This window comes from Nicotiana tomentosiformis, chromosome 4, assembly GCF_000390325.3.
Source record: "Nicotiana tomentosiformis chromosome 4, ASM39032v3, whole genome shotgun sequence".
Classification (NCBI taxonomy): Eukaryota; Viridiplantae; Streptophyta; class Magnoliopsida; order Solanales; family Solanaceae; genus Nicotiana; species Nicotiana tomentosiformis.
The window spans coordinates 3,652,828-3,713,775 of record NC_090815.1 but is presented as its reverse complement, the minus strand read 5'-3'; the positions used below and the strand labels follow the sequence as shown (position 1 = coordinate 3,713,775).

The 60,948-nt window shown below is 36.1% G+C and overlaps 3 protein-coding genes across 5 annotated transcripts; 2 read left to right on the top strand and 1 right to left on the bottom strand.

Annotated features, from left to right (window-relative positions):
* Positions 1-5,250: 5,250 nt before the first annotated feature.
* On the top strand, positions 5,251-13,247 carry LOC104109426 (pentatricopeptide repeat-containing protein At2g41720). Of its 2 annotated transcripts, none has more exons than XM_009618729.4 (10): positions 5,251-5,687; positions 6,912-7,084; positions 7,840-7,945; positions 8,537-9,646; positions 9,720-9,825; positions 9,912-10,116; positions 10,561-10,693; positions 10,834-10,938; positions 11,925-12,045; positions 12,124-13,247. In XM_009618729.4, exons 1-10 carry the CDS (start codon positions 5,310-5,312, stop codon positions 12,177-12,179), a joined length of 2,493 nt encoding a protein of 830 aa, XP_009617024.2. In that variant the 5' UTR covers positions 5,251-5,309; the 3' UTR covers positions 12,180-13,247. The 2 variants fall into 2 exon arrangements, with proteins under 2 accessions (XP_009617024.2, XP_033515385.1); XM_033659494.2 differs by having other exon boundaries at positions 5,464-5,628.
* Positions 13,248-20,879: 7,632 nt separating this feature from the next.
* LOC104109427 (ABC transporter A family member 1) lies at positions 20,880-48,701 on the top strand. Of its 2 annotated transcripts, XM_009618731.4 has the most exons (40): positions 20,891-21,138; positions 22,712-22,791; positions 23,237-23,414; positions 24,019-24,101; positions 24,698-24,914; positions 26,491-26,705; positions 27,042-27,102; positions 27,209-27,295; positions 27,779-28,011; positions 28,091-28,205; positions 28,285-28,374; positions 28,498-28,718; positions 28,812-28,924; positions 29,226-29,332; positions 29,594-29,656; positions 31,611-31,697; positions 32,320-32,418; positions 32,500-32,684; positions 32,935-32,989; positions 33,091-33,162; positions 33,386-34,093; positions 34,177-34,355; positions 35,728-35,938; positions 36,667-36,750; positions 37,132-37,173; positions 37,258-37,354; positions 38,606-38,733; positions 38,810-38,914; positions 39,623-39,769; positions 40,818-41,081; positions 41,158-41,293; positions 41,701-41,780; positions 41,870-41,977; positions 43,672-43,822; positions 44,496-44,632; positions 44,731-44,805; positions 44,884-45,187; positions 46,185-46,318; positions 48,222-48,280; positions 48,369-48,701. In XM_009618731.4, the coding sequence occupies exons 1-40, from the start codon at positions 21,025-21,027 to the stop codon at positions 48,448-48,450; spliced, it is 5,706 nt and encodes a 1,901-aa protein (XP_009617026.1). In that variant the 5' UTR covers positions 20,891-21,024; the 3' UTR covers positions 48,451-48,701. The 2 variants fall into 2 exon arrangements, 1 of the variants encoding a protein (XP_009617026.1); XR_689227.4 differs by lacking the exons at positions 43,672-43,822; positions 44,884-45,187; positions 46,185-46,318; positions 48,222-48,280; positions 48,369-48,701 and having other exon boundaries at positions 20,880-21,138; positions 44,731-44,808.
* A 2,407-nt stretch (positions 48,702-51,108) lies between these two features.
* LOC104109428 (heat stress transcription factor B-3) lies at positions 51,109-53,948 on the bottom strand. Its single transcript, XM_009618733.4, has 2 exons — positions 53,355-53,948; positions 51,109-51,841 (listed from the first exon to the last, which is right to left on the bottom strand). Exons 1-2 carry the CDS (start codon positions 53,613-53,615, stop codon positions 51,341-51,343), a joined length of 762 nt encoding a protein of 253 aa, XP_009617028.1. The 5' UTR covers positions 53,616-53,948; the 3' UTR covers positions 51,109-51,340.
* Between the last annotated feature and the right edge of the window lie 7,000 nt (positions 53,949-60,948).

The window sequence follows — 60,948 nt, the reverse complement described above, 5'->3', positions numbered from 1 at the left end:
TAAAATTGTATGTACCTTAAAAACTATGTCAAGAATTTTAACTTTTTCTGCCTTCTGAACCTTACTTTTTTTTTTTGGTTTGACACCCAAATTCACTTCGTCCTCCACGACACGTTTTCTCTTACCTTCAACATCATCCACTCTAACCCTTTTGCTATTCTTTTTCTCAGATTGTCCAACAACATCCTTTCGAGATTCTAATACTTTAATACTGTCAGAACAATTTTGTCTTCCCATATTTCATTCATCAATCGATTTCTCAAATAAAATCGGGGTTGAATGAGGATATAAACTCATCGGCCTAGTTTCTCTTCTTATGTTGCTCGATTTCTCAATTGAAACCGACTTTGAATAAGGTGATGAACTCATCGAACGAGTTTGTCTTGTCATATTGCTCTGTTTCAGAATTGAAACTAGGTTCAATAAGAAAATTTTAAAAAACAATTAATACGAACAAACGGTTACAAAATTTTGTGAAGCAATTGATACAAAACTCGACCAAAAATAACAAAATCGTCTATAACAGATACATACGATGAACTCTAACTAAACAATTCAGTCGCAAAAGCCTTAAAAAAGCAACATCGCTTCTCCAAAAACAAACGCAATCCAAAAAATATACAAAACAAGAGATTTTCTACTCCAAATTACCTGAAATTAGAAGGAAATAACCGCAAATATTTCTTGTTTTGTAGTCAATTTCAGCATTTTTGGTTCAATTTAGCAAAAAATCGCATAGAGATAGATTGAGAGATAGAGATAGATAGATAGATAGATAGATAGATAGATAGATAGATAGATAGATAGATAGATAGATAGATAGATAAAGAGAAAGAGAGAAAACTCGGCATCTGTATTACAAAAATAACGAATACAACATTAATTGAAAAAACTTGGGCCCAAAATGACATTTGGGCCTTTTTAGTAGATATTTTATTTTGGGCTATTTTTGGGTAGAAATGACGTGGGATAGCTACTTTTTAACATGATATTTAGTTTTTATCCAGTATTTTTAATGTTGAGCAAAAATAGCCACTACTCTATTAAAATTAATACCAAAAGATATTTTTTCCCTTTCTTCATGAGTGTTGTGTAAATGTCGCGACCCAAAACCTAACCCGTCGTGATGGTGCCTATCGTGATACTAGGCAAGCCGACATTTCCAAAACACTTTCAACATTTAACAGAAATAAATTAAGACATTTAAAATAACCGGAATGTTTCATAAAAGGGGGTAAAATCCAAAAAAATATAAGTGCGAAAAAATAGCCCGACATCGGGGTGTCACTAAGTCATGAGCATCTAGATATCTAGTCTAATACCAACAGTGTCTAAGTATCAATACAGAAAAGAAAGAAAATATAGAAGGAGAGACAAGGTTTGCGGACGCCGGCAGCTACCTCGTAGTCTCCGATACTCGATCGTGCACGAACTCCACAACCTCCGTGATCAAACACACCTGGATATGCATATGAAGTGCATGGTGTAGTATGAGTACAACCAACTCAGCGAGTAACAGAAATAAATAAGTAACTGAGAAGGTAGTGACGAGCTATACAAATACAGTTCAATAATTCCAGCAAAGAATAGACATGCTTTCAAATCCGACAATTTAACTCAAATTATTTTTATACAGTTAAAGTGCAGGTACTTCGGATAATCTTTGAGAAATTTCACAACAATGACAGATAGAAACTAAGTGCATCAACAAATGAAAAGCAAGTACCGCCTCTCAGGGCAACAGTCACTCAACTCGTCACAACAACTCAATCACTCGGCTCTCAGCCCTCAGTACTCATACTCAATAGGTATCTGCGCTCACTGGGGGTGTGCAGACTCCGGAGGGGCTCCTTCAGCCCAAGCGCTATATTGTTGCGGCGTGCAGCCCGATCCCATATAAATAGCCATAAGGCTCGTTGTGGCGTGCAACCCGATCCATATATACAGCCCTAAGGCTCGTTGCGGCGTGTAATCCGATCCATATATACAGCCCTAAGGCTCATTGCGGCATGCAACCCGATTCATATCCATACATATAGCTCACAGCTTGGCACTAACTCAGTCACCAACCTCTCTAGTCTCTCGGGCTCTCAGAAATCATAAAAGATCAGCCCAAACAAAAATAACATAGTGTATTAACAAGAATCAAGAAGAGACTGAGATATGATACGCAAGTAAAACTATGACTGAGTACAAGACAACAATTAGCAAATACTTCAACAAGTACGCGACCTCTGCAGGTACTAACAGTACCATCATATAGCCTAAGCATGATTTCTAACATGATTTGCACTCAAATTTCTATAACAGAGATAGAACATGTAATTAACAATAGGCTATTCGACTTTACAGTCTCACGGGACTGACCAAGTCACAATCCCCCACGGTGCATGCCCACACGCCCGCCACCTAGCATGTGTGTCACCTCCAAAATAGTCACATCATACCAAAAATCCGGGGTTTCATACCATCAAGACCAAATTTAAAACTGTTACTTACCTCTAACCGCGTAAAATCCTACTCTGCAATGCCTTTGCCCCTTGAATCAATCACCAAACGCCCCGAATCTAGCCACAAGAAGTACGATGTGATTAATATAAGCTAAAAGAATTAATTCCACAAAAAAAAAAATGAAATTATAAGCCAAAATTTCGAAATCGGCCCGAACCCGACCCCCGGGCCCACGTCTCGAAATCCGACAAAAGTCATAAAACCCGAAAACTCATTCACTCACGAGCCTAACCATACAAAAATTACGCAAATTTGATAACAATATCTCATTCAAAACCTCAAAATTCTAACTCAAGAGTTCTTCCTCTTTTTCCCTAATTTCTCACCCCCAAATCGCAAATTAAATGATAAAATTAAAGATGAAATCATGGGATTTAACCAAAACCAAGTAGGAATCACTTAACCCAATTAACTCCATAAAAATCCCTTCAAGAATCGCCCAATTTCGTGTTCTCTAGCTCAAAATATGTAAAATGGGTTAAAACCCTCATTTTTTAAATTAATACCGTGTGCCCAGATTTCCTTCTTCGCGAACGCGACCGTCCTCTCGCATTCGACTAGGTCAACCCAGACTGCCTCCCAGTTTACTCTTTGCGAACGCGATCAACGCTTCGCAAACGCCAATAGATATCAGCCATCACCCAAAGTCCAAAAATGATCCGTTAACCACCCGAAACTCACCCGAGGCCCCGGGAACTTCAACCAAACATACCATCAAGTCCCAAAACACTATACGAACTTAGTCGAATCCTCAAACTACCTCAAATAACATCAAAAACACGAATCACTCTCCAATCCAAACTTAATGAATTTCGAAATTTCCAAATTCTACAAACGATGCCGAATCATATCAAACCACATTCGATTGACCTCAAATTTTGCACACAAGTCATATTCAACATTGCGGACCTACTCCAACTTCCGGAATCGGAATCCGACCCTGATATCAAAAAGTTAACCCCCCGGTCAAACTTTCCAAAAATTTGACTTTCGCCATTTCGAGCCTAAATTAGCTACAGACCTCAAATTCACAGTCCAGATACGCTCCTAAGTCCAAAATCACCCAACGGAGCTAACGGAACCGACAAAATTCCATTCCGGAGTCGTCTTCACACACTTCTGACTACGGTCAAAATTCTAAGACTTAGCTTCTATTTTAGGGACTAAATGTCCCAAATCACTCCGAAACCAAAATAAGACCTCCCGACAAGTCACATAAGAAGAAACATATACGGGAAAAACAGTAAATAGGGGATCGGGGCTAGTACACTCAAAATGATCGGCCGGGTCGTTATAGTAAATATTAAAGACATGGTATCCTTAACATTTACACTACACACATGAAGTTAAGGACGCCATGTCCTTAACATTTACACTCCTTAACATTTACACTGAACATATGAAGTTAAGGACATGATATTCTAAAGTTTAACAACGCAAGGTGCAGATGCAGGACACTTTGTCCTTAATATTTACACAACATTCATAAAGTTAAGGACACAATGTCCTTATATTTACACAACACTCATAAAGTTAAGGACACTATGTCCTTAACATTTACGCTGAACACATGAAGTTAAAGACACCATGTCCTTAACATTTACACTGCACATATGAAGTTAAGGACATGAGGTCCTAAAGTTTAATAACAGAAGATGCAAATACAAGTTAAGGACATTATGTCCTTAACATTTATACCGTACACATGAAGTTAAGGACGCCATATTGTCCTTAACATTTACACTGCACATATAAAGTTAAGGACATGATGTCCTAAAGTTTAACAACGGAAAGTGCAAATACATGACACTTTGTCCTTAATATTACACAACATTCATGAAGTTAAGGACATCATGTCCTTCATATTAGCACAAGGGTATTTTTGTCTGGGCGGGTAAAAAATTATTAAGCACTGGCTAAAAAGTAAATACATTTTAAACAGTGGCTAAAGAGTAAATACATCTCTAATTAGTGGCTAACTGTGCACTTCCCCTTATTTTTTGTTGGGAAAATTTATAGAGTGACGGTTTGGGTAATTTATAAAACTATCAATCAAACTATATTGTAAAGACAAAGAACTAGATTGTTATAATGACAAAACACTACAATAACAATTTAGAGTGCAAACGATTAATATTTACCATAAAAATTTAAACACTTATATATATATATATATATATATATATATATATATATGCATTTCTATCATCTGTTTGGTTTCGAATTTTTTTTTGCTTAAAACTAAAATTAAACCAAATTTGATTGGTTTTTAAAATTTAAAACCTAAACTAAGCTCCCGTCTGGCCACAAATTTTCTCTACTTTTTTCAAAAAAAAATTGAAAACAATGTTTGTTCATAGAATATGATCAAATTTTGAAAAAAATTTGAAAAAAAATTATAAGTTCCCAAAAACTTATTTAGGCGTAGTTTTGGGATAAAATTTTTTCTTCTATGCACAAAAATATTTTTTTTTTAAAAATAAAATATATGTCCAAACACAACAACAATAATAACATAACCATTAGTATATCACTGCGTGAGGTCTTGAGAGAGCTAGTGTACGCACACCTTACCCCTAATTTACAACTTTCAAAATTATTTTTTAACACAACTTTAAAAATTCTTATTTCAAATTTTAACCAAATGTTAGATTTTTTATTTGGTTCGATTTTTTGGTTTTACATGAATACCCCTAAATATAAATACCGATGAAGATACACAATAGTGAAATCCAAAATTCATTCACTTGCCTAAGGTTTATCCTCAAAACAACACAACCCCAAAACCCAAGACTTCAATGGCTACCATTCAAAATTCTCAAATCTTCCCACAACCAAATCCCACATTCAAAACCCATTTCAGAACTGTTATTACAGTCTGCCAAAAGCAGCAAAAACCCCAAAACAAAAAGCCCTTTGAGGAGAAGAAGTTAGCTTCAGTTGACTATAACAAAGGGACACACAAAGTTACTGTGAAAATCAATGGATTTCGCAAATCTGATTTGCCTAAACACCAAAAATTACGGGTCCAAAGTGATAGATTTCAGAAAGATTGGGCCATTTCTGAAGTTGTGGAGAAGATTATGAAGCTTAATCCTTGGGATGATGATATTGAAGGTTTGTTGAATTGTTGGGTTGGCCGTTTTGCAAGAAAAAACTTCCCTAATCTTATAAAGGTGGTAACTTTTTTTAATAATTTTTTTGGGTGTTTTAAAATATTAATTATTTACTAGGAATAAGAGCGCTGAAACAGATTTTTTGAATAAGCATTTGAGTGTGAAACTGATTTATCCTTAAAACAGTAGAACATTAATCCTTCAAATTCTGTGTAAATGATTCTCGTGTGTTTATTTGGCAGCTACTAGTATTTTCCTGCTGTTTGGAAAATACTACTCCCTTGTAGTAGCATATAGTACTTAAAGAACTTCCCTATTCTTGTAAAGGCGATTTAAATAGTACATTTTTGGGTGTTTTAGGAAATGAATTAGTTACTGGGAATAAATGGGTATATGTAGAATTGGATGTATTTAAAGGGTTCATATAATCGGCTCCAACTAGTTTGGGATTGATATGGATCTAACTATTAGTTAGAACTTTGAGATATATACACACATACGTCTAGAGGCGGATCCTGGATTTGAACCTTATGAGTAATTTGGGATTCTACCACAACTCATTTGATTTATTTGATTTAGAACAATTATTTGTACTTATTTAGTAAATTATTTAATAGATATATATGGTCGGAACCAAAATTACTGGGTACGGATGAACCCATAAGTTACCCTATACATCCGCCCTTGCATAGTTTGTAGGCAAGTGGAGACCGCTGGTTAGCTCACAATTCTGTTTGTCCCGATAATGTTTTACTAAAGTGATCGAATGTTAGGAGCAACTTAGATGTGAGATAACATCAAAGTTTGAAAATGATATTTAGAAATCTACATGCTAGTTAAATTTTTTTAAATGTTAGTTCCTTATAGCACCCAAGGGTGTGGTCTAGTGGGAAATGAAGTGGGTTAAGAACAATGAGGTCTCAAGTTCAAAATTCTAGCAAAAAGGCAAAAGCACTAGGTGATTCTTACTATGTAGCCTTAGTGGACAGACTTCCCTGGTACTTGTAGTGGTAAGAGGTAGTAGGTACCTCGTGCAATTAGTCGAGGTGCGAGCAAGCTGGTTGAGATACCACGGTTATCTGAAAAACTTTTATAATAAATGCTATATAAAATATTTAAGAAAATGGTTAAAATTTCATTTAATTGATGCTGGAAAGTTTAATTTTTTCTTTTGAAAAATGTCATCTTGTTATATTTAACTTTCCCAGGGTGATGTATTTATTTGGCAGCTGTAGTGTTTTCGTGCTGTTTGCAAACACTGATACTTGATTTTGTGTGATGTAGGAAATAACTCAAATGGGTTCAATTGAACATAGCATCCAAGTTTTCAATTGGATGAAAAATCAGAAGAATTATTGTGCAAGAAGTGATATCTACAACATGATGATCAGGTTACATGCTCGACATAATCGAGTTGATCAGGCACGTGGCTTGTTTTTTGAGATGCAAAAGTGGAGGTACTCTTTTTCTTTTGTAACCTTCTACCAATTTTTCTTTGTTTTCATTGTTAATCCAAATTGACATGATTAAGATTTTGTCATAAGGTTAATGAAGATATGTTTGCAAATTTACGTTAATGCTGTGATTAAGAAATGTGCAACTCTATAACAAGAAGCCCGGGTATAAGCAATATGGCCAACTGCAGTCGTAGTCTCGTTGTTCATGGTATTGTATAGTTTTTCCAAACAATTCAATTGAACCCCTTTTCCAACACCTGCCTCTGCCTCTGAGCTTGTATATCAGGCTAGCACTCATTGGTGCTACTTGAGTTTATCGGCGCGTGTTCTTAGTAAAAAGGAGTCTGATCATAAATTCATTAAGAAGATTAAGAACTTAATGGACCTGAGGTCCTTCTTTCCATTTCCTTGCTTTTATTTTGGAGACCTAAACATAAGTTTCTAGGTTTTCCTAAATTTAAGTTGATATAATGCATGCTGCCAAAATTGGCTAGATTAGTGAAACCGAAAAGAAATAATAAAAAATCATTTTAATTTATTCAGTATGTTACATTTGTTGAGTTCAATATGGTTGTTGCACTCTTATTAATTTGATTTGCACCTCCACTCTGTCTATTTAGTATTTACACCAGAAACTCTTTTTTTTCTGGTGTTCATGATGCTTGTTTTTTGTGGTAGGTGCCAACCTAATGTTGAGACCTACAATGCCCTTATTAGTATTTTCTGGTGTTCATGATGCTTGTTTTTTGTGGTAGGTGCCAACCTAATGTTGAGACCTACAATGCCCTTATTAGTGCACATGGTAGAGCTGGTCAATGGCGTTGGGCAAAGAATATCATGGAAGACATGCTCCGTGCTGCTGTGTGTATTTACTCCTCTTTATTACGATATTTGTGCATATTGATGTGAGTTTTTCCTTTTATTCTTTTTCAATTTGTTTTAACATCCAGATGATATTAAACTCTTCTTTTGTTATATTTATTAGTTATTTTACTAAGGCTAGTCCTGAAGCAATGTTCTTTTCCGATGTTCTTTGTCTATAAATATTATTTCCTAGCAACAGTATTTCTAGTCTCTCAAGAATAACAGTTCTATAAAACCCAAACCGCAACACTTAGGCTTAGCCAACTTATGCGGCAAAATCGTATTTGTTTTGGCCAATGTCAAATACATGAATTGGCAAGAAAACATTGCATATATTTCACTCACCAGGCCTTCACAAGTCCAATATGGTTGGACATTGGTGAATTCTTTTGGCCCAAATTTCAGCTCGGTATCTGGTTTAGTACCCTTTTGCGGGGCTTCTTCACTGATAAGGTGCTGAGAACATTGACATTACAGCCTGGGGATATTAGTTTCCTTTTTTGTACTTTTAAATCTTTTTGTCATTGTGTGCTCATGTTTTTGTATGAGATATTTAACTGAAGAAATTTGCTTCTGGAATTGGTGCAGATTCCACCAAATCGATCAACATACAACAACTTGATCAATGCATGTGGATCTAGTGGAAATTGGAGAGAGGCTCTTAAAGTTTGCAAAGAAATGACTGAAAACGGAGTTGGACCTGACCTGGTGACTCATAATATTGTCTTATCTGCCTATAAAAACGGGGAACAATATGCCAAAGCCCTTTCCTATTTTGAACTTATGAAGGGAACTAAAGTCCGTCCTGACACTACGACCCTTAATATTGTGATACACTGTCTTGTAAAGCTTGGAGAATATGAGAAAGCTGTTGAGATATTTAACTCAATGAGAGGGAAAAGAGCTGAATGTAATCCTGACATAGTTACATTTACAACTATCATGCACATGTATTCTGTTTCTGGCCAGATTAAAAACTGCGAGGCTGCTTTTAACACAATGATTGCAGAAGGTCTGAAACCTAATATCGTTTCATATAATACCTTAGTAGGTGCGTATGCTTCACATGGTATGGCTCAGGAAGCTTTGTCAGTCGTTGATGAGATGAAAAATAATGGCATCCGCCCCGATGTTGTGTCTTATACCTCTTTACTCAATGCCTACGGGAGATCAGAACAGCCTGAAAGGGCCATGGAAACATTTGAAAGGATGAAAAGAAACAATTTGAAACCAAATTTGGTTAGTTATAATGTACTAATTGATGCTTATGGATCTAATGGTCTTCTGGACAAGGCTGTCCAAGTGCTGCGTGAAATGGAACATGATGGTTTACAGCCCAATGTTGTTACTATTTCTACCTTATTGGCTGCAAGTGGCCGCTGTAGTCAGAAAGTGAACATTGATTACATCCTAACGGCTGCGAAAATGCGGGGAATTGAGTTGAATACAGTCGCCTATAACTCCGCTCTTGGGAGTTATCTGAATGTTGGTGAATATGAAAAAGCTTTCGCCCTATACAGGTCAATGAGGAAAAAGAAAGTTATGCCTGATTCTGTGACATATAATGTGTTGATAAGTGGTTGTTGTAGAATGTCAAATTATTCGGAGGCACTTGAATTTCTTGATGAGATGATAGATCTGAAGATTCCTTTGACAAAGGAGGTGTGTTCCTCTGCGATATGCGCTTACACTAAGCAGGCAAGTACTTCAACACAACTTTTCCTCTTGGGTATAAGACATAAACTGACCAGGCTCTCCACCTCCTTCTCAGGGTCAATTTACCAAGGCAGAATCTATGTTTTCGATGATGAAAATGGAAGGTTTTCATCCAGATGTCATTGCCTATACAACGATGCTAAATGCATATAGTGTTGGAGGTAGATTGTCCTGTACCTTCCATTCCATAAGGATATGTTGGCTGCTTGCATTGACCCTTATAACTAGGAACAATTTTATCTTGCAGAGAACTGGGAGAAAGCTTTTGCAGTATTTCAAGAAATGGAATTAAATGATGTTCACCCAGATGCTATTGCTTGTTCAGCTCTCATGAGGTCTTTTAATAGAGGATGCCAACCTGACAAAGTTTTGCTTGTGGCGGATTTTATGCGAGAGAGAAATATCCCTTTCACCGAGGCTGTTTTATTTGAATTGGTCTCAGCCAGCAGCATGTAAGTCCTCACATTTATACATGTATGTACCCGCTTATGCAGAGGGGCTTGGATATCTTCAGAAAGTTAAGGTTTGGAATTTGTGCATCTGTATAGTAGTAGTATTTCCTAGGATTCATGGAAGAAGTTGCTATTTTTTTTGCTATTAAGTGCTTGAGTTGGTAATTATCAAATAACATTACACTTAAAATCATGTAAATTGAAAATGTTGGCATATTGTCTATGAAATGAAGTGAAAACAAGAGATTTTTAATAACTAGTACAGACCATTATAGAAAAAAATCAACTGACCGCATTAAGATCTTTTCTGTTCAGACTGTCATTGTTCTATTTCATTTGTAGCCTATACTTGTAATTGTTGTCCATACATGGTTTCTGCAATTATTAGGGCTATATTTTTGTGTGGCATTACTCGATGATAATAAAGCTTACACTTTTTTGAAGATTACGAGATTGGAGGATGATTACAGACATTATTACAATAATGGAGGCTTCACTCCCTTATGTGTCTGTTGGAACTCTAAACCAGCTTCTGCATAGTATTGGCAAATCTGGAAAGACTGAAACCATGATAAAAGTAAGTGTAAAATTCTCAGTAACTTTATGTTCAGTTTAAATGTCGATTCAACATGGTAACGTCCAGCCTTATCCTTTCTTCAGTAAGATAATTTTCTTGCTTATATCTGACACATTTCTTCCACTTCTCTCATTATGCAGTTTTTCTATAAGGTAGTCACATCAGGTGCAGAAGTTAACTTAGCAACCTATTCAGTTCTGCTGAAAAATCTTTTGGCTGCTGGAAATTGGAGGAAATATGTTGAGGTAGTACCTTTAGAACTTCTGGTTAATATTTTCCTTTTATCTGTTAAGAGGAATGATCCATTTGCTGTGGCCTTAGATCTTTCTTTGTTCTTTTTTTTCCGGGATAATTCATAGTAGCTCTAAATCTTGAAATGCAGTAGCACCAATCTTCTTTTATATATTCTATTAATTTTGATGATTCTTCATTGTGAGTTGTCCAGAATACCCAAGATGTTAGCTCCCCATCCCCCATCCTCCCCTCGCCCCCCCCGGGGGGTAACGAATTTCTGGAAAAAGAGTGCTTGAAACAAATGCACTTCTCAGAAGCCTATTAGTGTGTATTACTTGCTTAGGTTCTGTCAGCACCGATAATAATACAGTGATATAGAATACTATTCTTTTAAAGGACACACTATACTTCTGGTACTATCATCTTTACTTTTTCCAGATGAAAAATTGCCCAAAAAGTTAGACTTGCTATAGATTGCTTGAGTAGAGGGAAAGAAAAAGAGAAATTGGTTGATTCCCTACACAGTTAAACAGGGGAAGCCTGAACTCTGTAACAGTATTGTCAAAGGCTCATTTAAGGCGCGCTTAAGCCCTGAAGCTTAGAAAAGCTCAGGGAGGGCGCTTCGCCTTGCTTAAGCTGCGCTTCAATGTAGACAAAGCACTAAGGTGTACGCCTTATTGCCCATAAATTCTATCTTGAATCGAGCGGTGCTAAACGACAAATATTATCAGCAAACAAGTTTATTAGTTGTTGACAAAGACATTAGGAATGGGTCTGTTTCTTTTTTCTTGAATTACATATGTATTTTATTTTTTTCCTTAGTTGTGCCTTTTTTAACCAAAGCCCGCACTTTAGTTGCGCTTTGCGCTTAAAGCCCCAATTTACCTGGAGCCCTTTTTAGAGCTTTTCGCTTTTGACAACACTGCTCTGTAAATACTTCTGTTTTCCGCACTCACTGAGTGCTAATTAAAACCAATTTGGTGAACTTCTGATGCAGGTGTTGGAGTGGATGGAAGATGGAGGGATTCAACCAGCTAGTAATATGTATGAGGATATACTCTTCTTTGCTCAACATAGTGCGGGGACTGAAAATGCTGCTGTAATAAAACAACGACTAGGTAAGCTTAGTTTGTAGCACCTGTTAAAATGCACTTCTATTTCAAATAGGTTGTCGATATTTTCTTTTCATTCGACAGGATCCTTGAGAAAGAAATCGGGACATGAAACAGCAAATGAGCTGCTTTTAAGATAATTGTTGCTATCCTGGGCATATTAGTCAAGTCGACGATTTACTGCAGTTCCAATCCAAGAGGTGGCTATCCAAGTTAAACTTTGTTCACGACAAACAAAACGTATTCCTTCATTGGATCGTGCAAACAAAAGCTAACAATTTGAGTTTGCTGATTGGTTAATCTGATGGGAAATGATCACGGTTTTGTATCATCTTCATCTCTGTTTGTTGCCTTTGAACTCGTATATGCAAGTTTAAAGTCCTGTCTCGACGAATTACAGTGAGATACAACTGGATGAACCAATTCGCAGACCAAATATTGTAGATGAAGCAGCAAAAACAGCAGCCTCCCAGCATTTGACACCACCTACTAGTGATCGAAAATCATGGACGCAGCCAAAATATTTTACGTGCTTGTCTACCGGTAACAGCCTCTTTACATTCACTGTAGGGTAAGGTCTGCGCATTATCTACCCTTCCCGGAGACTATACTGGGTTTGTTGTTGTTGCAGTAGTATTATTTATCAAGGTTTCCCGAATTGTTCCTGGAAAGAGCTGTAAATTTGCTAGGGCTATTATAGGGTGAATAATAATGCATGAATTATTACATAGTGCACATAACTAGCTTGTTGGCCAAGCCAAATTTTATTTTTTGATACCAAAAGTGCTTTTCCCAAAGTCAAAGTGTTTGGCGAAGCTTTTAAAAGGAAAAAAATATTTTTGAGTAGAAGCAGAAGTTGTTTTTGAGAAGTTGAAAAAAGTAGTTTTTCGCCAAAGTGTTATATTGTTCATATTTATCCTCCGTTGTCAAATACACCCCTCTACTTTGGTATATTGTTCATATTTACTCTCTGTTATACTATAGGGACATATCTGCCCTTATCGTTAGCCAAACTTTTTTAAAATGTCCACCTAACAGAAAGCCACCAAATTAAAAAAATACCTGTTTTTTTGAAACCCATTAATAACTCGTTAAACCCCTTTTTATTTACTGTACTTCATCGCATATTAGTCATCCCCTCCGTAGTCTCTTGTTGAACTCAAGAAGTGAAAGGCATAAAAATACCAATAACCATATATTCATTTATACATTGAGTCCCAATTCTTTTAATATCCTTATTGTATGCTTATTATATTCTACCTTTTTCAATTTTCTTTTTTTCTTCTAGCTTCTCTTTGTTTTTTTTCACCATGTCGAACTGTATCGAGTATTCATCATGATTTTCTTTCCACCATGATTTGAAAGTTTATAGCATCTTATTAGGTTGTCAGTTCTGAATTCTTAAGGTAGCTACCGAAGTATTTCTTCCTCCAACAGTGAGTCTTTGTTGATGAGTATTCTTGCATCATGATTTTCTTATTCTACATTAACCATTTGGGCAACAAGTAATTATCGTCAAATCATGCCTTAAGAACAAAGTTAGATTCCAAGATATAGGATGGGATACTCATAATTCTTAGTAACAACTGAACCTATAATGAACAAAAATTAGAAAATAATTAGAGGAGATTCATTTTAATATCAAGCTACAGTCCAATAAATTTATCAGGAATTAAAGAAAGTACACCAACAAGTTGGAAAGCAACTTAACAATCTAAGTACAATACCTTCATGTATTAACTAAACACAAGTATTATTAAAGTATATATGAGTTGTTACCAACTGTTAAGTATGCATTACATTAGATAAAGGGATGCTATATTATAACCACACACAGATAACATGACATCCTAATGCCACCATGAACAACTAATAACCAAAAATGTAAGTTCTTACTAATCCTACTTCTACCATCATTCCCGGTCTCTCTCTAAATGAATAAAATGTGTTAAGACGTCTGAGAAATCTAGGTTCCGTATTTTTAAATAATGGGTTTAACGGGTTTGGGTTAATGAATTTTTTAAAAATAATTATTTTATTAATCTGATGGCTTTCCGTTAGGTGAAGGGTGTTTTTAAAAAGTTTGGCTAATAGTAAGGGTAAATATGACCCGATAGTATAACTGAGAGTAGATATAAACAATATACTAAAGTAAGGGATATATTTGACCCTTTTCCCTTTTGAAAAGCACTTTGAAAAAATATATTTAGAAGCACTTTCTAAAAGCTCGGTCAAAAATACTTTTTAAATCGATTAGCCAAACATAAATTGATTCTCACCAAAATTATTTTTTTATTAAGTATTTTTTAAAAATAAGCTGATTTTAGAAGCTTGGTCAAACACGCTATAACTACATGTTTCATCTAATAATGTTTTGGGGGGTGGGGTTTGGAGTTCACTTTCAAAACATTAATGTTGAACTCCAATGGAGCCACAACCATAAGAATAACCTAAGAGCTTGTTTGGTACAAGGGATAAAGAATAAAATCTTAGGACTAAATTTAAGAAGAGTTTATCCCATGTTTGGTTGGTAAAAATTTGTAGTATAATTAATCTCGGAATTAGTTATCTCGGGATTTTAGTGTTTTTTTATCCCCATAAAAAGGCGGAATAACTAATATCGGGATAACTAATCCCGGGATACTTAATCTTGGGATAATTTATTTCCAACCAAACGACCCCTAAAAGTGTTAGGGTATATACTAGCTAGGTTCCTTTTTTCAATCAAACAAATATAACATAATTTTCCAAAGAAAGCACATGAAATATTATTTGATGGGATTGATACCATTCCTTGCATGCCATGATTAACTTCTTGCTTGAAGTTTCAACTAATAATACACTCTGATTATTAAAGCAATGGCTAAATTTGCTCACAAGCAACTTTTCTTAATTGCAACTCTAAGGCTTATCTAATAAGGTAATTGCTAACTGTTAGGCTTCGATTATAATTAAGTTGGGGTCGGCTATGCAAACTTTTAATGTCATGTAGCTCAATTTAAATCCGTTTCGATATAATATTATAAAATAATATAGTTTCACTAGTATTGAAAAAATAAGAGGGAAAATGACATTGTATAGCCGCTCTCAAAATAATAGCCGAAAAATGTATATGTTTTGTATATATACATTATATATATTATATACAAAAATTATACAAATTTTATAAACTTTTTCGGCTATCGAATATATATAATACCCCAAAATAATATTTTGTTTCAACTTATTACTTAATTATGGTATAGTTAGTTTCACTAGCATTAGAAAAATAACATTTTTGTTTCAATTTATTATTTAATTATAGTAGAATAATGCAGTTTAATATAAACACCATTAAGTTTTTCCCTTGTTCTCTTTCCGTTGACTCACAATTCGTGAAATAAATGCTATAAAATATTGTACTATAAATCAAATGCCACTAATCACTATGAGTCGCAATTTTAGCATTTCTCTATTTGTCACTGTCTGAAAAATTAAAAAATATATTGATAAATGCTAACACATTTATAATTTATATACTAAGCATAATAACAAATTGACTAGATGAAAAACAATTGATTATCGGTTTATGTCTCTTGCTAACGTTAATATAATCATATAAATATTTATATTTGCAAGTTGGTTGCCACTTGATAAAATACAAAAAGGGTAAAAAAACAAAACTAGTTACCCCTTTGGCACGTTCCTTGCTATAACGTATGATTGCTTTAATCATAGTTTATTATTTTATTCGGTTTAGAGTTATGAGGATAATTATATCAATCTTAGCATTCAAAAGAGTACTAAAACAATATACTATATTATACGTTTGAACTAATTAAATAATAATTTGTACTTTAGGTCTTACAATATTGTTTTGTAATTGCCAAACTACACTTCCCAAAACCAAAACTCCTAACTCACTCTTCATTCCATTTTTGAGCATACTAGCTCAATAACCTCTTTTTTTAACTATGTGAAAATAGAGGGACAATGGCTTGTTTAATTGTTTTCTTCTAAACAATTAATACTCTGATAAACAACAAAAAGGACAAGATTCCACTTGGTCTATGGTAGTTGCTAGCAAGGGACAAGTTGTTAAAAGAAGGGTATACACTTGCACAAAATGTTGTTCTTCTTATCCAAACAAACATAGGAAAAAAATAAACTAAATAATTAAGTTTTGATGACATAGTTATCGAATATTTGTAGATTGTAGTTGTCACGATCCAACCATCCCTCCACATGTCGTGACGGCACCTAGTCTCTACGACTAGGTAAGCCTAACAGATTGCAGAAATATAAATAATGTAAGCAAAACTAAACAACTTACTGCATTAGATACTCAATAACCAATAATAATGCCGCTCGACATATACAATAACCAAAACACTAGGCGTACACAGTTTTCCAAAACTCAGAACATCATAAGTCACAAGCTACATAAGGAAACTAGTATCTCCATACACCAGAGTCTAATAAAAGAAGTACGGAAGGTAAATAACATATGAGAGAATAGAGGGAGACTACGAGGTCTGCGCATGCAGCAGATGCACCTTGAAGTTTCCGTACATCAGCAAGCACTCTCAGCTAATAGCAGGGCTGATAAGAAGTACCTAGATTTGCACACAAAACATGTGCAGAAGAGTAGCACGAGTACACCACAACGGTACCCAATAAGTGCCAAACCTAACCTCGGTCGAGTAGTGACGAGGTCAGGTCAGGCCCACTGATAAATAATAAATAAGACAAGAGAATATACAATATAATGAGAGACTGGAATTTAACAAAAGAAAACACAGCAAAGGCAGCAGTACAACATAGAGGGGTAAACCGCAGAGGATCTCCCGAGAAATCGTCTCGTAGTCCCAAAATAAATATACATGGAGCACTCCCGAGGTACCGCCTCGTAGTCTCAAAAGTAAATATACAGGGAAAACTCCCGAGGTATCGCCTCCTAGTCTCAAAAGTAAATATACAGGGGAACTCCCGAAGAACCGCCTCGTAGTCTCAAAAGTAAATATGCAGGGAGAACTCCCGAGGAACCACCTCGTAGTCTCAAAAGTAAATGTGCAGGGAGAACTCCCGAGGAACCGCCTCGTAGTTTCAAAAGTAAATATGCAGGGAGAACTCCCGAGGAACCGCCTCGTAGTCTCAAAAGTAAATGTGCAGGGAAAACTCCCGAGGAACCGCCTCGTAGTTCAAAAGTAAACACACAGCTCAACCGATAAATACAACAGTTAACAGCAAGATTTCTACAGTTATACTAATAAAGAACAATGAAAAAGCAAAAAATCAACTAAGCATGCTTCAAAGAGTTCAAATGAGCAGTTAAAGCACGTAGACATGCGATATTAGATTAAACAGGATAACTACACATATTGGAATAACTCAATTAAGAATGAAAACAGACCAATACTCATTTAAACAGTATAACTCAAATTTAAGGAAAAAAACAGGTAGCTACTCAGTAAAATAAATCGGGTTTTACAATAAATAGCCCGTGTACATACTCGTCACCTCGCGTACACGGCACTCACATATCATAACAGTATCAAATCCTAAGGAGATTTCTCCCACACAAGGTTAGGCAAGCCACTTACCTTGAACCAAACTCAATCAATCGGTAACAATGCCTTTTCCACGAATATTCGACTCTGAATGATCCAAATCTAGCCAAAATTAATTACATACCATAAATACAACTATAAGAAATTAACCTAATTAATAAAATCAAAACTAAAGTAAGAAATTAGAAAATCACCCCAAAAAGTCTCCCCGGGACTACGTCTCGGAATCGGGTAAAAGTCACAAAATATGAACACCCATTCCCTCATGAGTTCACTCGTACCAAAATTATCCAAATCCGATGTCAAAATCTCAATCAAAACCCCAAAATCTTAGGTGAAGAACTTCTTCCCATTTTTTAAAAAAATTCAACCCAAATCCGAAATTAAATGATGAAATCAACCACAGATTAGTGGAATATAACCATAAATGAGTTAAGAATCGTTCCCCAAAAATTTTCTCTGAAAATCCCTCAAATAATCACCCAATCCGAGTTCTCAAAGTCCCAAAATTGAAATGGAAAATCAACCTCTCGAAATCCTATTTTCTGCCCAGCAAACTCGCTTCTGCGAGCCTTCAACCGCACCTGCGAAAAACTCATCGCAGGTGCGAAAATGGCTGGGACCGCATTTGCGAGCTTTGGGCCGCACCTGCGAGCCCGCTCCTGCGGCTTGACTTCCGCACCTGCGCTCGCAGACCTTCTTGACCAACAGCACACGTGCGCCCTTCACTCTGTACGGGTGATCTCGCACCTGCGGTTTCACCACCGCAGGTGCGAAAATACCAGAAACCAGAAGCTTCAGCCATTTGCCTAAGTCTAAATTCAATCCGTTAAGCATTCGAAACACACCCGAGGGCAACGGAGCTAACAGAACAGACGAAACTCCGTTCCGGATTCGTCTTCATACAGTTCTAACTAAGGTCAAAATCCTAAGATTTAAACTTCCGTTTAGGGACTAAGTATCCCAATTTACTCCGAAACCACCACAACAATCTCCCGGCAAGTCACACAAGCAGAAAAAGGTACGAAAAAAGTAATAAACAAGGGATCGGGACTAATACACTCAAAACGATCGGTTAGATCATTACAATAGTTATAAAATATATTTTGTAACGATCAAAGCTGATAAGTCTATCCATATAATTGTCTATGTATAAGTAGAAGATTCGATAGTTACCGACTTACCGTGGCCTGCTTCTTAAGGTGAAACTTTAGATACCAAATGAAATAGTTGATATGGGTGCAGTGTGGTCGGGATATAATCATTATAAAAAAAAATTAAAAAAAATTCATGGAACAAAGGAAAACAAAAAAGAAACAAAAAAAAAACAAGGCTCGTGACAATATAGGAACTTTGAATAATCATAGTATGTGACATTTTCAAACGACAAATTGATCGTGACGTCCAAAAGCCGCCATGGATTATGTTAGTTTCTTCCCACTTTCCTTATTTTGGATATGTTTTCTTCTTCTTTTAATGAATGCATGTGACATTTATCAAATATTTTATATTCCAATTTGGTTGGACCTACAGATTTTAATACTAATTAAATTGGTACTATTTCTTGAAATAAAACTCCTAGAATAACTAACTAAACATAAATGTAAGAATAAAATATTTATTTGGTCGAGTATGTTGACACGGACTAACGATGAGATCTGCTAATATTTACCCACCGGACCACTCTTTTTTTCTTATTAGGGATATTTGATTATTTGATTTGGGGTTCGATTAATCTTCATATGCATCGTGAAACTCCATTTTAAAAATAATACAAAATTTAAGGGAAAAAATAAAAAATATTCAGATTTACAACTAATAATTGAAAATAATCACAGTTTTAAAAGTAATTAAAATTTAGTCACCTTTTCATCTAAAGATAAAATCTAAACAGAAACGCTCTTAAAAATTCGGAAATATTCCAGCATAAAATGATGGAGTTCGAATTTTTTATATATGAGCTTCCAGCATAATGTATTGGATTCGAACATAATGTGCTAAAGTTCCAACATAATATGCGGGGAACTTATATGCAGGAGTTCCATATCCATCATATTATGTTGGAACTTTCTGTGTAGTGGAGTTCCAACATAATATGCTGGAAGTTTATACGCAGGAGTTCCATAATCTCGCATGTTATGCTGGAACCTTCGGCATTTAAGCAAAATAATGACTATTTTTCAATAACTTTATAAACATTGACTATTTTTCAATTACCAGTCTGAAAATTGGCTAGCCCGCACTGTTCTCACAAAATTTTATCTAAGATTGCTGAACATTTGATGGTCCAATCTCTAATTTACCCCGCTCGAAAAAAAGAGACGGAAGATCATACTAAAGTATTTAAACATGAAGAGATCTACATAATGAGTTATAAAATATTTACTTCTAATTTCTTGAAATAAACGAATCATTTAAAAAATAAATTAAAATAAAAAGATACATTTTGAACCAATAATTTATTAGCTTTAGCCATATCATAGAATAGCCAAAATTTACCTTCGATCTTTTAAATTATAAGGCGAAAAACGTAATTGGACCAATAGTTATTTATTAGCTTTAGCCATAACATATAATAGCCAAAATTTACATTTGATCTTTTAAATTATAAGGTGAAAAACGTAATTGGACCCTTATCCTAATTTTAAAAAGAGTAACAGAAAACAATTCAAATAACACGTGCTAATCAGTTTTTAGATCGGTAATTGAAAAATAATCAGTATTTATAAAGTCATTGAAAAATATCAACTATTTTATACGAAAATAAAATCTGGACAAAAATATCCTAGTTAAAACATGAAAAGTTCCAGCATAATATGTTGGATTATGAAGCTCATGCGTATAAACTTCCAGCATATTATGTTGGAACTCCAACACATTATGAAATTATGCTGGAATCTCATATGTAAAAATTCGAACTCCAGCATATTATGTTAGAATTTTTTCGATTTTTTAAGAGAGTTTTTGTTCAAATTTTATTTTTACATAAAAATGACTAAATTTCGATTACTTTTGAAATTATGGTTATTTTTTAATTAATATTTATAAATGAGGCTATTCTGATTTTTTCCCGAAAGAAAATGAAGAGAAAATAAATAATATTAGAAAATAAATATAATAAATAGGAAAAGGAGAAATAGATAATATTATTAAAATATTACAGAGAAAATAAATATAGAAAACTACGATATTTTGGTAGGCGTTAATTCAGAATTGTTTACTTTTTTCCAACAGAATTGTTTAGTTGAGTGGAGAACTCACTTACAATTGTCCTTAAAACTCTACCAAAAAAGTGATTCTTCTTCCTTTGCCACCTTTTTCCACACCCCCACCACCCCACCCACCCCACCCTCATTTCTGAAAAAAAAGGGACCTGGGTTTTGCTCAGTTTTCAGTGTAATAAACTCTTTGAATTAAAAAGGGTTTTAACAGAATTATGGAGAAAAAAGAGAAAGAAAAAGAAATGAGGAATTCAAGAAGGCAACTCAAAGCTATGCTTAGGAAAAATTGGCTTCTCAAAATTAGACACCCTTTTGTCACTTGTGCTGAGGTTTGTTTATTTTTACACTTCTCATCTCATGCAAAAAAAAAAAAAAAAAGAGTTTAAAATTGGCAAAAGAAAAACGATCCAATTTTTCTTTTGATAAAAGGAAAAAGAATGAATTTTTCTTTTGTGGGGTGTTGCTTGAATTTTGATATATTTTTATATGGATCATTTGTTGGCTAAGTTCATTTCTTTATCCAAGATTCTATATTTAGTGTTCATGTCTTGTTGTTAGTTACTCCAAGATTCTATTTTTGGTTTTCATATCTTGTTGTTAATTACTTATTTTCTATATATGATGGAGTGAGGATATTATAGTCTGCTCTTTTTTGGTGATCATCATCCTAGAAGTTGTTATAATCTTGGAAAATTATAATGACCCCCCCACACCTTTTTTTTTTTGTGTGTGGGGAGGGGGTGGGGGTGGGAGTGAAGGATCAGGCTTACACCTCTAGGAAAAAGGTGCAATGATTGCAGCTTTTTCAGGAGTTAAGACTCAATCGGTAATGTCAGATTACTAACCAGATCAATCCCCCAACTCTCCTTGTTTCCTGTTTGACTTTAACAGACTAAGTTGAGTTACATTAATTCCTTATGTTCTTCTTTAGCTCCTTTTTGTCCCTTATAGATAAAATTAGTTGGAGATAACATAAAGGCATTGCAAAAAAAGAATAAGTAAGTCACATGAGTGACCGGCGTTCAAATGCCAATAGGGGGATTCTACCCATCTGTAGTTTTGGTGAATAGAGTTATCCGCTACCTATGCTAGTGGAGCAGGTACTCGGTGGATTAGTCTAGGTTCACACAAGTTGTCCCGGACACTATTATATCCCCCCCCAAACACACACACACACACACACCGGAAAAAAGAGGTTACATGTGGTCCTCTATGAAAGCGGCCTATACATGTTACGTGAAGAGCTCCTAACCAGATTTCAGTTAAAAATGTAAAACCAATAAGAAAAACTAAACCTTGATGTGTGTGTGTTTGGGGGGATAAGTTGCAGCCTAAATGGTCCTTGTAAATCAATGATGGACTATTGCAAAGCATTGCATTGTGTAAACTACTAATTTGATTCAAACTCTGTTAAACCATAGTAGGAAAAAGAAAAAAAAGGAACTTCAGACTTTATGTTTTGGGTTATACATTACATTTGGGATGTAGATCTAAACAATTTAGGCCCTCTGGCATTGCTGTAGAATCTGTTTCTTTCCCCTTCTTGTGATTGTCCCTTCTTTAGTTACTTGAAAGTTGTGCCTTTTAGCAGCTGTTACTGCTTAACCATGTAAATAATCTGTAATTGTTTTCTTGTTTTTTTAATGTTTGAATAGATTAAAATTGAGAGAATGTGAGGTGAGTTTGATTACAACACCGACAATTATGTCTCAGTCCCAAACAAGTTGCGGTAAGCTATAACTCGTTTGGGACTGAGGCGTAGTAGTAGTTGTTATTATAATCAAATTCTATTGCATTTTATGTTTCGTTTTCTGTTTTCGGTAGGTACTTGAGATGTTATAGTTATTTATTGGGAGAAGAGGAGCTAATGATTTCTTTGTAAAATGAATTTTTTAATGGCAGATTTTACTCCCAACTCTTGTAATGCTGTTGTTGATTGCTGTGAGAAGTAAATCTGATATCCGCATCCACCCAGCTCAGCCGTATGTTTTCCTCAACTTGCTTTTAACTACTCAAAATAGTTATGTGTTCATGGTATTTCTCTCTTTGTTTGCATCTCTTTTGCTAATATTTTTTTCGAGATATAGTACTTGTGTCTTTTGGAAAGGCTGAAAATGGAGTAGAACTAAGTTTATTTGGGAAAGGATGAAGCTCTTTTTTCTTGCGCTATTAGTGAAGTGAAGCAACATGACTTATTTTCAATTATTACATTTTTTTTTGTGTCTCTGTAAACATTCTAGGAGATTGAAGAGTGGCAGAGATATTCTTCTATTTGTTTACAATGTCTTCTGTTTCGTCCAAGCTGGTTTACTGATAAATAATGTCTATTAACCATATCCTGCTTAACAGAGCTTCGCATTTTCAGTTGGTTCCCTGTACTTATGACAAAATTCTTCTTTCTGAAATTTGTAAGCACTAAATATGCAGGTATATCCGGAAAGGGATAGGGATGTTTGTGGAAGTTGGGAAAGGTGATACTTCTCCCCCTTTCAACCAAGTTCTGGAGCGACTATTGGCCAAGGGGGAGTACTTGGCATTTGCACCTAATACAACTGAGACAAGGATGATGATCAACATTTTGTCTCTAAAATTTCCCCTACTGAGGGTAAATTCTTTGATTTACCTTTTACTGATGTTTCTTCACGTTTTGTTTTCTCTAAATGTTGAAATCAGGTCTTATTTTCTCTTCTCATGAAAATTTTCAAAGTATTATGATGATGGTACCGATCAGTGATCACTTGTCAATTAATGCGTTTGTAATGTGGGAAAGCACATAATAACTTCCAGCTAGAGTTTATTCTTCTCTTATATTTTGTCTTCAGGTGTAAATGTGTATTCATTAGAAGCCAATGGTTCCAATCCTTCGCTTTCCAGAAAATTTCACACACACACACACATATTATATTTTACCATTATTTTTGGAATTTTATCCCTGATCAATGTCGTTCTACTGTTTTGGCTGATCGGCACAAGGTTAATTTCATTTGCAATTGTAAAGGGAACCACTACAATGATAAATGCAATTGTATCTTGAAAGAGAGAGAGAGAGATAGAGATCTGCTAGATAGGGATAAAAACTGATACTGATTAACTTTTTGTAAACTCAAGCATGTATGAAATTACTCAACTTACTGTCTGGTTGTTTCTTAGTTTGGTGAATGTCATTTGGATTTTGTTTCAGATGATGCTTAGGATTTATTCTTTTGCAGCTAGTTACCAGAGTTTACGAAGACGAAGATGCACTTGAAACATATATCCGTTCTGATCTTTATGCTGCTTATGACCAAACTAAGTGAGTTATTTTCCCCTTTATTTTGGAATATACTATGTACAAAGATATGTCTTGAAAGTTGGGTGTCATGACTGTTTTAGATAAGGTAGATAATTTTGTTAATGTTTGAAAAGCTTCCGTGTACAAGCAGTACATGAAGAAGTTGGGAAATGTAAATCAAAATATTACAAAAGACACCAAATCTTCTATAAAAATAGGGATCTCATTGGTGGCCGAAAAAGAAAAATTGGACACGAGGCGATTCCTCAATGTACAAAGTCATTTTCAATTCTTCTAATGCTCTCTGACTCCTTCCATGCTATCCACATAAGGGCTGAAGGGGCAACTTACCATGCCCTTTGTCTTCTCTTCCTGCTTTTAGATACCCAAACTGTTCGACGCGTCTCTTACTGTTACCGGCATCACTTATTTTATTCCAACGCAGTTCAGAACCACTCTCCACAAACCGACTCCACCTTACAAATTTGGTAATATGATATATTTTCGGAGGTTCCATGTGCCTTTCCACATGGTATATCCGTGGCGGACTTTCATTTTCAGACTAAAGGAGAAAGTGCTAAGTTATCTTTCCCTTTTCTTGTTTTTTTTTTGGGCAGGAACCGTACAAACCCCAAAATCAAAGGAGCAGTAGTATTTCACGAGCAAGGTCCTCAGTCATTTGATTATAGCATACGCCTAAACCATACTTGGGCTTTCTCAGGATTTCCTGATGTTAAAAACATAATGGACACAAATGGTCCGTTCCTCAATGACTTGTCATTAGGCGTCAATACCATACCAATTTTGCAATATGGTCTCAGTGGGTTTTTAACAGTAAGAGTTTGTTACCCTCTCTGCTACCTTTCGGATTCATGGTTCTGTTATCTTTTTAATTTATTTATGTTCAGAATTTATTGTTAGTTCCATGGCATATTTGACTTGTTGTATTCGTTTAACATCATATTCTTGATCTTCTAATCAATGTTATTGCCGAAGCTTTGGTAATTACTTATATTTGAGTGCTTAATAATTAGCCTGCTATATTATGATATCATCCATCTAAATCTCTTGTTTGGGACTGAGGTAGTTGTTATTGATGACGATGGTTCTGAGCCAGCTTGATTCCTTTCATATGAAAATGTGTTAAGTTGGGCAAACTCATTCAATTTTCTTTTATATTCTTGTACATCAATTTTGGAAATGTTCTGAATTTACAGTCTTGTTCGTCAAGTGTGAAACAGATCTGTGTTGAGAGCATGCAAAGAAGCATCTAAAGAGCATAGTAACAAAAAATGTTATGTCATAAGAGAACAATAAAAAAATGTTATGTCACAATAGACCCTTTAGCACACTGGATTTTGTTGCTTGATTGAATAATTTAACCCTTAGTATCAACTTGGGGAATTTTGGAGTTGGGAACTCTTCTTTAAAGAATTGTTACCTGTTGAAAATACTATGTAATGAAATAAGTATTTTCCTTTTGAAGACTTTAACTCTTAATATAGTGGAGCTTATAATTTCAACCTGGTATTCGGGGAAGTAGAATTCTTGGTATTGAGTTTTACTTTCACTCTTCATAAAAATATTAGTGTGCATTTGAAACAAAGTGAAGTACACGATCCACGCTTAGAGGGTGTATTGAAAACATAATAATTAGTATATATCTTGCGATCTGGCAGAAAAGACTGATTCAACAAGATATGCCTTGCCTGCATTAAGATCTAAAGTTTGTCGTATTTATCCTCTTTGGCGCTTAATCTTTTGGATGAAGTGGAGAAACAAAGTTAAATATGACCTCAGGCTTATCTCTTCTACTTTACATATCCCGGTGCAATTACATGTAATAAAATTGTCTAAAGTTCTCAAAATCGATAGCAGGTTATAGCTTAGAATTCTTCCTCTTTTGCGGTAATTGAAAATATTCGTTTTCACCCCATATAATACTAGTTTGGAAGAGATTCTCAATATATCTCTTTCTATATCTTCTTATGTTCGTCACATAGTTACCATCGTTGGAATCTTCCGACTGCACAATTATGAACTCGATTGAAATTACTAAGGTAGAGGAGCTATGAATTGGTTAACATAATTGGATGCGTTGTCTCGTTTTTAGGCGCGTGGCACTTACATGGTGTTCTAGCATACTAAAGTGAGTGTCATATACATGAACTTTAAGAAGAAGGTTAGCATGAAGGAGTTGATATGAAAGATGTTTTTAATCTATGGTATGATGACTTTGCATCATACATTAGGACAAGATCAAGAGGAGAAAGAACTTTGAATACTGAGGTACCTTCTGTGTGAAGTAGGATTTTAGTGTCTGCAAACTGTAATGATACTTGTTCACCTAAGTTGATAAGCTGATGTGAAATTAACCACATATATAATTGTTTCGTTTTTCTTCTCACAGCTCCAACAAGTCATGGACTCATTCATAATATATGCTGCTCAAGAAACTATGACGAACTTATTGAGGTTGCCTAGCCACTCTCTTGATAGAGATGCCCAGCTCAAGATACCATGGACTCAGTTTAGTCCTTCAAATATAAGACTTGCTCCTTTTCCAACTCGTGAATATACTGATAATGAATTCCAGTCCATTGTCAAGAAAGTCATGGGAGTGCTGTATGTGAATTCTATATTTTTCTTCTTCTTGAGTTCATTTTGACTTTCTCCACTTATATACTCCCTCCGTTTCAATTTATGTGAATCTATTTCCTTTTTAGTCCATGCCAAAAAGAATGACCCCTTTCCATATTTGAAAACAATTTACCTTTATGCAATGATTTATAGCCATACAAAATATATGTGCCTCATTTTACACCACAAGTTCAAAGTCTTCTCTTTTTCTTAAATTCCGTGCTCAGTCAAATAGGTTCACATAAATTGAAACAGGGGGAGTGTTACATTTTCCCGTGCTTTCATTATTCTTTCTCATGCTTTGACATATTGGTTCCATAGGTACTTGCTGGGGTTTCTTTATCCGATTTCTCGTCTAATAAGTTATTCTGTCTTAGAAAAGGTATAGTTTTTTTTTTCCTTTGAAAATGTGCTCTTCATTTGTTAACTAGATTGCAGTTGTGGAAGTACTTTTGCTAACATTTATTTTTGACATCTTTGATCTGTAGGAGCTCAAGATAAAAGAGGGTCTTTACATGATGGGGTTGAAAGATGAAATATTCCGTCTATCTTGGTTTATAACATATGCTATTCAGGTAAAAATGCAATATTTCTCTCCGTGAAGACTAAATCCCCCAACATAAAAAAGAAATAATTGCGGGCAATTGCTCACATGACACCCAAACCAAAAGAGGTGGAAAAGGAAGGAAGAAAAAGAGAAGCTTTTTGCTGCTGTTGTATGACAATTTATAGAAGCTTTCTGCTGTTGTATTACTCTATTGACTATTTTGCTTCTTAATTTTATGCTAACAAATGAAAATAAAAAGAATTAGTTCCTTGAAAATTTTAGACAAGGTCTCCCTTCTACCAATCATGAATGAAGCACTGCAATTTCTTTTTCTCCTGTCTGATTTAAGCATCTGATTTTCCTTTTTCTTTTCCTGGTATGATGGCCCAGTCCATAAAACCCTTGTGATGAACCACACCATGTCTGACTTATATTCAATATTGTTTAGTATATTGATCTTTCAAGGCATCATCACCTGTACTGCCTGCTTAACATTCTGTTTATTTGGCAGTTTGCTCTTTCTTCTGCGATACTTACAGTATGCACCATGAGTACCCTGTTTCAATACAGTGATAAGACGTTGGTGTTCGCGTACTTCTTTTCCTTTGGTCTCAGTGGAATTACTCTCTCATTTATGATTTCCACCTTCTTCACAAGAGCAAAAACTGCAGTAGCTGTCGGGACCCTTTGTTTCCTTGGGGCATTCTTTCCCTATTATACTGTCAATGACGAAACAGTCTCCATGTTAGTCTTCATTCCATGTGATTTCCTAGTTGTAGAAACTTCTGCAGTGCATAAAACTCCTTGTTTGGTTTTCATGTAGGATAGTGAAAGTGACTGCTTCTTTTCTTTCACCTACGGCCTTTGCATTAGGATCCATCAATTTTGCTGACTATGAACGTGCTCATGTCGGACTCCGTTGGAGTAACATGTGGCGGGTATGTCCTTTTAGGTCTCTGTTTTGTTTTCTTATTCATCTTCTGTACTTCACTGTCTTGTTTACTTTTGAGACTGCAGGAATCTTCAGGAGTTTGCTTTTTGGTCTCTCTCCTCATGATGTTACTTGACAGTTTATTGTACTTTGCAGTTGGTCTGTATTTTGATAAGGTAATCTTCTGGATTCTGTAAAAAGTTTCAAAAAGAATATCTTCTCGCTTCTGCTTTTTTCTCCCTTTATTTATAATGGTATCATTTAAGGATGAGTTTGAGAAATTTTACTTGTACAATCAGGTCCTCCACAAGGAGAATGGATTTTGTTACCCAATACGTTCCCTGCTTCACAAGTGCTTTGGGAGGAAGAAAAATACCAGTGATAATTATGCATCCACCTCAGAAGTCAAATTCTCTGAGAATCATGATGAAACAAGTGGCACCGATTTTATAAAAGATGTATCTGGACCAATTCTAGAAGCAATGAGCTTGGAGATGAAGCAACAAGAATTAGATGGAAGGTAAATTTGCGTCATCTCGATTTCTAAGATTTTTAGTGCATACATTCAATAGGTATTTATTTGTCTTAAAGTGGTACTTTACAATTTTGCCAGATGTATTCAGATCAGGAATCTGCGAAAGGTGTATGCTACAAACAGGGGAAATTGTTGTGCTGTTAATTCTTTACGACTGACTTTGTACGAGAATCAGATTCTGGCACTTTTAGGTACTCATCCTATGGAGCAGAAACTATTTTTTATTAATAAGGGGAAACTGGTTTCCATGAACTTCTGAATGTTATAACTTTTTTGCTCTTGGTTTATAAGACCACACAATTGAACTCTAAAATCTTTTGTCTGACTTTGTCAGAATATGAACCTCCTCTAGTGTTTATTCTGCTGAGACTTCTGTTTTTCATTTCACAAATCCTTTACGGATAAATGCCTCTTGCTAGTTCTTTTCAGTTTCTTATATGTTTTTCTTGCCTTATTTATCTCTTTTATGAATGTAACTTCTTTATTTTGAAGGACACAACGGGGCTGGTAAAAGCAGTACAATATCCATGCTTGTTGGTCTCGTTTCTCCTACTTCTGGAGATGCTCTGGTGTTGGGAAAGAACATCTTAACTGACATGGTAAATCACCTGTTGAGATCTTCATATTTTGAAAACACTTTGGAGCCTTGAAATGTCGATAGCCACTAGGAATATGTGTGTGTGTGTGCATGCACATTTTTTTTGTCCTGTTCATCAAACAATGAAGAACTTGTTTATTGGATCGTTAAGCTCAACAAAACTGATCGTGGTTGTTTGCATTCTCTTATTGTTCATTTTGAGTCTCTTATGTTCAGAACTTCAGATACTTTGGTTCTCTGACTAAGTTTGTTGCTTTAACAGGATGAAATACGGAAGAGTCTGGGAGTCTGCCCTCAGTATGATATTCTTTTTCCGGAATTAACTGTAAGCAAGTTGTTTTGAGTGCTTCAGGAGATACTATAATTGACACTTCCGTCTTCCCTATGTTCTCTTTTTGAGGATTGCAGTCACCTTGTTATGCACATGTGTGTTTAGTTGACTGCGTTAGTTTTGAATTATTTTATCTAGAAATGTTCATTTCATCTTGTGCTGCATGTGCTTCTAGTTTTCTGCGCTAGGATTGATGTGGTATCATCTAGAAGTGTTACCATATCCTTCTATTGAACAGCTAGCGGTATGGAATCAATCAATTAACTAAGCGTCAACCCCAAACTAGTTAGGGTCGCCTGTATAAAATCCTCTATATCTATTCTGCTCCATTCAAGCCCATTTCATACCAATATTGGTTAATAATTTTTCTTCCATGGAAAATTGGGGTTCTTTTAAGTCTCACATTTATAAATACACTGACATACAAGTCTCTAACTGGAATTAAAAGACTTCAGTCAAGCACCATATTTAATGTGACTGTTTCAACAACTAAGCCTTTATATCAACAACAACAACAAACCCAATAGTTTCCCACGAGAACTAAGCCTTTATATCAACTAGTAAATATCGCCTATATGAATTCTTTCTTCTATTTAGGGCCTAACATTCACTTTCATATAACATTGCTAGTCTCACAACCTTATAATTAGCCTTTCACTTTGTAAGGATATCTTCCTATCACATAGCACCTATAACACTTCTCCATTTCAAACATCTTATTTTAAATCTATGTGTTACACTTTCATATGTCATATCCTTCTCCTCGAAGGCTGAGTGCATTGTTTACATTTAAAGATTATGAACCCCTCTAATTCCTCTTCTCAAGGGGGTTAAACTTGTTGTGCATATATTTTGGTTTGATTCTACTTATGCTAGAATCCTTGCATTATAGAGTGCTTCTCCATAAGTTCCCATTTTTAGTTGGCTTTCTTGCTAGTTTCATCAATTAAAACAATATCATCTGCAAGTAATATGCATTGAGAATCTTATCATGTATGCTATTTGTTAGCTCATCCATAACTAGGGTAATAGTACAGGCAAGGTAAGACTGATCCCTGATGTGAACTCACAGTTATCAAGACCTCATTCAATTGGTAGACAGGAATAGAGTGAAGTGAGAAAAGTGCTAGTTAATCAAGTTGCATAGTTTAAGAACCGATAATTTTGTCACTTAGAACTGATTCTGATTAATGGGATAGATGAAATACACATCAAGTGGCTCATCTACTGGTTTATATAACCGCTTGGGTACATGATTACTGATGTTTCCTTTGACAGATTTAAAAAATTCTCATCACCGAGGGACATACATAATGCTTTTAGTTGCTGTTAGACCGCAGAATTGTCTCACTGAAAGGACGAAGTTGTTACAGTTTATGATGACTAACGATTCCACTTCATTATAATTTCAATTTCAGACACTGGTTTGGAATAAAGCTGTTTTTCTCCCCCTTCGAACTTCTGTTGGCCTTAAATGAATTTGTTCATATAGAAGTCTATCAGTATGAAGTTTGCAGAGGAATCAGGGAGCTATATTTAGTTTTTCTTTGATTAATTCTTGTAATGAAGACATCTTTAACTCAACAAATTTGCTCTGTTTAAAAAAAAAATTATTTTCTCTGCCGAATGATGCAAGTAGATAAAACTTTTAGATCACACCCGATTAATATCAATTCAAGAACACTACAGAACCAAAGATCTCTGAAAACTTCTGGTGATTCTATTAGTTCTACTGCATAAAGCTGCTGAAATATTTCTATAAAACCTTCAATATTGATGTTTTGGGACATCGCCTAAATTCTCGTGTTGCTTGTCCCGTTCTTCTGCTATTGATTTTATTTCTTTTTTCATTTTTGTTTTTTAGGGGTTCACATGCTCTATGCTTCTCGCTGTGAGTGCATACTGTTTCCTATTAATGACCATATCATGCTTAAATGAATTTTCTCAGGTGAAGGAACATTTAGAAATTTTTGCTGATGTAAAGGGTGTTCCAGAAGACGCTAAAGAAAAGGCTGTGACTGAAATGGTTGATGAAGTGAGTTTCCTAAGCACTGTTGCTAGAATTGGATGGTGCTATATCTTCTTGAATCTTGAATAAAGATTAAATCGTCACTGCTGGATTAAATATTTGGGGTGACCTTTTTTCTAGCGAGATGGACTAGTGGACTTTAACCTGATTGACGGAGGACTAGATACTTTGGAAACCAAAAATGCTGAATTGTCAGAGAATTTTTTGTGATAAATTAAATAAATTTCAATAATGTTTGGCCCAAAACACAACTGTATACAAGAAGTATACCAAAAAAGTAGAAAACCTTAAATGTTTTTCTACGAAAGAAACCAAATATTCTATACAACAAGGAACTTCATGGGTGCACCAAGAAAATAAGGGATAGAATAGTTAAAATCTAAAGTTTTCTTTTGGAAACTTTATGGCAATACAAATGAATGTTGCTGCATAGAGCCGTTACATAGGATGAGTAATTATTGATTGCATGAGCGCCTCTTTCTTGATAATTTTGACAAATATAGCTTCTCTCCATTCCCCTCGGCCCTTGTTATAACTAATTGCTTCCATGGCTTAATTCAGAAGAACTCATTCCTCTGTGCTTAATTAGCCGACTGTTGACAGGACTTTGTTCTTTGTGTTTCATAAGGTTGGGTTGGCAGACAAACTTAATACTGTTGTCAAAGCTCTTTCTGGAGGTATGAAAAGGAAGTTGTCCCTTGGGATAGCTCTTATAGGAAACAGTAAGGTTAGTACAAGTTAAGCAAATTTGTTCATTCATTGTGCCTTGGAAGTTGGAACTTACTGAAAGATTTTGTCTTCTTCTTAGGTTATTATTCTTGATGAACCGACAAGTGGAATGGATCCATACTCTATGCGGTTAACTTGGCAGCTGATTAAAAGAAAAAAGAAGGGAAGAATCATATTACTCACAACACACTCCATGGATGAAGCTGATGTGCTAGGAGATCGGATTGCTATCATGGCAAATGGATCTCTAAAGTGCTGTGGAAGGTGTTTCTATTTGTGACTAAGAACTTCAGTTTATTTTAGAATAAAATTTTAGCTCCAGTTGGGGGTTATAGTCTTATAGAACACATGGCACCAGGAAAGGTGTACTCTGCTACGCTTAAGAGGAGTGGCCGTCTTGAGACTACTAGGCCCTCGCTGTAGCCATGAGTTAACTCTGAGGAACTTCATGCTTTTATAATTTAGTATGTATTTTTCAGAATTTCCTTAACTTGAGTTTTCATTTTCTTGACAGTTCAATCTTCTTGAAACATCAGTATGGGGTTGGTTACACTCTTACTCTGGTTAAGGTGTGCTCATCTTAGCTAGGTCAATACAATTCATAAAGTTGGGCTTTCTTTCTCAAAATAATTATTTCTAAAATTCTTTCTGAGATTGCTACTTTCTCCAGACTGCACCAGGTGCCTCAGTAGCTGCTGATATTGTTTACCGTCATGTACCATCTGCAACATGCATTAGCGAAGTACGTTTCTTTCTTCAATGTTCAATTTTGCCCTTCCTTTTGCGTTCTATTGCTCATCCTATAATAGCTTGCATATTGGTCTGTTTTGACTATGGAATTTGATTTGCTATGCGGACTTCCATGTTGAGCGCAATTACGTAAAAAGAGAAGGAAAAGGAAAACATTTTTATGTCGAGAAACTTTTGTTAATCATGCCAAACAGTTCAACTTTCTACTGCTGTAGGTTGCTGCAGAGGTTTCCTTCAAGCTTCCCCTAGCATCCTCCTCTTCCTTTGAGAGCATGTTTCAAGAAATAGAGCGCTACATGAGAAGATCCAACCCTAAATTTGAAACAACAGACTCTAGAGAGGTCGACAATCTTGGTATTGAGAGCTATGGCATATCTGTTACAACTTTGGAGGAAGTGTTTCTGAGGGTTGCTGGTGGTGACTTCGATCAAGCACAGGGCCTTGAGGAGAAAGCAGATCCAACTTTTTGTGATTCTGTTGATTTAAAAGTGTGCCAAACTAACACTTCAAAGACTTTCTTCCCTTCCAAATTATGTGGAAGCTATTTTAGAGTCATATGGCTTATGCTGACCTTGATTGGTTCAGCTTGTAGTCTAATCTGGGCTGCGGTTTCAAGTGTGATTAGCCTTGTTACTATGCAGTGCTGTTGCTGTTGTATACTCTCAAGGTCTACTTTCTGGAAACATTCGAAAGCCCTACTTATTAAGAGAGCGAAATCAGCTCAAAGAGATCGGAAAACAGTTGTGTTCCAGCTATTAATTCCTGCTTTCTTTTTGCTTCTTGGTCTGCTGTTTCTTAAGCTAAAGCCACATCCTGATCAGCAGCCGGTCTTCTTCACGACCTCGTACTTCAATCCTTTATTAAGTGGTGGAGGAGGAGGTGGTCCAATTCCTTTTGAACTCACATCGCCTATAGCAAAGGAGGTCTGATTACTATTTGTGGTCTCATCTTTTCTCTTTCTATTAATACTTAAAGGTTCTTCACCTGCAATGCTTTGATGGTGCAGGTTTCCGACCATGTCCATGGAGGTTGGATCCAAAAGTATCGGGAGACAACATACAGGTTTCCTGATTCTACTAAGGCAATGAACGACGCCATAGAAGCAGCAGGATCAACTTTGGGCCCTGTCCTACTTTCGATGAGTGAATATCTTATGTCTAGCTTTAATGAATCTTATCAGTCGAGGTGAGTTACTTTGAAAGTCATCTTCAGCTTCAAAGGATTGTTGTGGTTGTATTTATTTTTGTATATTGGGATAGCATTTTACTAGTGCTTCAAAAGGAAATGTATCTATAGCTCTTTATTTACTAACCCCCCCCCCCCCCCCCCCCAAAAAAAAAAAAAAAAAAAACCCCAAAAAAAAGGGAAAGAAAGAAAGTAATCAACGCCTTATCTACTTTTCACATGTAACATGTACTTCAACCATTCCATGGCTATTATTATGTGTACTATCTAGTATACTAATTACTGCTAATACTTGGAAAATCTTTTCTTTAAGGTAGTAATTGTTGAAGATAAACTGCACTCTCTCTAACAGCATAAGCTTTTTAGATGAGGTAGTTACACACTCCAACTTAAGCTTTTAGATGAGCGGTCGAGGACATAATAAGCCCCTTTGGAAACCCTCCCACAACCAATGAGGGATGAAGTGTATTCCGTGACACCCTCCTGCACGTGTACTTCTAGGATTTACACGTGGTTGAAGACCTTTTTTGGCTTATTTTTATTATTTTTGGTCTTTTTCTAGAAAAGTGGAAACTGGACCTCAAGTAAAGAGACAAAGCAGGCACAATTGGATAAAGAGATGGAGGGAGGGAGAGAGAGAGAGAGAGAAGGCTTAATCGGTTAGGAGTGAGTATGAGCGAAGTTAGTGGCTCGATGGGCTGAAAAAAAGAGAAACCCAGACACCGGAGCAGCTTTATGGGTTGAGTTGAGAGAGAGAAGCACAGAGTGATGGAATATGAAAGAGAGAAAGGAGTTGTTAAAAGGGGTCATCAAAGTTTGGCTCATTTACCATGTTAAGAACATGGATCTCAGGTCTAACTTCACCTCAAAAGTTAGCTCTTGAGGTGAGGATTGTCCAAGACCATATAAGGATACGATAACCTATTTCCTCAACCAATTTAAGACACTTAACAAGTATGCATAACATGTATAAAAGTGCTTACAACTGGCTTTCTGGATGTATCGACATAGTTAATCTGGTGAGAGCTTTAGTATCTAGATAGAAGACAGCTACGATTCAGTTCTGGATCTTTTACTTTATTACTACCCTGGGCATATAATGATCAGAAACCTCCAATTGTCGCTATTTTAAATGCAAGTAGAGCACATAATTTGTGTTGAAGATTCATTTATTATATCAAAACTTGTTACTTTGTCAAAACAAAAATGCAAGTAAATGAAGTTTCGTCACATTCCAATCGAATGTAGTGATTGTACTATGCATTCTACTTCTTCCCCATTTTCCTGCAATGGTTATTTATTTAGCTTAATAGGTATGCCAAATGAATCATATTTTCCTTCTTTAATCAGTTTCATGCATATTCTATTGCAGGTATGGAGCGATAGTCATGGATAATCAGACTGGTGATGGTAGCCTTGGGTACACTGTTCTACACAACAGTTCTTGCCAGCATTCTGCTCCAACATTTATCAATTTGATGAATTCAGCAATACTCAGGCTAGCTACACATAATGAAAATATGACAATTCTCACTCGTAACCACCCTTTGCCGCAGACAGCAAGTCAGCATCAGCAACATCATGTATGATTTTCTACAATCTTATTATTGATGAAATTGTAGTATTCTACGCCTGTCAATGCAAATTCCTTGATTAATTGTTCCGGCTAGAATGTTTACTGATTATTTTTCAAAGAGCTAGCTGTGCTGAAGTCATATTTTGTTTCCTACAAGGCGATACATTATTTTTCTTCCTGTAAATAACATTTAACATGATAATCTGTCAGTAAATCTGGGGGTTAGTCTTGTTGCAGATGTTTCGCATGTTTAAGTTACAGCTGCTGCATGTAACTTGTAAAATATCATCTATAACATGTCTTATCTAACAATTCATTTTGCTTTATTGAAGTTTTGTGACGATATCTTTTATTATACCTTGATGCTGTACTTAATTGTGTATTTATTACAGTTTATGTCTTGCATAGATTACTTTTATATATATATATATATATATATATTTTTTTTTTTTTATTTTTATTTTTGTTTTCTTTTCTTTTCTTTTTTAAAAATTTATTTATAAGCATATTATCATTGACCACATAGATTACAAATATGTGAAGTAAGTCTTTTACCAAACTACACATACTCTTTTTTAACCATAAATATTTTGGTGAAATAACAAGTTGTCAATTTCCATTTCCAATATTTGAATAATGACTTGTTATCTACTGCTCCATGATACATCAGTCAATGATGTAATTCTGAATTTGCTTCTTTTGATGGCTATCTTGTTACCTTTGTTTGTGTTTTAGGATATGGACGCCTTCTCTGCTGCAATTGTAATCAATATAGCCTTTTCTTTTATTCCTGCCTCATTCGCTGTGGCGATTGTCAAGGTAAATTTGCATTTTGCTCTTTCTTCTAACAAATTGTATTGCAATTTGAGAAATAATATTTATAAGTGTTCATATAATATAGGTAATCCGTCCCTATACTAGTAAGGTAGGTACATTTCATAGGGAATATCTGAAGGTGTCCTATTGAATATTCAAGTACAACGATTCTAGACATGTATGAATCTGAACACATACTCACGAATATTCTAACATTTCTCACACATAACAATGGCACTCATCTACGATTGGCATGCCGATGTGTTCTGGATGCTATTTATTTTCACCCTTGGTAAAGTAATTTATGTAATTTGCTTGAGTTGTCAAGTATAACCATTCTGCTGGTTGGAAACTAATAGTACATATTTATGTTTGTTTCTGCAGGAACGTGAAGTGAAAGCTAAGCATCAACAGCTAATCAGTGGGGTATATTTCTTTCTTCAACATGTCTTAGTCTATCGCACATTTTAAGAATTGCCAATGATGCTTTAATGCTCCCAAATTCTGCAGGTGTCCATACTCTCATATTGGGCTTCCACATATATATGGGACTTCATCAGCTTCTTATTTCCTTCATCTTTTGCATTAATTCTCTTTTGGATATTTGGTATGGTTCAGCTTTTCTGTCTATCTATTGATAACGGAGTTTGCCTCAGATGACTGATAGTCAAGAATTCTTAATTTAGGTCTTAAAAGTTTAATAAGAATTTTGAAATAACTTCACCCTGCTTAGGTTGTAACTTCACTCTTCTTAGATTGTGATATTTCTGTTGTTGGTTGCATTTTTTGTATGAGATATCTTGTTGAAAAGTTTTTAGTTTCTGCTACCATGCACTTTGAGAACAACTCAAAGAGCCGTTTCAAAAATAAGATATCATTTTTAGATAAAAGACTTGAGCTGAAAATTGGAAAAACTTGATGGGTCTAATTAAAAGGTTTGTCCATGGTTTTATTTTCAAATTTTGCAATTCTGGCAACATACTTTTTCAGTTGGTTAATACCCACTCTCAGATTTAGTTGTTTCGATTCACTCTCCTCTACCATTTTTTCTTCAAATGTTTTTGTTGTTCCAAATAATTTTCTTACAACTAGGTCTTACCTACACCATAGTTTCTTCAGAAGCATCTCCGTCATGTCACAGTACTATTGCCAAGTTACTCAATCTCTCATATCAGATTGAGATAAAAACTGGATAATGCCTATACATTATCCTTAGTAACTCCATCTTATTTAAACTGCATCACTTGGGTTGGATCTGTGTTGACAGAAAAAATTGTTAGTCCCCATTGGTCGAGGGTATGGGCTATTGTCTTCTTATATGGTCTTGGGTTATCCTCACCTCAAAAGCTAGTTTTTGGGGTTGAGTTAGGCCCAAGGTCCATTTTCCTTGTATGGTATCAAAGCCAGACCCATCCTTATTCTTGGTTACCCAGTGTTGGACCTCCATTCCAGATATTCGGTCCCGGGCTTGCTGGGAGGAAGGAGGGTGTTAGAGTCTCACATTAGTTGCGGGTATGGTTTGTTGTCTCCTTATATAGTTTTGGGCATTCCTCACCTCATGAGCTAGCTTTTAGGTTGAATTTGACGCAAGGTTCATTTCCTAGCATATGGCGTACTGTCGTATTGATCACATGCTCCTTTTCGTATCCTTGATTCAACCTCCTTATTGAGGAAGGTCATCACTTATATGAAATATTCTTGAGTATATCTCGTTAGTTCTATCCACTTTGTGACAATGTTTTCTTTTCTCCTGTTAAATACCACATAAGTTGTATGATTTTTGTTTGTTCTCATTGCCTTATTTTAAAAAAAAAATGATTTTCACTTTCCAAATTTTTAAAGAGAACTGCTGCTGTAGGTCTTGAGCAATTTATTGGAAAGGATTCTCTCATCCCAACAATTCTGTTGTTTCTTGAATATGGATTAGCAATGGCGTCATCAACATACTGCCTCACTTTCTTCTTTTCCGAGCACAGCATGGCTCAGGTATCTGTTTTGTAGAATATCTGAAGATTTGTAACTTGTCGAATATTGTTGATCCTGATATCGTTTTTATGTGCAGAATGTGGTCCTCCTCGTCCAATTTTTCACTGGCCTCATTCTTATGGTTCTATCCTTCATAATGGGACTTATAAATTCTACAACACACTTAAATTCTCTGCTCAAGGTTGGAAGGCCTAAAGTATTTCTCTCTGAATTACTATATTATGTTATATGTCTTGGTAGTTGTGGTTTTAGCTTTAGATGTGAAAGGGCATTCTTTAGAGCGATTTGTTGAATTTATTTAATAATTGTCAATTTCCATGCATTAAGCTACTGCTGCTGCAGATAGTAGGATCTCTATCTCTGAAATCTTTGTACCCTTTGATGTGGAAGTTCGAAATATTGAAATGCGTTTTTCTGTTTACTATCTTCACTTTATCGGTCACCTGGAAGCTTTGTAAAATCACGGAATGACTACTCTGGTGACAATTGAACATTGAGCGAGTATTTTAGATGTCCTAAACCATTGATCTGGAAGGAGAAGAAGTGCTGGAAAAACAAAAAAATGGAACTTTTTAACAGTGTACTTATAAATGTACCAAAGAATACTCGTGAAACTGGATGGTCTTGCGAATCCGTGATTCTACTATATCATGCTGCCCTTTCTTGATATAAAGGCTTTTTATTTACACCAATGTACATTACGCTATCACCAATGGCAATAACAAATGAAATACTTTAGTTGGATTGTCAAGTAAGATATTGTTTCAGTTCAAGAGACTCACTATCTAATTACCTTTTAGTAATGTCTCTTAATGTATTCACTGTAGCACATATATGATCAACTCTCTCTCAATGAATAATCCTACTAACAAGGGACAATCTTTTGCAGAACTTTTTTAGACTGTCTCCGGGATTTTGCTTCGCTGATGGATTAGCTTCATTGGCTCTTTTAAGACAAGGGATGAAGAATGGATCTAGAGATAACGTTCTTGACTGGAATGTGACTGGTGCTGCTATATTATACTTGGCTGCTGAGGTAGCCATCTAGTTTGTTGACTCAAAATAAATTTTCTTGCAGCTTGGTCATCTCACAGTTGTTTCTTTCTTAAGAAAAGTCATTTGTGATATATCGTCTGGTAGTGTTTTTTTAGCTTGTCCTTTCTCTCTCTCCTTGTGTGATGGAAAGACACAGAATTGTTGAAAACATGTCACATTCATGACCACTTACCTCCACCAGATCGTATCATTTATGCTTACATGTACTAGATTAGGATCACTTTCTGCCTCTCCTGTCACAAACAGTTACCCTGTTTATCACGAGCTCAAACCCCCCACCTCACCCCCACCCCCACAGATGAATAGTAAAAGTGTGCTATGCAAAGATGGTCACACATTTCAACATGGTAGACAGAGGTCTTGAGTTCAATTCTCGCCGCCACCCAGTATCAAAAAGAATTTTCACGCACTTGGATCATTGAAAAGAATCAAGCCCGCACATGAGGTGGCGTGTTGAAAATATATAATTAAGTCAATGAAAGTGTGCTCTCGCTGGCACTTAAGCTTTCATATGAGATGATCATGCACTTCAACAAGAACGGTAGAGGAGCGGGCCGATTATCTACAGAGTTCTGAATCCCGCGCCAATGGTCCTTAGGGATTTCTCAGTTATAAAAAAAAAGCTTTTCCCGGCATAACCATCATTTCCACCACGTGATCTCTCTTCCCATGGATTACTATATCACTTTTTGAGTTTGCGCATGCTAACAATGGAATAATTCCATTGGCTGACCTCAAATTTGAATAAGCAGTTTTGCTTGTTGAGATCTTCATTTGGTATTTATTTCTTCTTGGTCATTTATAGGCCTTTGATGCATTTTTGTGATTTGCTCTTATTCGCACGTATTGTGTAGTTTCAGGAACGATTGTTTTTCTCTTAGCATTATTCATCCCTGTTGTGTTTTTGTTAGTTATCTTCCCTCTATGTCCTTCTTCCTTGCTATCTGTATCCCACCTCATTTATAGCCTCTGCTAAGATCTCTTAGATTTTAAGGGAACTTTTTAATTTTGGATATCCAACGATGCAGGCCATTTTGTTTTTCCTTTTAACTCTGGGGCTTGAATTCTTCCCTCAACAAAAAAGGAGTCTTTACAGAGTTCATGAGTGGTGGAAAAGCTTGGGAAAATCTAAGCATGCTACTTTCTTCGGGTCTTCAGAACCTCTTCTGCGACCACCCTCAGGTGATGTTGCTTCTGAATTTGACGAAGACATAGATGTTAAAGCAGAGAGAGACAGGGTTTTATCTGGCTCAACTGATAATGCTGTTATCCACCTCTGTAATCTTCGAAAGGTATGAATATTCTCTTGCCTGTAGTTCAAAAGATTAAAGCGTTAAGTCTGTTGAATTAAGTATGTTTCTTTTTCAGATCTATCCTGGAGGGAAGTCCCAAGTTCCAAAAGTTGCTGTCCATTCACTGACTTTCTCTGTCCAAGAAGGAGAGTGTTTTGGGTTCCTAGGAACTAATGGAGCAGGGAAGACAACAGCACTGTCAATGCTATCTGGTACAATTCTATTCTGCAGCATTACATAATTCTATATTTTTGAGTAGGCTTGCGTCTAGCTGTGAGAATATGCATGTTTGTGATAATGGAGGAAGTTTACAGAACCACTTTGTATTTATATCATCAATTGCTGGAAAAGTAGCCTGGCTATTGACAATCTGTCTCTTTTGGTAATTGGTTTGTTTAAATTTCTTAAAGTTCCTAGAGTACTTTAATTATGCTCCTCTTTAAACATTTCAAACACATGAAAATTTCATTCTAACAAGTTATATCTGTGCTTTAAACTACTTATTTTGTTCCTACCTGCAAACATTGTGCTTACATCCTACCGAGCTGCTACTTTTCTTAATTTCTTTTGAAAATTAAACCAACACTGGGTCAAATATTCTCTTATAATACTAATGCAGGAGAAGAACACCCTAGTGACGGAACAGCATTCATTTTTGGTAAAGATATACGTTCAAATCCCAAGGTTGCTCGTAGACATGTATGGATCGTTCTTCCTGTATAATGAACCCAGTTCCCTTTTGCTGTCAATGGATTTACTTACATACCGTCTATGTCTTCTCCATGCAGATTGGATATTGTCCTCAGTTTGATGCTTTACTAGAATTTCTGACTGTCCAAGAGCATCTTGAGCTCTATGCAAGAATAAAAGGAGTACCGGAGTATGAATTGGAAGATGTACGTATCTCTTGATTTTATATGTCCAAAAGTGTACTCGAATTTGACTGTATCATAGTTCATAGCATATCTTTTACAAGTTCTAGTAGGGTGGTGGCTTTGTACATGTTCTGTTGATGTGATATGTTGTTTGTTGGTAGAATTGCTCAAGTATTGTAGATGCTAAAGATTTGTATGTTTCCAGACAACATGAGTAAATTAGTAGTTTAATTTGTTTCTTTTTTACATCAAGGAATACAGATTGATGGAGACCAACATTAGAGAAGTGAACTAGTTTCAACCTGTGCTTTTGCATAAGTTTCTCTAATAAGAATGACCTTATTTCTTATTGGAAATTTTGATTGAAACGAAAGGGTCTGAAGTTCCATGGGTTGGTAATAATGGAATGCTTTCATTATCTAAAATAAAGAACATCTCCCATCAAAGATCAGTCCAATACTTGAAATTATGATTTGGACGCCAATCTACTTATTCGGAAAAAAACTATATGGATGCCAATATATTTTTTTTATCAGAAAAAAAAATCTTGAATATTGGTGCAACATTATTTTCCTGACAGTTTCTTGATTCATGGATGTTGTTTCAAGTGAAGTCTTCATGTTTGATCTTCCTCTCTCTCTCTGAGATTCTTAAGCTAATTAGTAGGAGACGAGAGATATTCCAACCTATCTCTATCACAAAGGCAGCCCGATACCTAGTACACTTGTTCAGAATCCTTTTTCTTTTTAATTTTTGAATATGCCAAGCCTCCGCTGCTGTGCCTATAAGGAGGAGGGGTTTCTCTCCTGGTTCATGTCCACTTATAGTGCCTACACATGATGATATTTAAAGTTTTAGGGTGTGATTTTTAAGGAGTAAAATGTTTTCCAGGGAAAATTTGTTTCCTTGGAAAAACAATTGTTCATATAATTTTGCATTGTTTGTTTTGTTGGCAATTAAAGTTGGCACTTGTACTAACAGCAGATTGCGGAGGATGTGGCATGAAGGTGGTGTTTTGTGTAGTTTTGAATATTAATGGTTGACAATAATGTTTCTTCTAAAAAAAAGGTTGACAATTATGTTAAAATGTTGGTTGAAACAAAAGACATTGAGATAGAATTAGAATAGGTTAAGAGGAATTGACTTATACCTCAATGACATAAGCCATTTTTCACATAGGAAAATATTTCATCCAGGATTACATTTTTCAGGAAACCATTTTACACTATGCCGCACTCTTAGACTCATATTCTCTGATTTATTATGTAATTTGCAAGTTACACTTCTGCTTTTCCAGATGTTCTTTAAGACGTGTTCTCAATGGAGAAATTTGATGTTACTTTGTGGAATCATCTAATGTAATGCCAATGAGAGGTCGTTCTGACACCATTTTATTACCTTTGGAGGAAGTTCTTGTCTCACAGGGAGAGGGAAAAAACTGTATAAAATGGGAATGACAGCAAAAGAATCAGCTAAACTTTCATGACTGCAAACAAATCAATTTGTTTTTGTAATGCCATGAAATTAGAGCTTGAATGAGAGTGACAATCTTCTTATTTGACCAAAAAAAGAGTGACAATCTTCTTATTTGACCAAAAAAAGAGTGACAATCTTCTTATTTGACCAAAAAAAAGAGAGTGACAATCTTGTGACTTTTAGCTGAAGTGGTCTTTGTTGACCATCAAATGGTTTTTGACACTAGTAAATCTTGACAGGTTGTTATGCAAAAGTTGCTCGAGTTTGACCTGATGAAACATGCAAATAAACCATCCTTTGCCTTAAGCGGAGGAAACAAGCGCAAGTTATCTGTTGCAATTGCAATGATTGGAGATCCTCCTATCGTCATTCTTGATGAGCCATCCACAGGTCGTTAAGTTACCTCTAGTCGTTCCTCCAATATCTTCTAAAGTTTGATATTTTTATCTAAATTTATGTAGTTTAAAGAGAGAGGTTCAATAAAGCCCATTTTAAATTGCAAAAGAAACAGTTTCCGGGCATGACCTAGTGGTCAATGAAGTGGGTTGAGAACCTTGAGGTATCAGGTTCAGCTCTTAGCGGAGGCAAAAACACTAGGTGATTTCTTCCCATATATCCAAGCCTTGGTGGACAGAGTTACCCAGTACTTGTGCTGGTGGGAGGTAGCAGGTACCCCGTGGAATTAGTCGAGGTGTCCGTAAGCTAGCCTCGACACTACTGTTATCTGATATATATTAAAAAAAAAGCAATTTCCACCTTTAAGCTGGGAGTAGTAACCACATTCTTGAACTTATAATTCCTTTGGATTGGCTTTGAATTTGTACCTTTGCAGATGTTAGATCTTAAGTTTAGGCCATAGCTTCTGAAAATTATTTGTTTGGAGTCTTATATGACTCACTAGGAGCTATTTTAACATACGAGGGGCCTCTAGTTTTTTGAATTCACAGAATCTGCAAACCTGCTCTCTTCCCTATTTAGAATTTCTGTAACCTAAATGTTCAAGTGATAGCTTTGTTTAGATACTTCTCTTACAAAATCTTTATCTGTATTGTCATTTTTCCAGGTATGGATCCTATTGCCAAACGTTTCATGTGGGAAGTTATATCTCGTCTGTCAACTAGACGAGGAAAGACAGCTGTAATTTTAACTACTCACAGCATGAATGAGGCGCAAGCTCTGTGCACTAGGATTGGGATAATGGTATCTGAGCAGTGTTCTTACCTTGATTATAAATATCCCATGTTCCAAAGGCCTAATTCAATGAATGTTTTTACCTCTTATTCTTTATGTATCCCAAGGTTGGAGGCAGGTTGAGGTGTCTTGGTAGTTCTCAGCATTTGAAAACTCGCTTCGGGAATCATCTCGAACTAGAGGTACTTGTGACGCTTAATTTTTTCGCACTCATTTTCAAACAGAGCTAATATATATCCTTTCTGCATCTTTATCTCCAGGTTAAACCAGTTGAAGTCAGCTGTATGGATTTGGAAAATCTCTGCCTGCTAATTCAAGAGAAACTATTTGATATTCGTCCTCACTCTAGGAGTATATTAAATGATATTGAAGTTTGCATTGGAGGTACCAACTCTATAGTTTCAGAAGACGCATCGGCAGCAGAAATAAGCCTATCGAAGGAAATGATCATGGCTGTTGGACAGTGGTTTGGCAATGAAGAAAGGGTGAAAGCACTAGTATCTGCAACTGATGACTCTTGTAAAATTTTTGGTGACCAGTTGTCAGAGCAGTTAGATCGTGATGGTACATCAACCTATATCCTTAAATTTGCCTCCATTGCATGCCTTTTCGATCTTGTTTTTTTTTTCCTTTATATTTTATTCGTAAAGTTGCTGCCATGTGACCAGGACGTTATGGGTTCGAGCCGTGGAAACAACCTCTTGCAGAAATGCAGGGTAAGGCTGCGTACAATAGACCTTTATGGTCCGGTCCTTCCCCGAACCCCGCGCATAGCAGGAGCTTAGAGCACCGGGCTGCCCTTTTTTTATATTTTATTGGTCAAGAAGAAAGTAAATATTTCCTTAGATTGTCGGTGTCACTGGGGAATATTAAGCAATGAAACCATGCCAAAGGAAGAATCTTCAGTTAGTGATCTCTTAGAGTAGTTCAATAATTGATTTCTCAAATACCCTCTGATAAGGACACCCCTTCTATTAGAGAGGAAACTTGCATATCTTCTTTTTACATTGTAAACATGACTCTTTTGAGTATGCATGCAATATTTAAGGTTGTTAATTGTTGAAATGTTATCTTGTTACCTTGTTCAAAGAAAAAAATTGTTGAAATGTTTGATTTCTTGTTATATCCATATTCAGTATATGCGTACATTTTCAGTTGGGAAAATATTTCTTTATGATCATCTATATTGGTTGACGCTAGTATGTTAGGAAACAATATAACTACTCTATTTGCTAATCAGTAGATTTTTCTCACCTGAAACTGTTTATTATTTGGAAATTAACTCTACTTGTATCACAATCTTTTGACTATCTCACGGTGCACAAACTTGGTGAGCTCTTACATTGTTGAAAGGCTAAATATTCTTGTAATAGTTTCTTAATTTTCCTGTCCATTCTATTTCTTGGGTTTTGGAGTTCTACTCTTTTTCACCCTCATTTGGTTCTCTCCTATGTCGACGAAATCTTCTGCTGCTTTTCTTTGAATGGTCTTCACAGTTAAGTGCATCTTATGAGAACTAATATTTTGTATTTGCTTGCTTGCCTCTCTGGAATCATGCTAGGTGGACTCCCGTTGCCGATATTCTGTGAGTGGTGGTTGGCTAAGGAGAAGTTCTCCAAAATCCATTCATTCATTCAGTCTTCATTTCCTGGCGCAGCATTTCAAGGTTGCAATGGATTGAGTGTTAAATACCAGGTAATGTCATGTTGAACATGTTTATTAATAAAATCTTACCTTATGAAAAAAATGCCATGTTGAACTGGTCGCAGTTCTTTTGCATCCGGAGCTCCTCACTGGTTGATATATAAGATGCTCTTTCACCAATAAGAGTCCAGGCTATTTAACTTTACCTATTAGTGAAGCTTGGATAATGAAATCAACTACAAAGAAACATCTACAACAGATTAAACCTCTTTCCCTCTCTGGCACCCCTGGACGGGAAGAATGGGCTAGCTTTCTATATTGCACGTGTGCACGCGTCCAGTATATCTTTGCTACTACCAATTGCAAGTAGCAAGATATTTTTGCTAAATTGCACGTGTGCACACGTCCCTAATGTACTAGAGTTGATTGTCTGTTAGTATAAGTTTATCGGATAATATTATAACGAGTCATGTGAAGTATTAATAAGTATCCCAATTTATTTGAAGGTGTTTGACTGGGCACAAAGTTTACGAAATAAAGTAAGACTTTTGAACTTGTGGTCTAAAACAAATCATAAAAACTTGTGTGGCTAGAAATCATCTCATTAAGGGTAAACGGGGAAATTTAAAGTTGAATTGTTACTAAATATAGAAAGGTGTCATTCTTTTTGGGACTAACTAAAAAGGAAAGAGTGTCACATAAATTAGGACGGATAGAGTAGTATTTATCCCTCCATATTATCGAGGCTGTACTCTTTGGTGATCATAGAAGACGCTCATTCTCTGGGTGAATCTTTGCTACTACCAATTGCAAGTAGCAAGATATTTTTGCTAAATTGCACGTGTGCACACGTCCCTAATGTACTAGAGTTGATTGTCTGTTAGTATAAGTTTATCGGATAATATTATAACGAGTCATGTGAAGTATTAATAAGTATCCCAATTTATTTGAAGGTGTTTGACTGGGCACAGAGTTTACGAAATAAAGTAAGACTTTTGAAACTTGTGGTCTAAAACAAATCATAAAAACTTGTGTGGCTAGAAATCATCTCATTAAGGGTAAACGGGGAAATTTAAAGTTGAATTGTTACTAAATATAGAAAGGTGTCATTCTTTTTGGGACTAACTAAAAAGGAAAGAGTGTCACATAAATTGGGACGGATAGAGTAGTGTTTATCCCTCCATATTATCGAGGCTGTACTCTTTGGTGATCATAGAAGACGCTCATTCTCTGGGTGATGCTATAGGATTACGTACATAAAAAATAGCCCTTTCGTTATGTATAATCTGCAAGCTTGATTTGACCTACTTAAGAAGATAATAATTTTGCGGTTCTCTGGTTATAGGATCCTGAAGCTAGTTTTGGTCAGCTTGATCTTTCTAGGTATCATTGTAGAAAGATGTAGGTATTGAACAGTAAGTGAATAGCATTGCTGATCTTGAATTTAAAACAACGCCAGATGGTTTCTGGACGTTCCTCTATCTTAAAATTTCCAACCTTATGTCTAAGAGGCGAAATTCTCATTTTTAACCAACACAAACCAACATATGGACAGAGGCAGACACATCTGACCGACCATTCAGGATACCCTGTAAATTTTAACTCCTTCGTACCATTCAGAACAATCCAAAACTTTTTGGAACAATTCAAACTTTTTGAGACAATCCCCTCTTGTTGAGAGCCTGGCGATTTAGGCAGACCACACTCCGGTTGAGAATCTACTCTTGTATTGAGTTTTGCAACATAGGTCCATCCTTTTAGCATTTTAGCCTCATTCAGCTAAAAAAGCTTGAGCGCTAATGCAAATAGTAGATCATATGCCTCGTGAACATTTCAAACTATCTGAATAAGATTTCAATAGCCAAGAGGCAGAGAGCGTTTTCCCAACGTATTACATAACTTTAGCATGTGGACATGATCTTCAATAACTGATGGATTCTTAAAATTGTTTCAGTTGCCTTGTGGAGAAGGTCTTTCACTTGCTGATGTTTTCGGATACATAGAGAGGAACAGGTACACTTTCCTTCATACTAAGTTCTTTTAGGATGTATATTCTTACTCACCTAGTGCTCATCAAGTTGCAAATTATTGGAATTGACAGAAACCAACTCGGGATATCAGAGTACAGCGTCAGCCAATCTACACTTGAATCGATATTTAATCATTTCGCAGCTAGCTCCTGAGTACTTCCATATCCGATGGCATCGTCCCCCCTGTTGTTTTTTCCGGTTTGAAGAGGGTCTGCTTATTCTGAAAGGTGCCATTTTTCCAGTACTGTCCACTAAAATGGACATGAAAAGTGTAAATCTGCTCCAATAACAGAATGTTGATGGCCTAAATGTGTTCTCCTGGTCATTCCATATATGTAACGGCTCTTTCGCTTTGTACAGTAATTCAGATGCATCATGTTATAGAAGCAGTTAGTTTTACAGTATCCTCAAGCTACCTTTAGAATATTCGTATCATTTTATATGACGGTGTTTAAGTAGACACAAGTATAACGAAACAATAACAACTCTTCCCAAATAATATGAATCCTCATTGATCGTATTTTTCCATTATTTAATCTCGTGCTAATATTATACAAAATTTAAAAAAAATGAAAGATTGAAAAATAAATAAATTAAAAACAGCAATAAAGGAGGTTTTCTGTACTCACATACAATATCTGTCAAATGCAGAGGTCAGAATGTACAATGAATTTACATAAATCCAAAACGTGTTTTTCATTTGTTGATAAAATTTGGTCGGAGCATTATAGTGAGACGTGTGGTGGATTATCTCATGCGATAAGATTTGAGGCTGTGTGTTTCGTATGAGGCTTCTATTCAGTGGAATGCATATACCATCATTTACGAGCACTTGAGAAAGTTGGCTTGACTGTAAAAAAAGAACATATTTTACGGCCGATGATTGTGGTGAAACGGATACGACTCCCTTACTGTTAACTAAAGGTTTCGATTCGAATTGTGAAAATGAAAAAAATTATGAACGGAGTACTTTCCCCTTTCATGATTTTTATATGGTGCGGATTTGAATTAGTCAGAACCCTAACACAAGTATTAGACATTAAAAGAAAATTTAGCATTAACTTTATTGGTACGTCGTCCTTTGGTTGGACATTGATGCAACATTACCTATTGATAATCTTTAACTTTATTTCTTCTTAAAGTTGGTTGAATTATGAAATAATTCGACAAGTGTATTTAGGAAATAGTTAATAGTTTCTTCAAAGTGAATTCTTTCTCGATATATCTATTCAATTTAATTAATTTTGAATTTATAACAAACATATAATGTATTATTTTTTTGATGTATATACTAGATACTTCATGATTTATGACAGAAAATCCATCAACTATATTTCTATCAATATTTTATTATCCATATCTTAATTATAAAAATAAATTATAGTCTGATTTAATTATAAATTGGGACAGGCTTTTTATTATAATTTAAATTACTTTTTTTCTACTTTACAGTCACATTAATTATGTACAAAGAACTTCTAAAACAATTTGATATCAATAGAAAATGTCCTCCTTTGACTTGTTCAAACAAACAACGAAAAGAAAAAGGATTCTACTTATTTTCCTTCTCTTTCCTTTTACTTCCTTTCCCTATTTTGCCAAACAAATGGTGACATCTTAACTCATCAAACCTTGAAAATTATTTTCGTTCCCTACTTTAGATGTTCTTTTTCAAACACCAATAAATTAAGGAATGAACAGAATAGGAACCAAAGTAAAAAATAAAATAAAAATAAAAATAAAAATAAAAGAGATATGATAATATGCTTCTAACGATATCAAAGCAGATAGAGGTTTTAGGTGCGAGTCTCGTTATTACCCATTAACCAGAAGAATTTAACCTATAAAGAATTAGATAATAATACACTTCGATACGAAGTAATTTACCGTAAGGTGGCGTGAAATGATAACACATTTCTAAGACAGAATAATTCTCGAACTTTATAAAAGTAAAATAATTTTTTTATGATTTTGAGAGGTGATTATGAATATTTAGCCTATACTTTCCAGCCGACTTTGAAAATTCTTATCATGACTTTCAAATTCTTTAAAGTTCAATCTTCTATTGGCATACGTCTTTGATGGCTACAAATTACCTTTTCTTTTTCCTTCTTTTTGTTAGAATAGTCAAATCTTCAAATCAAATTTGGACTATTCTATATCAAGTAATTTGTAACATCATGTTTGTTCTGTATTTCAATTTCATTGAACATTGTCTTGTCACTTTCTTCTTCTCCTTTGTCCCACATAAAGTTGAATTTTGAACCTCTAATCAATTATCTTATAAAATCTCTAAGATTTTGACCATCTCTACTTCCATAATTCATACACGTTATTTTTTAGATTTTCAAGATTTGAGAGTCATATATTCTTTTTGTTCAATCATTCGATAATCAAAATTTATTGGCCCGATAAATCTAAATTGTTGCCTATTAGAACCATCAAGGGGTTGAACGCTCCCTACTATGAAGTTCTTCATTTTTATAGCTCGGACTTGAGACTTTAATCTAAATTGTTGCCAATTAGACCCATCAAGGGGTTGAACACTCCCTACTATGAAGTTCTCCATTCTTATAGTCCAAACTGGAGGCTTAAATCTAAATTGTTGCCGTTAGACCCATCAAGAGGTTAAACGCTCCCTACTATGAAGTTCTCCATTTTTATAGCTCGAAATCGAGACTTCTGGATAAAGATGCAAGATCCAAGGGTATTTGAGAAAGCTACATCATCAAGCTACACAACATCTATGTTATAATAACATGTCCTAATAAAGCAAATTGGAATGGATGATAATGTTAAAAAGAAAAAAGCTAATTACCACGAAATATTTTATTATATGCCGTGTTAAATTTCACGTGAAAATAACACTAGTAAATTTATACAACTTAGATATCAATAGTATCTCCATTTCAGTAGCAATTCCTACATGCTAATTAACATTACTTTGCATGAAATGATATATATGAATAATAACATGGTACACATATATATAATAACTTAATTCTACTTCTCTTTCATTTTTTTCCCTCTTAAATTTTCAAATTTATTTGCATAATTGAGAGAGAAAAACACTGGCTGTTTCAGTGAGTTCAGCTCTTTTTCTCTTCCTTTCCATTTCTTCTTGAACTTCTAACCTTACTCCAAATAGCATTGGCCTCTCATCTTGTTGCTTTTTTTCTTCTTTCTCTGGATTTTTAGCAAAAATGGTAACTATATCAATTAGTTCTTTGCACTTGTTTTTCATTACTGAAAGTTCAGAGCTAAGGACTCCATTTTCCATCTTGAGTCTTTTATTCTCATCCACAAGAATTGTAAATTCAGATGATGATGATGTTGACGACGATGACCTTTGATCTTCTTCTGTTTCTTTCTTGTTACTGTTCGCGCATTCACTCTGTCCGTTGTTGTTGTTGTTATTGTTATTTGGTTGTTGTTTGTTTGTCCATGCTTTTCTACGACGAATATCACATAGTAAATCCCTTTCTCCCTTTCTAAACTTGTCATTGCTAAACTCCCACCGGCTTGTTGCTATTTTTCGGAAACCCTAATATCATACAAAGAATTGATGATCGAAATAAATATCAAGAATTATATATATATTCAATGGAAAATAAACATATATATGGTTCAAAATGTTGAAAACGTTATCATATGTAACTTGTCTCGAACTTAAATAACAATTTATAAATTGATGATTTCCTCAAAAGAAAGAATTTTCACAACTTTAATACATGAGAAACTTCTTAATCCATTAAAAAATATAGTGTACTTTTAAATCTCCATTAATATGAGATGATTGCCACTATTAATTATCATAGTTGTGGCCAGTATGAGTACCACTTAATTAGTGAAAACATGAGTAATAAGAAGGTAATAAATAGTGAAAATACTATTATTACGCATGTTAATTGAAAAGTGTACAAATAAGACAAACTTAATTATATTCAAAGTGATTAAGCTAACAATTATGAGTGCTTTGCATGTACTTTTGACAATAAGCCATACAATATCTTATCTTGATAACTTATAATTATAACCTAAGATCTAAGTAGGATTAATGTCAATAATAAAATCATTATATTTTAATGGCTCGCTATTCCAAAATCATGGTCTACAGTCCTTTTAGTTGAGCCTTATAGTACTCAATCAAGCTACTATATTTCAGATACTAAAGTTATACTAATAGCAGGACGTGTCTTAAAATGCTTTTAGTGCTATTTACTTAAAATTTAATGAATAGTAACATTTTAGCTGATTATGTGAATAAAAAAATCATTGAATATTGTTGGTTTCAGATAAACTATGCTCATAGATAAGTATATATATAATTATTATAACAACTATTTCTATGTACTGCTAATTTTTATCTTAACCTCAAACCAAGCGATGTCTGTTATATGAATACTGTATAACCAATTACTCATTAGTTAAAAATACTTTTTGGTAATTAAATACAGATTTATGATAAATAGAAATATATCTCTTTTTTGTAGAATGGGAGGGAATCTGAGGAAAATACTTCCTTGCATCTTACATCTAGTATTTATACTAAATTAATGAATTTAACCTTAAGAATCACAAGATATTTAAAAGCCACAATATGGTTAAAAAATATTTTTTTTTTGTTTAACTATCTAGTATCCGCTATCTAGTACCGACTAGCTAGACTAAAAAAAATAAAGGCAACCCATTGTACAAATCATCGCGTATCGCGTATTCATGTAAGGTCCGTAGAAGAACAGTCTACCTAATGCAAGCACAGTAATATTTCTATGGCTCGAACTCGTGATTATAGTTCACACGTAGATAACTTTACCGCGGATCTACGGCTCCCCTTCACTAACTAGCTAGATTAATTTTGCATTATCATCGTGTAGGTTCCATTAAAAGAATTTAAGGCTTCCTATAATCCAGACCTCCACTAGAGGATTTCATAAATCCCACCACATCATTTGGTGGTAATAAAAGTTCAAAAAGTCAGTATTATATTTAATGAATTAATGTAAACACCGAATACGAATAAATTTTTTTAGACAGTAAATAGAAGGATAACATACATATGTATTGAGCTGCCGGACAAAGCTGGAGAAGTTGCTATGTTTGAAGAGAGTTGGAAGTAAATCTCTAGCAAATTCCGCCGGCTGCCAAACAACAAACGCCGTCCCATCGGAATTCCAAGAAACGACGTCGTCCGTCGCCGGATCCTCCACCAACATGTAAGTTTTCAGTAAGAATGGCGACGGCGATGATTTCCTTACATACTCTAACAACAAACTCTTCTCATCACTTTGAACTTCTTCAAATAATACCTCCATCATTTTAAAAAAAAAAAATATTCCAAGAAAATTGGTAAAACAAAGAAAAGAAAAGGAAATAGAATCAACCCTTTTTGGTTTTTTTTTTCCTTGTGTTGGGATTTTTTTTTTAGAAAAAAAAATCTACAAAATTAAAATGGATAAATTGCTAGATAGAAGAGGAGGTGGAGAAGAGAAGAAGGGCAGTTAAGAACTCCCAACCCCAGCAATAGAAACCCAATACGACTCCGAAGTTCATGAGAAATGCAAGAGAGCTTTTTTATTTTTTGCAAAAAAAAAAACTTTTCTTCTCTCTCTATATAATATATATCCTTTCACAGAAATGAAAGAATGATTGAAACGCATGTATTATGCATACCTCTTGTTATATAGTAGTTGAAGAGAGGAAAATGAGAAAGAGAAAGTCGTATTTCAAACCGTGGCTGAGCGGAGTTTTATTAAGGGGTATCAAAATATAAAAAATTAAACCACTTAAAAAGTTAAAGGAATTCAACAAATAATATATATACATAAAATAGAATTTTTTAAATTTATCTAACAATACAGTATAATTGTTTTGGCGAAAAAATATTTTTTGACACCCTTTAATTATACGTGTGTCTTCGTCAATGATTCTAGATATATATGTAGTACTTGTTTATTTAAGATTACGGGGCTTGGCGATGAGATCAGATTCATTCACCTTTAACTATAAGTCTTGAGTTCGAGTTATGTGAATTGAAAATTTTCTGACGTAACGCTTTCACTTTTAATAAACCCTATACGTTGCGAATTTGGATCAAACAAAGCGGGTTTTCAATATCGAATAGTTGTACGTACAAAAATAAAGTTACTTATGTAAAGTTTTACGTCACCAACTTATAGATTTTTACACTATGAAGCTCAATGGAGAAGCCAAGAATTCTTATACGAAGAATAAAAAAGATACCAAAAATGTTATGCCTAGAAATTTCCTTTATACAAGTTAAGGGGATTTAACTATTTATATATATAGATACAAAAAAAATTATTGTTATCTAACTTACGCAGTATAATCAGTGAAATTTCACCGGTCGTATAAAAATTAATTAAAATATCCCCTATCACTGTATATCCGATCCTTATTTATTTAATTGGTTGACTTGAACCCTTTGTTTAAAATTGAATAATATATAGTATTAATCTTTGTGAAAAATACCCCATTGCTACGTGTATATTTTTGTCTATACAAATGTGTGGAGATTAACATGTTTATTTATTGTTTAGTGTATTAATGTAGAGAAAAAGTAGTTACGTACAAAGCTTAGTTCTTCAAACTGGTCCCACTTAGGTTGAGAATTGGAAGCCTTCAAACATTATTTTTTTTGTAATATTTTAGTTTTATATATTGAAGGGGAGGTCACAGGTAAAATTGTTGTCATGTGACCTGGAGGTCACGAGTTCAAGCCGTGGAAACAACATCTTATAGAAATGCAGGGAAATATTGCGTACAATAGACCCTTGCGGTCTGACCCTTTCCCGGATCCCGCGCATAGCTGGAGCTTAGTGCACCGGGCTGGAGAAATAAAATACTGAAGGGAAGGAGAATATGATATTCTAAAACCTCATTTACATGAATTTGTCAAGTCAGGCTCAACTACCTAAGCATAATGTATACGGTCGAAATGAATCTCAGCCTTGGTATGTACGGTACGATTCGAAGGGTGGTGTATCGAAGTAAGATCCTGAAGGGGGAACGAACTAACCTAGGGCTCGGGGAGGCCGGTCCGTATTGAGATCGATATCATAATCAAACTCGAACAAGAATCGAACCATGGCACGAGTAGATCTATCGTTCTGATAATCCAAAAACCAACCTACATCGACCTGGAATCCATCCGAGGGCTCGAACCAGGATCGGGCTCGAGGCCAAGATCACGAGTTCGAGCCGAAGTCAAGCTTGAACCAAAATCGAGGATTCTAAGCAAGATCGAGCTCGCAGACAAAAGCCGTTGTAATCCCACTAGAGGGAATCTTGGCAGAAATTATGGAAAAGCTGATTTATCATGGGTCTCCCACTGAATTTTTATTTTATTATACTTGGAGCCAAACCCCTTCACTATAAAAAGGCTTGTTTATCATTCTGAGGAGGGATATCTTTTTGGAGATTTAGACTATCAAAAACTGTATTATTTCCTCTATAAGGAAAAATGATCTTTCTAGTTTCTTAGATTGATTCTATTTTGTTAAATCCTAAATTCACTATTCATAATTGATTCGCCTGGATTACATTTTCTCTAATCCATATTCATCCTTTTATTTATCCTAGCATTCTGTGTTAAGTTGTACCACATATCTTCGGAACTGCGTATAAATTCAACTATATCCATTTTTCGGGTAAACAGTTTGGCGCCCACCGTGGGGCCGAGGATAACAGTGGTCACTTATTTCCGAAAATACCTTCAATTCAGGTTCGGCTACGAATAGCCACCGACCGAATGGCTTCACCGACCGATTACGAAGCTGGCCTTCAAGATGAAACTAACAACTTGGCACTACCCGAGATTCGAGCCGAAATACCACTAGATGTCAATTCACAAATTGCTTTGGAAGCAAACCAGCGTTCCGAACCGGAAAGAAGCATTTAGGGCGGTGCTCGATCCGTAGCCCAAGACACCCAAAACCCAGAGGAGATCGGGGCTAGCTTACGCATGATCTTCGAGATGTTGCAAGCCCAGCAATTAGCGATTGCTCGGCTATAGAGCCAAACTCAAGCACAAAGCAGGCCGGTTTCCAATCCACTTCGAGAGGTCCGGCAGGGGTTACTTCGAGAGGTCACCTCCAGAACAGAGCCTGCCATAGTAAAATCTAACGAGCAGGAATCAGGGACTACTCCCGGAATTACTAAATTGCTCGAGGAACTTACAAAACGAGTCGAAGCAAACGACAAGAGGGTGGAAACGTATAACGCCAGGGTCGATCAAATCCTGTGGGCTCCACAAATGGTAAAAGGGCTTGATTCAAAAAAATTCATACAAAAGCCTTTTCCATCAAGTGCGGCACCAAAGCCAATCCCTAAAAAGTTTCGTATGCCAGAAATTCCCAAATATAACGGTACGACCGATCCTAACGAACATGTCACCTCTTACACGTGTGCCATAAAAGGCAATGATTTGGAAGATGATGAGATCGAATCCGTGCTATTGAAAAAGTTCGGGGAGACCCTCTCGAAAGGAGCTATGATTTGGTACCACAATTTACCACCAAATTCCATCGATTCTTTTGCCATGTTAGCAGATTCGTTCGTAAAAGCGCATGCTGGAGCCATACAGGTTGCAACGAGAAAATCAGACCTCTTCAAAGTAAAGCAAAGGCAGGGAGAGATGCTGAGGGAATTCGTATCCCGATTTCAAATGGAACGCATGGAATTACCCCCGATCACCGACGACTGGGCCGTATAAGCTTTCACCCAAGGGTTGAACGAGCTAAGTTCGACAGGATCATATCGGCTGAAGCAAAATTTGATCGAGTATCCGGCGGTAACTTGGGCAGATGTGCACAACCGATATCAATCGAAAATTAGGGTCGAGGATGATCAGTCGGGGACCCCGTACAGACCTGTTCATCAGAACAACACAGTTATTAATCAAAAGCAGATCGATAGAGAGCAAAGGTCAAACAGAGACCGATATCGACCATACGTCACTGATCGAGTAAATAATGGTTCAACACGCAGTGCAGTTTGGAACAGTCAAAGAATTGATACAAAACTCTCGGGGGCTTATGAGTAAGAGCGGCTTCGACAAATATGCCGAGCCTATAGAAGCATCTCGATTATCGGAATATAACTTCAGCGTGGGCGCATCCGCTCTCGTGTCGGCCATCGGATGCATCGAAGACACTAAATGGCCTCGACCAATGCAAACCAATCCTTCCCATAGAAATCCCAATCAAACGTGCGAATATCATGGTACCCATGGCCACAGAACGGAAGATTGCAAGCAACTAAGAGAGGAAATAACTCGCCTATTTAACAAAGGGCATCTTCGGGAGTTTCTGAGTGATAGGGCAAAGAGCCATTTTAGAAGTAGGGATTTCAGCAAGCAGAACGAGCAAGAAGAACCACAGCACGTTATCCACATGATCGTCGGCGGCACCGATACCCCCCGGGGACCGATGCTTAAGCTCACTAGAACGTCGATGGTGAGGGAAAAGCGATCTCGGACTCAAGACTACGCACCCATGGGGACTTTGTCCTTCAGTGATGAAGACGCAGAGGGGGTCATCCAACCTCACAACGACGCACTGGTAATATCCGTACTCATAAATAAAACTAAAATTAAGCGTGTGTTGATTGATCCAGGTAGCTCAGCCAATATCATCTGATTGAAGGTAGTAGAGCAGCTCGGCCTGCAGGATCGGATCGTACCTGCAACTCTGGTCCTAAACGGGTTCAATATGGCATGCGAAACCACCAAAGAAGAGATAGCCTTACCAATAAACGTGGCCGGAAATGTCCAGGAAACAAAGTTTAACGTGATCGAAGGCGATATGAGGTTTAACGCCCTTTTCGGAAGACCATGGATCCACAACATGAGAGCTGTGCCTTCGACCCTACACCAGGTCCTCAAATTTTAGGCGTCGGGAGATGTCAAAACGGTATGCGGAGAGCAACCAGCCACAAAAGAAATGTTCGCCGTCGACGAAGCCAAACCAATGTCCTCACTTTTGTCGATAAAAAGATCGGGCCCGGAAGGAGAACGGGACACCAAATAGCAATCACAGACAACGACTTCAACCCAGCCAGACAACTAGAAAGTCGAAGAGGGTGGGGACCAAAGGGTCCCTCGATCTTCCGTAATTCCCGATGATTCTAATGCCACAAAATCGACGATCGAGGATCTAGAGCAAGTCATATTAATCGAGCGCCGGCCTGAGCAAAAGGTATACTTGGGAAATGGGGTTGAGCCCTGAACTCAGGAAAAAACTCGTTCAATTTCTTATCAATAACATCGATTGTTTCGCCTGGTCCCATTTAGATATAACAGGGATCCTGCCGGACATAACGACGCATCAGCTAAGTTTGGATCGTAGGTTCAGACCGGTGAAGCAAAAAAGAAGACCCAGTACGATAGAAAGAACGCTTTCATAAAAGACGAGGTAACCAAACTTCTCAAAATAGGGTCCATTCGGGAGGTAATATATCCCGAATGGTTGGCCAACGTAGTTGTAGTCCCTAAAAAAGGAGACAAACTTAGAATGTGCGTGGACTATAAGGATTTGAACAAAGCATGCCCCAAAGATTCTTTTCCGTTGCCCAACATCGATCGCATGATCGATGCCACGGCCGGCCACGAGATCCTCACTTTCTCGATGCCTACTCCGGGTATAATCAAATACAGATGAACCCGGAAGACCAGGAAAAAACCTCATTTGTCACCAAATATGGAACGTATTGTTATAATGTGATGCCCTTCGGGCTAAAAAACGCAGGGGCCACTTACCAACGCCTAGTGAATAAAATGTTCGAAGAATAAATAGGAAAATCAATGGAGGTTTATATTGATGACATGTTAGTCAAATCCCTGCGCGCAGAGGACCATTTAATTCATTTGCAGGAAACGTTCGAGATTCTGAAAAAATACAAAATGAAGCTCAACCCTGAAAAATGTGCCTTCGGGGTCGGTTCGGGCAAGTTCCTCGGCTTCATGGTATCACATCGGGGAATAGAGATTAACCCTGATAAAATCAGGGTCGTCGAAGACATCACCATCATAGACAGCGTGAAGGCAGTGCAAAGACTAACGGGTCGGATCGCCGCCCTAAGCCGATTCATATCGAAATCGTCTGATCGAAGTCATAAATTTTTTTCTCTACTCAAAAAGAAAAACGATTTTTCTTGGACCCCGGAGTGCCAACAAGCATTAGAAGAACTAAAACGATATCTATCAAGCGCACCACTGCTTCACACTCCAAAAATCGATGGGAAACTTTGTTTATACTTGGCAGTATCGGAAGTCGCCGTAAGCGGTGTCCTAGTTTGAGAAGAGCAAGGTACGCAATTCCCAGTTTATTATATAAGTCGAACCTTGGGAGAGGCGGAAACTAGATATACGCTCCTAGAAAGGTTGGCACTTGCACTGATAAGCGCCTCAAAGACGTTAAGGCCATACTTCCAATGTCACCCCATATGCGTATTGTCTACTTACCCACTTCGTAATATTTTGCACAAACCCGAGTTATTGGGCCGACTGGCCAAATGGGCCGTCGATCTCAGTGAGTACGATATTGAATATCGACCCCGCACGGCCATCAAGTCTCAAGTCCTAGCATACTTCGTGGTCGATTTCATACCAACCCTCGTACCCGAAACTGAAAAAGAACTGTTGAAATCAGATACATCATCGGGGGTATGGATCCTTTTTACGGATGGGGCTTCAAACGTAAAGGGGTCCGGGCTGGGCATAGTTTTGAAACCACCCACAGGTGGCATTATTAGACAATATATTAAAACTATCAGGTTGACTAACAACGAAGCCTAGTACGAAGCCATAATTGCAGACCTCGAGCTAGCTAGAAATTTGGGAGCAGAAATTATCGAAGCCAACTGCGACTCCTTGCTGGTGGTAAGTCAAGTGAACAAAACTTTCGAAGTTCGAGAAGGTAGAATGCAGAGGTATTTAGATAAACTGCTTATCACTTTGCGCCATTTCAAACAATGGACTTTACGACATGTGCCACAGGAACAGAATAATGAGGCCAACGCACTGGCGAATTTGGGGTCATCGGTCGAGGTAGATGATACGGGCTCGGGGAATGTAGTTCAACTTTCGAGATCGGTAATCGAAGAAGGACACGCCGAAATAAATTCTACAAGCTTAACCTGGGATTGGAGAAACAAGTATATCGAATATTTGAAAAACGGAAAACTCCCATTGGACCCTAAAGATTCCAGAATCCTACGGACCAAGGCTGCTCGATTCACTCTGGCTTCAGATGGAACACTGTACCGAAGAACGTTCGACGGACCATTGGTGGTATGCTTGGGTCCGGGGGATGTCGATTATGTCCTACGAGAAGTGCATGAGGGTACTTGCGGGAATCACTCTGGAGCCGACACATTGGCCCAAAAAATAATCAGAGCAGGGTATTATTGGATCGATATGGGTAAAGATACGAAGGAATTCGTTCGTAAATGTGATAAATGTCAAAGGTTCGCACCAATGATCCACCAGCCCGGAGAACAACTCCACTCGATCCTATCCCCGTGGCCTTTCATGAAATGGGGAATGGATATCGTCGGCCCTCTGCCATCGACCCCAGGTAAAGCCAAATTCATTTTGTTTATGACTGACTATTTTTCTAAATAGGTTGAAGC

What these genes read in the sequence shown, in the direction of transcription:
- LOC104109426 (XM_009618729.4), top strand. Translation starts at nt 5,310, where the DNA reads ATGGCTACCATTCAAAATTCTCAAATCTTCCCACAACCAAATCCCACA. An exon ending in AGACTGAAACCATGATAAAA is followed by an intron (nt 10,694 to 10,833) that starts GTAAGTGTAAAA and finishes CTCATTATGCAG; the next exon opens with TTTTTCTATAAGGTAGTCAC. An exon ending in TGTAATAAAACAACGACTAG is followed by an intron (nt 12,046 to 12,123) that starts GTAAGCTTAGTT and finishes TTCATTCGACAG; the next exon opens with GATCCTTGAGAAAGAAATCG.
- LOC104109427 (XM_009618731.4), top strand. Translation starts at nt 21,025, where the DNA reads ATGGAGAAAAAAGAGAAAGAAAAAGAAATGAGGAATTCAAGAAGGCAA. An exon ending in CAACAAGAATTAGATGGAAG is followed by an intron (nt 28,719 to 28,811) that starts GTAAATTTGCGT and finishes CAATTTTGCCAG; the next exon opens with ATGTATTCAGATCAGGAATC. An exon ending in TCTCTAAAGTGCTGTGGAAG is followed by an intron (nt 32,685 to 32,934) that starts GTGTTTCTATTT and finishes TTTTCTTGACAG; the next exon opens with TTCAATCTTCTTGAAACATC.
- LOC104109428 (XM_009618733.4), bottom strand. Translation starts at nt 53,615, where the DNA reads ATGATGGAGGTATTATTTGAAGAAGTTCAAAGTGATGAGAAGAGTTTG. An exon ending in TCCGGCAGCTCAATACATAT is followed by an intron (nt 51,842 to 53,354) that starts GTATGTTATCCT and finishes GTATGATATTAG; the next exon opens with GGTTTCCGAAAAATAGCAAC.